The 72,089-nt window shown below is 38.0% G+C and overlaps 1 protein-coding gene across 1 annotated transcript; it reads right to left on the bottom strand.

Moving 5' to 3' along the window:
- Window positions 1-41,062: 41,062 nt before the first annotated feature.
- LOC133782284 (villin-4-like) lies at window positions 41,063-52,427 on the bottom strand. Its single transcript, XM_062221532.1, has 23 exons — window positions 52,096-52,427; window positions 50,171-50,300; window positions 49,843-49,942; window positions 49,103-49,171; window positions 48,783-49,019; window positions 48,463-48,640; window positions 48,222-48,354; window positions 47,715-47,877; window positions 47,480-47,627; window positions 47,275-47,375; window positions 46,825-46,980; window positions 46,249-46,317; window positions 46,090-46,158; window positions 45,832-45,969; window positions 45,582-45,710; window positions 45,122-45,269; window positions 44,658-44,815; window positions 44,282-44,407; window positions 43,454-43,519; window positions 42,250-42,577; window positions 41,931-42,133; window positions 41,678-41,844; window positions 41,063-41,535 (listed from the first exon to the last, which is right to left on the bottom strand). Exons 2-22 carry the CDS (start codon window positions 50,224-50,226, stop codon window positions 41,731-41,733), a joined length of 2,889 nt encoding a protein of 962 aa, XP_062077516.1. The 5' UTR covers window positions 50,227-50,300; window positions 52,096-52,427; the 3' UTR covers window positions 41,063-41,535; window positions 41,678-41,730.
- Between the last annotated feature and the right edge of the window lie 19,662 nt (window positions 52,428-72,089).

Here is a 72,089-nt window from a genome sequence, read left to right as displayed (position 1 = left end):
TTGATTTTAAGTCTAATGGGCTTATAATCAAATGGAAAATTTCACGGGCCTAAAGCCCATGATAATTTTGACCTAGGGCTGTTAATTGGCTATTATTTTATTGATTTTTTTATTAAATTAAATGGCCTAATCGAGCCTATAAAAGGAGTGCTTAGAGAGAAGACGACAGATAAGTTTAATCACTGGTTTTCTGATGGTTTTAGATTCTCTCTAAACACAAGTCCTTTTCTAAGCCTCTTTGTTATTTTCTTTTCTTCTCTCTGTATCTATCTCTTGTGTTGAGAATTTCCCACTCTAGTCTAGGTGATTCTAAGGATACTTGGAAAGACTGTGAAGATTATAGAAGCACGGTTCAGTTTCTTGATAATACTCTGCGACACAAAGGATAGAAGGGTTAGAGAAACTGAAGGAAGGACTCATTCATTCCATTGTGTATACTGTAAGTAATCTTATCATTGTTTCTCTTTGAATTCAATTTTAGAAACATGTTCTAGGTTATCTCATATTAATTTGTTTAATATTAGATCTACATGAAAATAAATAAAGATCATGTATAAGATTTTCCCAATAGTTATATGCTTGTATGAGTTATATTTGTGTGTAATTATGTGATTATGAGAGTTATATGATGATATAACTAGATATGCATGTTGAGGAGTATTAAATATGCATGTGGGCCCATTTCTTATTAGAAGGGCAATTTTTTCGTAATTTAGCCTGTTATGGGCATAATTGTATATATGTGCATATTTGTGATATATGTGAGAGACCACATTATTATGTGGTTTTATTTGGGTTACTCAGCACGAGACGATCCTAGGGAGCAAGATAGCGGGAAACTCACAACAGGACCCAATACCCGACTCAGGGCGAGTCAAGGGGTATTGCAGGTAATTAATACATTAACAGGTTATCGGGTAACAGGAATAAGTATTCAAAGATATATTTAGAGTTAGTGAGATTTGGAGGGGATATCGGGAACTTTGACCATTTTTCCCTCAGGGACGTTTTTGGTACCCTGAGCCTCGGGATTAGCTTAAGATTACTTAAGCCTTAAGAAAACAAACAAAAACACTTAAATACTCAGCTCACCCTAACCGGCTCTCTCTCTCTCTCTCTTATCCACTCTCTCTCAATTGTAAGTGAAGTTCTTGAGGAATTTAGGAGATTTTTGGCTGAAAATTGGGCATTGAAGGCCTGAACTTGGGGTATTGGATTAGTTGAAGCTAGGGGAAATAAACTGGCAGTTGAGGTAAGCTTTAGACTTTGTTTTTCAATGAATTTCTATTTAGTTTTGGCTGTTCTTGAGCTTTGTGGCTAAAAGTTGTGAATTTGAGTTTTAGGTAGTGTTTTGAGTATGTTGAGCTGGGGTTTTGTTGCTGGTATTATGCTGAATCAGTTCTGGGGATTAAATTGTGGTTCTAGGATGGATTTGGGTGGTTTTGATTGAGTTTGACTAAAGAAAACAAAAAATAATTTTGGTTTCGTCGAGTCAGGTCGCGACCCTGTTCTTAGGGCGTTGCGACCTAACCGAACCCATGGCCTTTGGGGGGCTTCTGTCTAGGAGGTGCACCACGACCCTCTAAGGTAGGTTGTGGTCCGTGTCATGGTTCCAAGAAGGAGGGGGGCCTCTGACCTGGGAGGCGTGTCGCGGCCTGCCAGGGCAGTTTTGGCTACTGTAGAGTTTTAATGACGGGAATTTATTCCTAAGGGCTCGGGATCGATTCTACTACCCGGTTTAGTAGAATTTGAGGTCCTGGAGGCTAGGACTCGGTCTAGAAGCCTTTTTTTGCTTGTTATTGATGGGATCCTATATTATGGTTGTGATTAGGTTATCGCTAGGGGCTCGGAACAGGGATCGTGCTCTACGGTCGTTTTTATTTTACTGTGCACTCGGACCTGAGGTAAGAAAACTACACCCAATACATGATATATGTGATTAGGGCTTGGCCCGGTTGTTAATTATAATTATGAATAGGGCTCCGGCCCCTAAGAATGTACGTGTTTGAGTTATAATTGCACTTGTTGATTAAATATACTTGAATGTTTTGTTTCTGTCTAAGTGTTATATGCTTATTCGCATGGTTTGCATAGCTAGGGCTCGGCCCCATTAGGGAACATGGTTATTACTGTGTTTGCATTTAATTGCTGGTGTTATATAATTAATATGTATGCATACTTGTATTGTTTGAAGTATGTTTATCTGTAAATATATCTTAATACCTGGTTCAGGGCTTGACTTATTACTCAAGGGCAGGAATAGCGTGTTGCGCGCTGGTCAAAAGGCTTAGGCCCAAATCAGCAACGTATTGTTATGTTGGCCGACCCTATGGTCGTTGGAAAACAAAGCATTTGGCTAGCTCTATGGCTAGTTACTCAGAGCTAAGGGTGAGGGCCCAAGGTGACTCTATGGTCACACAGCTAGGGGATAGGGCCCCGGGGTTGACTCTATGGTCAACTATTCAGGGCAGCGGCCCCAGAATGATCCAATGATCATTTATTTGTAATTGTATGCATGCATGAGTAAATTATCACTGATGGGCATGCTAGACATGTATTCAGAATATGTACTTACTATTCATGCACATGTTTAAGTTTTCTTGCTGAGCCTTGGCTCATGGGTGTTATGTGGTGCAGGTAAGGGGAAAGGAAAGCTTGACTAGCCATGAGTTGGAGAGCTTCGACGGCGGCGTGTACATATGTTGTTGCTCGTCCCCCACGACCGAGGATATCTTAGAGGAACTAGGGTTGTATCCCTTATTTTGCCGCTTAGATCGTCCGATTGTAACTTTTGATGTAAATACACCCTTTAAACAGTTATTTGTAATATTTTGGGATCCCATTTGTGTATGAAACTTTTTAAATGAAGAGTCAACAGTTCCTTTGACTAAAAATTTGTAGAGTCCAAGAACTTTACTTAGTTAAGTTAGATAGTAGTATAATAGTAATAATAGTATTATCTTTATGACTGTGGATTTTTGGTTTAGACCGGGATTTAATTGGACACTCATAGTAACACTTGTAGATTTTCTAAGTTTAACCTATAGTTTAATAATATTAATTTTAACCTAAGGTTTGATTAATATGACTGATATTGATGGTGATATTTATGATATTATAAGGTTTAGATAGACCCAATAAGATAGTAACACTTGTCATATGTATGATTATTAAGAAATTATTATTTTAATGATAAAATAAGATAAATATAAGACTTAGTCTTCACCAAAATCTGATAGGAGCATGATATTTGTCATAATTTTATTTATTTGTGGATTAGGATATAAATAGATTTTTCGTAACTTTAGGGTACTGTAACTTCCGACCTGTTTTTAACCCAGTTATGTTATGAATTTCGAAAAATGATATTTCTAGAAAGTTGTTGATAATTTAATTAGCTTTCTAACGGTATAAAGAGAGTATAAATCGAAGTTCTACAGCTCCAGATATGTTGATTTTACTGAAGGGGAGTTTAGAGTTACGAGATTTAGGGAGTTCGAAGTTAGGATTCTGTTTGTTTTTATTATTTAAAAAATCAAGCTTTGAATCCTTAAATCTCTCTGAAAAATTTGACCAATTCCTAAGCCTCTGGCTGAAGGATATTCAAATATTTTCAATTAAATTTATTATTTTTATTCAAAGCCAAAAAGAATATTTTTATTCCTAGAACTCTATAAATAGGACCTAGCACCAAGCATTTTTCATTCATTCATCAAGCTAAGTTCAGAGGCTGCAAGTTGCTAGGTTATTGTGAGAGTGTAAACACTTGGGTTGGGGATTATAAGCTTAATCATTTTTAGCTTACCAAACACTTGGGAAGTAAGGTTTATAATACATTTCGGTTCAAGGTTTAGATTGGTCATAAAGCATTCAAGGTATTCCAAAACTCTAGTTCATTTGGTATTATTTTCTTCAAGTTCTTATAGTTTTCTACTCAGCCCCTAACTTTATTCTTTATTCTTGGATAGGAAATCTAAGTTCTTGAGCATAAGGTTTTTGGTAAGTATATTTTGATAGCATAGTTCCTTCATCACTTTCATCCCCTTTTCTTCAATATACTCACCCTATTATAAATGGTTTTTAGGAGTGTTCCAAGGTCCCAAATCAGTTCTCATATCCCGGTTATTTTGGTAAGGAAAATAGGATAGGATTTATGTGCTATATGATTTTATATGTTATCTTATGAATGTGTGTTATGAAAAATGCTATGTTAAGTATGCTTGTAGACTTGGGCATATGACCTATACAACTAACAAGCCCCAAATAGATTATGGGCATATGACTTGCTTAGCTAGCAAGACCCCACTAATCTAATGGGCATCTGACTTGTTTAGTTTATGGGACCCCAAGTAATAATGGCCATTATAGTATGTATGTGACATAAGTGTTATAGTATGTTTTATGTTGCATTATGAATTTTTATGTATATGGTTATATGTTAGATTTTTCCTTCCTGGGCATTAGGCTCATTCCTTTTATGTTTATATGTGCAGGAAAATAGCTATAGTGGCGGGAAAGGTTCTTGGATGCTTAGGAATGTGTATTGAGGCGGAATGGATTCAAAGAGCCGAGAGTTTCGATTTTAGGATGAAGTCTTTATTATGGTTTTATGTGTATTTTTCCGCACTTATGTAATCTCTTTTTATTACAATTAAGTTATGTTTTTCCTTTTTAAAACAATGGGATCCCATATCCTAACTTAAATTTTATGTAAGTTTGACCTTTGTTTTTACAAGTTTTAATAAAGTTATGATCTTTTCATTTGTAAGTTCTATTAAGGATTAGGGTCTATGTGTAGTTTTCATTAATGGTCCAAAGTCTAGAGTAGTTGGGTCATTACAAAATTTTAACCCTAACCCTTGATGTTAACCTTAGTTACACGTTTATAACCAAATGACTTGATTAGCAAGTCTGACACTATTTAAAGTACATAGTGTAACGGTCATTGATTAGGAGGACGTTACAACTTGGTATTAGAGCTTCCAAGGTTTAAGGGTTCCTGAAGACTGGTTGGGCATGTACACTCGCCACTAAAGACAAGGTCGACTTAGGGTTTGGTAACTATTTATGTGGCTATGTGTTTAGCTGCTTAAATGTGATATAAATGTCTTCTATGTGTGCTTGTCTAGGGAGCATGAGATAATCTGATAGGGTCTGGCCCTTGACTATTGCATGGATTATAAAGAACGTGCTTATTAGCATTGCTATTGCTTGTGAATACAAAGGAACCACTTATTAGCATTATTATATGGACATGTAGGTCAAGATACACTTATTAGCATTATTATTTGCATATAGGCCAGGAAATGCTTATTAGCACTGTTAAGACTGGCAGGGATTTAAGAACATGCTTATTAGCATTGTTATGCATGTATAAATGTATGAATATGCTTATTTGCACCATTAATTACTTATGAATGCAGGAAATGCTTATTAGCATTGTTATTTGCTGATGAATATCAAGAAGTGCTTATTAGCACCATGATTGAGTATATTCCGTGTTGGCATGCTTATTAGCATTGCATCTATTGTTTGTATGTTTGATATTGGACCGTCAAGTGGCAAGAGATATAGTTATTACTTACCTAACGGCCAATTTGATCACTGCATAATGGGTTAGATATTAGTATGATTCCTCGAAGGTCAGAGAGGTTGGTTGGCCAAGAGATACAGGCTAGGGAAGAGAATGACCAGGGCCAGACTGTAACACCCTGGGTAACCAGGACCGTTACATTGTGTCTTTAAACTAGTGCAAGACTTGTTAATCAGGTCGTTTGAACTAAAATGTGTTTCTAAAGTCATCTGACTGGTTAGGGTTAAAAGATTTTGATTATAAAATGATTTATTTCCATTAAAATGATAGTTTGATACATGGGATCCCAAAAATAATATTTACATGGTGGAAACGACTCTCAAAGACTGATACAACAAAAGCCTGTCTAATGGATAAATACAGTCTAGAGCTCTACTTCCTGTAATTGCCTCGGTCGTGGCGGTCGAGCAGCTGTCGATGTACACTCCACCCCCAGAGCACTCCAACTCATGGTTGGTCCAGTTTTCCTTTGCCTTTACCTGCACCACGTAGTACTCATGAGCCAAGGCTCAGCAAAAAAACCATAATCAACAAGCATAGATAGCAACATGAGCATATATCAAAACTCCAAGTCAATAAGTTCAATTAATCAACAGAATACATGTATTAAGCTAGGCAACATTAAACATATACTTTCAAATATATAACTCAATTTTTAACACAAATATTTAGGTGTCAGCGCCCTTAGGCTGAGCCCTCTGGTTATTTAGCTGACCCCAGCTCGCTTAGGCCGAGCTACGTTCAGTATGCTTATCATCAGCCCCGGCACCCTTAGATCGTACTTTCATATCCCACATAACAGATATATAATTCACAAAACACATATGTTGAATTATAGGGAATCTCAAATTCGATCACAACTACATGGGTGCGGTTTTCTTACCTCGAGTCCCGAGCAATGGATAAAGAGTGGTCCATAGCACGATCCTCAGTTATGAGCCTTAACGATAATCCTAGTCACAAGCAAGAATAGATAACTATCAAATTATAGTCCAATTAAATGTTTTGGAAACAAATACTAGCCTCCGGGACCTCGAATTCTACTAAACTGGGTAGTAGAATTCGTCCCGAGCACTTAGGTTTAAATCCCCGAGCCTAAAAACCTTAGCTTTCGTATCCTTTCCATATAGGGTCGCAGCCCGCTACTTGGTCAGAGGGCAAGGCCCTCCCTACTGGAGGACACAGGCCACCTCGAGCCGCATACTTCAAATATATCCAGTTAATAATGTGGTCTCAACCATCTAACATATATAATTACATTTATGCCCTTAACGGGCCAAAATTACAGTTATGCCCTTATAAACAAGAACGGACCCACATGCATATTTAATACTCATAAACATGCATATAAATATATCCATATCATATATATATCATGCATGCCACATAGTCACGCATTTAATCAATTAATCACACACATATCCAATTATGCCCTCCTGACACGCTAATCAAGGCACTAAACCCTATTAGCATTTTTGGGTCGTTACAACTATCCCCTCCTACTTAGAATTTTGCCCTCAAAATTTACTTGAATAACTCGGGATACTGATCTCGCACATCAGACTCTAGCTCCCAAGTCGCTTCCTCAACCTTGTTATTCCTCCATAATACTTTGACTAAAGGAATTCTCTTGTTCCTCAAAACCTTATCCTTCCTATCTAGGATCTGAACAGGTCGCTCCTCATACGATAAGTCGGTCTGTAGCTCCATATCCTCATACCCTAATATGTGAGTCGTATCTGAGAGGTACTTCTGAAGCATAAAGATGTGGAATACGTCGTGAACTCCTGATAATGATGGTGGCAGTTCCAATCTATAAGTTACCTGCCCGATCCTCTCCTGGATCTCAAAAGGTCCCATGAATCTAGGGCTCAGCTTGCCCTTTTTCCCACACCTCCTCACCCCTCGTAATGGTGAAACTCGTAGAAATACGTGGTCCCTCACCTAGAACTCCACGTCCTTAATGCTTAGGATCAGCGTAGCTTTTTTCTCTGCTCTGCAAACCGAGCATTTGACCTTAGATCTTCTCAATAGCTTCATTAGTCTTCTGAACCATCTTTGGTCCCAAATACCTCATCTCCCCCATCTCATCCCAATGAATGGGTGATCTACACTTCCTTCCATATAACATCTTATATGGTGCTACTCCAATCGTTGATTGATAACTTTTGTTATATGAAAACTCAATCAATGGGAGGTACTTACTCCAAGACCCCTTGAAGTCAAGCACACACGCCCTAAGCATGTCTTCCAATATCTAAATTGTCCTCTCAGACTATCCGTCTATCTGAGGATGAAAGGTTGTACTAAACTTTAGCTGAGTTCCCATAGCCTTCTACAAACCACCCCAAAACTTGGAGGTAAATATGGGATCCCGGTCTGATACTATAGATTTAGGAACCCCATGGAAACGAACAATATCCCTCACATATAACTTCACATACTTATCTACCGTATAGGTCGTCCTCATTGGCAGAAAGTGAGCTAACTTGATGTATCTCTTTACTATCACCCACACCGAGTCATGTTGCCCCACCATCCTGGGTAAACCTCCCACGTAATCCATAGTAATGTCTTCCCACTTCCACTACCGAGGGACTAGCCTCAGCCTCTGCTTGTGTCAAGGTGAACACTCGAGCTGGATTCAAGCTGTCCACCTTCCCTGGTTCCTCGTTCTTCAATGTCGAGCAGTCTTTCTTGAGGTGTCCAACCACGCGGCACAAGTAACAAGCCTCTGCCCGGCATTTTCCCTGATGGTGCTTCCTGCATCTAGTGCTCTGGATAGCTTCTCCAAGACTCACCACCTCCCTGGCGGCCACCCTGAACACCCTGGCCCCTCCTATTAGGACAAGTAGTGGTCGAGGTGTCAGGGGTCTTCCTCTTCTGATCACTAAGGCCTCTGCCCCTACCAGACCCTGTGTATGGAGGCACTGCCCTACAAACATCCCGTCTCACAGCGCTCTCCCTCCAAATCTTATTATCTGCCTCTTCAGCGGTAAGAGCCTTCTCAACAACTTGGGCATAGGTCGTTCCCCCAGGCACTGTTGTGATTCTCACATCTCGGGCTATCATAGCATTAAGCCCTCGGATAAACCTGTCTTGTCTAGCTGCATCAATAGGTACTAAGTCTAGTGCGAACTTCACAAGCCTATCCAATCTCAGAGCATACTTAGTAAATGTCATGTTGTCCTACACCAACCCAATGAACTCATTCATCTTCGCTTCCCTGAAGGAAACATTATAATATTTCTAGTTGAACAGATCTCTAAACCCTTCCCAACTCATAGCAGAAACATCACGAGTATGTGATGCCACCTCCCACCAAATATGGGCATCCCCTCTAAGCATATATGTGGCACAGGCCACGCTGTCATTACCTTCGAACCTCATAAAGTCCAGGATGGAGGTGATCATACTCATCCAATGTTCAGCTTTTAGTGGATCTGGTCCTCCCTCAAAGATTGGAGGATGTTGTCTCCTGAATCTTTCATAAAGTGGCTCCCACCTGTTTCCAATCTCAGTTGGTTGTATAGCTGGTGCCACAACAGGTGGGAAATTAGGATCTGCACTCCCTGATGAAGCCTGTTGCCTCAGAAGGCAGATCTGTTATTCCTTACTTTAAAGTCTGGCTTGCATATCAAAAAGCAACTGCTGCCAGTTCTCAGGGACTGGCGGAGGGTTCTGGCTCTGCTCATCATCTCTAGCCTTGACCCTTGTGCCGGTTAGTCATATTGATCTCCTTGGACGCATAACTATCCAGGTTCATCTGTAATCAATGACTCGGCTGGTCAGGCAATGATAATAGGTTCATATTCATTCCATGGTCCAACACCAATATCTAGGCCACAAAGCACAATCATGATGCAAATAGGCATTTAAACAATTATTCACATACAATAGCAATGCTGATAAGCACGCCCTAACATATTCTCATAGCAGTCAAGGGCCAAATCTATCAGTATATCTCATGCTCCCTATTAATCATGCAGATAAAGCATTTATATTTCATTTAAAAATTTAAGTATATAATCACATATATGGTTACCAAACCTTGAGTCGAGCTTGACTTCAGCGGCGAGTGTACATGCCCAGCCAGTCTTCAGGAACCCTTAAACCTAGACCGCTCTGATACCAAATTGCAATGCCTTGGGTAACCAGGACCATTACATTGTGTGTTTAAAATAGTGCAAGACATGCTAATCAGGTCATTTGAACTAAAATGTGTTTCTAAAGTCATCTAACAGGTTAGGGTTAAAAGATTTTGATTATAAAATGATTGATTTCACTTAAAATAAAAGTTTGATACATGGGATCCCAAAAATAAAATTTGCATGGCAGAAATGACTCTCAAAGACTGATACAACAAAAGCCAGTCTAATGGCAAAATACGGTTTAGATCTCTAGTTCCTGTGATTCCCTCGGCTGTGGCGGTCCCTCACCCTTAGGTCATACTTTCATATCCCACATAACAAATATATAATTCGCAAAACACATACATTCAATTACAAGGAATCACAATCCTGATCACAACCAAATGGGTGTCGTTTTCTTACCTCGAGTCCCGAGCGATGGATAAAGAGCGGTCCCGAGCACGATCATCAGTCCTGAGCCTTAACGATAATCCTAGTCACAAGCAAGAATAGATAACTATCAAATTCTAATCCAATTAAATGTTTTGGAAACAAATACTAGCTGTCGGGACCTCGAATTCTACAAAACTGGGTAGTAGAATTCGTCTCGAGCGCTTAGGTTTAAATCCCTGAGCCTAAAAACCTTAGCTTCCCTTTCCTTTCCATTTAAGGCCGCGACCCGCTACTTAGTCAGAGGCCAAGGCCCTCCCTGCTAGAGGACACGAGCCGCCTCGAGTCGTATACTGCAAATATATTCACATAATAATGTGGTCTCAACCATCTAACATATATAATCACATTTATGCCCTTAACGGGACAAAATTACATTTATGCCCTTATAAACAAGAACATGCCCACATGCATATTTAATACTCATAAACATGCATATAAATATATTCATATAATCATATTATTCATGCATGCCACATAGTCACGCATTTAATCATTTAATCACACACATATCCAATTATGCCCTCCCAGCACGCTAATCAAGGCACTAAACCCTATTAGCATTTTTGGGTCGTTACACATACCCCACCGCCAACTCTAGAAAACTGGCAACAGGTGATTGCTGGTATGCATACCAAATTAGAGAGGCAGGAAGATGAGATCCGCCTCTTGAGACAACAACAGGTTCTAGCAGGGAACCCACAGCCCGCAGTACCGGCAGTGACACAGCCAGAGGTACCAACGGTAGTACAGCCCCAGGCAGGGGGAGATAGATGGTAAACCCTGTATGAGAGGTTCAAGAAACATCACCCTCCAGTTTTTTAGGGCAGATCAGATCCACTAAAGGCTGAAGAGTGGATCACCATGATAACCACCATCCTGGATTTCATAAGGGTAGGTTGTAACGACCCAAAATTGCTAATAGGGCTTAGTACCTTGATTAGCATGTTGGGAGGGCATAATTGGTTTATATGTGTGTTTAATTGGTTAAATGCATGACTATGTGACATGCATGATTAATATGATTATATGAATATATTATATGCATGTGGGCTCTTTATAGCTTGGCATATTTATAATTTTGGCCTGTTAAGAGAATAAATGTGAATTTATGGGATATATGGTTGAGATCACATTATTATGTGGATATATTTGCAATATATGGCTCGAGATGGTCCTAGTGAGCGGATTAGCAAAATAGTCACAGCAGAGTACAAATACCTGGCTCAGGGGAGCCTGGGGGTATTTTTGGGAATTTAGAGAATATTTTGGGATTGTTGAGTAATGAATAAGTATTTGGTAATTAATTGGACGCAACGGGATTAATTGGAAATTTTTAGGATGACTCGAGGAGTTAGCGGGCATCGGGATAAATGACCATTATGCCCTTGGAGGCAATAGGAAGGGATGTGCTAACTAGGGGGCCTTTTAGGCATTGTCTAAATTAAGGGTGGGGTCAGCTAAGGGCTCTAAGAGTAATCAGAATATCCTAGAAGTCTCTCAAAACTCACCCTTTCTCTCTCACTCATGTTAATACTCTCACTCTCTCTAGAGAACCCAAGTGAATTTGAAGAAATAGGAGACCAAGTTGAGAATTTTGCTAAACTTTAGTTGGAAAACATGGGAATTTAAGCTCAAGAATTGAAGGTTTGAAGCTGCAGGTTTTGCTGCCATTGAGGTAAGAATTTTGTTTGATTTCTGTTAAGGATTTAGGTGTTATGATCAATTGGTTTAGGTCTTTTAGTGGTGAATTTTTGTTGGCTGGATTGGCGGTTTCAATAGAGTTTTCTCAGATATAATATGCTTAAAATACATGACTAAGGGTCCTAGACTCATTGCTAGGCTTGGTGTGGGTCTGGGAGTGTGATTAGGGTTGAATTATTAAGAATTAGTTGGGGGAAAATGCTAAGAAAAGGTCATTTTTTTAGGTTTAGGGGCTCGGATCGCGACCCTATTCTTCAGGCGTCGCGGCCCGCATGAGTTTTTGAGGATGGGGTGCCTCTGTTTGTCAAGTGTGTCGCGACTCAGTGGTGGGCAGGTCGCGGCCCGTGTCCCCCATCAGTTAGGTTTGAGCCTCTGTCTAAGGGGCGGGTCATGGCCCTCAAGGGAAAGTTCCAGCCCGCAATGGGGAATTAAGGGGAAATAAAAAAAATTTGGGGAGGCTCGGGAATTCAAACTTAGGCACTTGGGATGATCTACTATCCGGTTTAGTAGAATTCGAGGTCCCTGAGACTAATATTTATTCCCTAAGTATTTAATTGGATTAGAAATTGATGGTTACCTATTGACACTGTGACTAGGTTTATCGCTAAGGCTCAGGACTGAGGATCGTGCTCGGAACTGTTCTTAATTCCTCGCTCGGGATTCGAGGTAAGAAAACTGCACCCATGTGGTTGTGTTTGGGACTAAGGCTCCCTGTATCTAGATATATGTGTTATGTAACAGTATTATTTTGTGAAATATTAAAGTATGACCAAAGGGAGCCAGGGCTGACGATTAGCACATTGGACGCGGCTTGGCCACTGTGAGCCGAGGTCAGCTAAATGAACAATAGACTCGGTCTAAGTGAGTCAGGGTCAGCTTAGTAAATGGAGGGCTCAGCCTAAGGGCACCGACCCTAAGCAGTTGTATTACTGGTTAAAATGTGTTCTTGAAAGTACATGTTTACTATTACTAGCTTGATGCTTATAATCTGTTGAGTTTCTGAATGATTGTTTTAAGATTGATTAAATGCTACTATTGTCTACGTGTTTATTGTTTATGGTTTCCTTGTTGGGCCTTGGATCACGGGTGCTACGTGGTGCAGGTAAAGGCAAAGGGAAGCTGGACTAACCATGAGTTGGAGAGCTCTGGGGGCAGAGTGTACATAGTCAGATGTTCAATCGCCACGGCGAAGGACAGAGGCCTAAAACTTATATTTTTCCATTAGAATGGCTGTTGTTTGTGTTAAACTTTTGAGGATTGTAAATTTTCACTTAAACACTATTTTTTGGATCCCATGTACCAAACATATATTTTAATGAAAATTAATCTGTTTACAATCAAAATATTTTAACCCTAACCTGATAGATGACTTTAGGAACACATTATTGTTCAAACGACTTGGTTAGCAAGTCTTGCGCTATTTTAAAATACACAGTGTAGCAGTCTTGGTTATCCAGGGCGTTACAACTTGGTATCAGAGCGGTCTAGGTTTAAGGGTTCCTAAAGACTGGTTAGGCATGTACACTCACCGCTAATGACATGCTCGACTCAGGGTTTGGTAATTGTATATATGTGACTACGTGCTTAAATGCTTAATTGGAATATAAATGGTTTAATCTATATGATTAATAGGGAGCATGAGATATTGATAGGGCCTGGCCCTTGACTGCTGTGTGATTATAATGAGGCATGCTTATTAGCATTGCTGCTGCATGTGAATGAATATTTAAATGCTTGTTTGCATCTTGACTGCATATGGCTGGCTGAGTTGCTATGATGGACTATGGAAAGTCTATTAACTTGTCATCATTGCCTGACTATTGAGTCGTTGATTACAGATAAACTTGGATAGATATGCGTTAAAGGGGACCAATATGACTAGCCGGCACAGGGTCCGAGGCTAGATATGATGACCAGGGCCAGAACCCTCTGCCAGTCCCTGAGAACTGGCAACAGATACTTGCTGACATGCAAACCCGATTACAGAGTCAAGAAGAGCAGATCCATCTCTTAAGACAGTAGGCTCCGTCAGGGAGTGCTGCACCTACTATGCCACCTATTGTGGCACCAGTTGTATAGCCACCTGAGGTTGGGAACAGGTGGGAGCCACTTTATGAGCGGTTCAGAAAACAGCATCCTCCAACCTTTGAGGGAGGACCAGATCCACTGAAGGTTGAATAGTGGATGAGTATGATCACCTCCATCCTGGATTTTATGAGGGTGGAAGGTAGTGACAGGGTGGCCTATGCCACCTATATGCTTCGAGAGGATGCCCGTCTTTGGTGGGAGGTGGCATCACAGACTCAAGACATTACTATTATGAGCTGGGATGGGTTCAGAAACCTGTTCAATCATAAATATTATAACATTGTCGTCAGGGCAGCGAAGGTGAATGAGTTTGTTGGGTTGGTGTAGGGCAGCATGACAGTTACTGAGTATGCTCTGAAATTGAATAGGCTTGCAAAGTTTGCACCAGACTTAGTGCCTACTAATGCAGCTAGACAGGACAGATTTATCCGAGGGCTTAATGCTATGATAGCCCGAGATGTGAGAATCACCACAGTGCCTGAGGGAACGACCTATGCCTAGGTTGTTGAGAAGGCTCTTACTGCTAAGGAGGCAGAGAATAAGACTTGGAGGGAGATCGCTGTGAGACGGGATGTTCGCAGGGCAGTGCCTCCATACACAGGGTCTGGTAAGGGCGGAGGCCCTAGTGATCTAAAGAGGAAGAACACTGACACTTCGACCACTGCTGGTCTTGATAGGAGAGGTCGGGGTGCTCAGGGTGGCCGCCAGGGAGGTGGTGAGACATGGAGAAGTTATCTAGAGTGCACAAGATGCAGAAAGCACCATCTGGGCGAATGTTGGGCAAGGTCTTGTTATCTGTGTGGGGTGGTGGGACACTTCAAGAAGGACTGCCCAACTACGAAGAAAGAGGAACCAGAGCGGTGGACAGCTTGAGTCCAGGTCGAGTGTTCACCTCGATGCAGGCAGAGGCCAAGGCTAGTCCCTCGGTAGTGACAGGTCAGCTTTCTAGCACTGGCTCTTCATATATTGTACTGATTGACTCTGGTGATACACATTCATTTGTTTCTAGTAAGGTAATTGATAGATTGTGTAGACCTAGTAAGTATCATACTGCGGGGGTTTGGGACTATACTGCCTATAAGGGAGTTGGTGGTTTCTAGGAGATGGATTAGAGAACTACCAATGATGGTAAATAGTAGGGAACTATCAATAGATTTGATCGAGTTGAGTATAAATGACTTTGATATGATTCTAGGGATGGATTGGCTGGTCAGATATGGGGATACTATAGATTGTCGGAAGAAGATGGTGACCTTTGAGCCTGAGGGTGAGGATCCCTTTGTTTTCGTGGGTGTTGTGCATGGACCCCGCATACCTATGATATCAACATTGAGGGATAGGGACCTGTTACAAGGAGGTTTTATAGATTTTCTAGCCAGTGTGGTGGATACCACTAGAGTTGTGCCAGCGGGGCCGGGAGAAACCAGATTGGTATGTGAGTTCTTGGATGTATTTCTTGAGGATTTACAAAGCACACAGGGAAATTCAGCTTATCATCGAGTTAGCGCCGAGTACAGAGCCTATGTCGAGGGCACCATATAGGACGGCTCTGGCGGAACTGAAAGAGTTGAAGATACAGTTGCAAGAGCTTCTTGATTTGGGGTTTATCAGACCTAGCTTCTCGTCGTGGGGTGCTCTAATTTTGTTTGTGAAGAAGAAGGACGGGACTCTTAGAATGAGTATAGATTACAGGGAGTTGAACAAGTTGAACATTATGAACAAATACCCCTTACCAAGGATCAATGACCTATTCGATCAACTGCAAGGAAAGACGGTATTCTCGAAGATTGATCTTCAATCTAGTTATCACCAGTTGAGGATCAAGGACGAGGATATATCGAAGATAGCCTTTCGAACGAGGTATGGGCAATATGAGTTCTTGGTCATGTCATTTGGTCTGACCAATGCCCCAGCAGCATTCATGGATCTGATGAACAGGGTGTTCAAGGACTTCCTAGACCAGTTTATGATTGTCTTCATCAACGACATCTTGGTTTACTCTAGTTCAGAGGCAGAGCATGAACAACATCTTCGAAAAGTATTGTAAAGGTTGAGAGAGCATCGGTTGTATGCCAAGTTTAAGAAGTGTAATTTCTGGCTACCAGAAGTGACATTCCTTGGGCACATTGTTGGTGAAGATGGGATTAAGGTGGATCAAGCTATGGTAGAGGTAGTGAGAGATTGGCCGAGGCCAAGGATTGTCTCAGAGGTTAGAAGCTTCCTTGGATTAGCAGGGCATTACAGACGGTTCATAAAAGGGTTCTTGAAGATTGTTGCACCGATGACAGAATTGACACGGAAGAATCTGAAGTTCATCTAGTCAGATAAGTATGAGAATAGCTTCCAGGAACTGAAGCGACGGTTGATTACTGCTCCTGTGCTGAGTCTTCCTTCAGAGGGAGGGAAGTTTGTGGTATATTGTGACGCATCGAGATTGGGATTGGGATGCGTGTTGATGCAGAATGAGAAGATTATTGCCTATGCGTCATGGCAGCTGAAGGAATATGAGCAGTGGTACCCTACCCATGATCTGGAGTTGGCAGCAGTGGTGTTCGCACTAAAAGTTTGGCAGCATTACTTTTATGGAGAGAAGTGCAAGATATACATTGATCATAAGAGCTTGAAGTATTTCTTCACCCAGAAGGACTTGAATATGAGGCATAGACATTGACTGGAGTTGGTGAAGGACTATGATTGTGATATCTTTTACCACCTAGGGAAAGCCAATGTAGTGGCAGATGCGTTGAGTCGAAGGGGCCCGGGACAGTTATTTATCTCTACACATATATCAAAGGAGTTGGCAGAGGAGATGGCTACAGCAAGGATAAAGCCGGCAGTGGGCCGGTTGGCCAATATTACCTTATAATCAACCCTTCTAGAGAAGATAAGAGAGGGTCAGATGGATGATACACAGTTACAGGAAGTTAGAGGGAATGTCCTAGCCAGAATGGCTAAGGACTATTCCATCTCAGAGACTGGGTTACTACGGTATAAGGGTCTGATCTGTGTCTCAATATATGTGTGTATTAGACGAGAGATACTTGATGAATCCCATACTACACCATACTTATTCCATCCAGGCACCACGAAGATGTATCAGGATCTACTGACGTTATATTGGTGGCTTAGGATGAAGAAGGATGTAGTGGAGTACGTGGCCAAGTGTTTGACCTGTCAGCAGGTGAAGGCTAAGCATCAGCTACCAGCAGTGTTGCTACATCCTTTGGGTATTCCCGAATGGAAGTGGAAGGACATTACTATGGATTTTCTGGGAGTTTTACCCAGGACAGTGGGGTTACATGACTCGGTGTGGGTTATAGTAGACAAATATACCAAGTCAGCTCACTTTCTTCGAATGAGGACGACCTATACGGTGGATCGGTACGCGGAGTTGTATGTGAGAGAGATTGTACGTCTCTGTGGGGTTCCTAAATCTATAGTGTAAGATCAAGATTCTATAATTTCCTCCAAGTTTTGGGGTGGATTGTAGAAGGCTATGGGGACTCAGTTGAAGTTCAGTACAGCCTTTCATCCTCAGAAAAATGGACAGTCTGAAAGGACGATTCAGTTATTGGAAGACATGCTTAGGGCGTGTGTATTCTACTTTGAGGGGTCTTGAAGTAAGTATCTTCCGTTAATTGAATTCTCATACAACAACAGTTATCAATCAACGATTGGAGTAGCTCCATATGAGATGTTTTACGAAAGGAGATGTAGATCGCCCATCCATTGGGATGAGATGGGTGAGACGAGGTATTTAGGACCAGAGATGGTTCAGAAGACTAATGAAGCTATCGATAAGATCCGAGCTCGAATGCTCGCTTCACAGAGCAGACAGAAAAGCTACACTGATCCTAAGCATAGGGACGTGGAGTTCCAAGTAAGGGAACACATGTTTCTGCAAGTGTCACCACTACGAGGGGTGAGGAGGTTTGGGAAAAAGGGCAAGTTGAGCCCTAGATTCATAGGACCTTTTGAGATCCTGGATATGGTTGGACTAGGACACAATCGTTATCAGGGGTTCACGATGTATTCCACATTTCTATCCTTTGGAAGTATGTCTCAGATATGACTCATGTGCTGAAGTATGAGAATTTGGAGTTGCAGACAGATTTATCATATGAGGAGCGAACGGTTTAGGTCCTAGATAGAAAAGACAAGGTTCTACGGAACAAGACGATTCCTCTAGTTAAATTGTTGTGGAAGAATAGCAAGGTCGAGGAAGCGGAGGCCTTAGTGACCAAAAGAGAAAGACTCCAGATGCAGTTTTAGCTCCAAGGCTAGATAGGAGGCCACGAGGCATACAGATGAGCCGCCAGGGTGGAGGTGAGACCTGGAAATCATTCCTAGAGTGTACCCAGTGTAGGAGGCGCCATATTGGGGAATGTCGGCGAAGACCTGCTTTGTTTGTGGCAGTGTGGGGCACTTGAAGAAGGACTGGCCGAGAGCCAAAAAGGAAGAGCCCAAGTAGGTGGATAGCCTAACGCCAACTCAGGTGTTCACCTTGACCCAGGCAAAGGCTGAGGCTAGTCCCTTAGTGGTTACAGGTCAGATTCTAGTGCTAGAACCTTCTATACTGTTTTGATTGGTTCGGGTGCTACACACTCTTTTGTTGCTAGTATGATTATAGATGAATTGTGTAGACCATGTGACTTTTATCCTATGGGGTTTTGTACTATGCTGCCTACTATGGAATTAGTGGTTTCCAGGAGATGGGTTAGATCACTACCAGTTATAGTGGATGGCAGTGAATTGTCAGTTGACTTAGTAGAGTTTGTGATGACTGACTTTGATATAATTCTGGGTATGGAATGGCTAGAGAAGTATGGGGACCCGATAGATTGCAAGAAGAAGATGGTAACCTTTGAGCCTGAGGGTGAGGACCCATTTGTGTTTGTTGGCACTGTGCATGGACCCCGTATACCTATGATATCTGTACTTAGAGCTAGAGACCTATTGCAGTGGGAATGCATTGGGTTCTTAGCTAGTGTGGTGGATACCACTCAGGTCGTGCCAGTGGGACCAGGACAGACCCAATTAGTTTGTGAGTTTCTAGATGTGTTTCCAGAGGATCTGCCAGGGTTACCTCCACACAGGGAGATAGGTTTTGTGATTGAATTTGCGTATAGGATGTCTCCAGATAAGTTGAAGGAACTAAAGGTTCAACTATAGGAGTTATTAGACTTGGGTTTTATCAGGCTCAGTTTTCCTCCTTGGGGCGCACCAGTTCTCTTCGTGAAGAATAAAGATGGTTCTCTGAGGATGTGTATCGATTATAGAGAACTGAACAAGTTGACTATCAAGAACAGATATCATCTGCCAAGGATTGATGATATGTTTGATTAGTTTCAAGGTAGGACGATGTTCTCCAAGATAGATCTTCGATCTGGTTATCACCAGCTGAGGATTAGGGAGGAGGACATAACGAAGACAACTTTTTTCACTAGGTACAGGAATTATGAGTTTTTGGTGATGTCATTTGGATTGACTAATGACCCGGCAGCATTTACGGATCTAATGACCAGGGTGTTCAAAGATTACTTTGATCAGTTTGTGATCGTCTTTATCGATGATATACTGATATACTCTCAGTCAGAGATAGAACATGAACATCACCTCAGATCGGTACTACAGAGGTTGAGAGAACACAGGCTGTATGCTAAATTCAAGAAATGTGAGTTCTGGTTGTCATAGGTGACTTTCTTAGGTCACGTAGTCAGTAAGGGTGGAATTATGGTGGATCCAGCGAAGATTGAAGTGATCAAAGATTGACCAAGACCGAAGAACGCTTCAAAGATCAAAAGTTTCTTGGGATTGGCAGGCCATTACAGTCGCTTTGTGGAGGGGTTTTCCAAGATTGCGTCATCACTGACAGAGTTGACACGCAAGAATCAGAGGTTCATATGGTCAAACAAGTGTGAAGACAGTTTCTAGAAGCTGAAGAAGAGTTTAATCACTGCTTCAGTTTTGAGTCTTCCTACAGATCAGGATAAGTTTGTGGTTTTTTGTGATGCCTCAAGGCAGGGCCTAGGTTGTGTCCTTATGCAAACAGGGAAGGTGATTTTCTATGCATCACGTCAACTGAAGGAGTATGAGCAGAGGTACCCCACACGTGATTTAGAACTTACAACAGTGGTTTTTGCACTGAAGGTGTGGCAGCACTACTTATATGGTGAGAAGTGTGAAATATACACTTACCACAAAAGTTTAAAATACTTCTTCGCCCAAAATGATCTTAACATGAGGCAAATACATTGGTTAGAGTTGGTGAAGGATTATGACTGTGAGATCCTTTATCACCCTGGGAAAGCCAACGCGGTAGCAAATTCCTTAAGCCGAAAGGGTTCGAAACAGTTGTATAGTGCCAGGCAGATATCTAGGAAGTTGGATAATGATATGACTAAAGAAGGAATTTAGTTAGTGGTGGGCCAGTTAGCCGACATCACCTTGTAGTCTACTCTCTTGGAGAGGATTAAGGGGTAGCAACTAGATGACCTGCAGTTGGGGCGGATTAGAGGGGACGTCCTAGCTGGAGTAGCTAAGGACTATACATTGTCAAAGCATGGGCTTGTTGAGATATAAGGATTGGATCTATGTTCCAATGGACACTGGGATCAAACGGGAGATTCTGGATGAATCTCATACTACCCCTTACTCTCTACATCCGGGCACCATGAAGATGTACCAGGATCTGAAAGTTTTATATTGGTGGCATAGGATGAAGAGGGGCGTGACTGAGTACATGGCAAGGTGCTTGACCTATTAGCAGGTCAAGGTAGAGCATCAGAGGCCAGCAGGGCTATTACAGCCTCTGGATATCCCAGAGTGGAAGTGGGAGGACATCACGATGGATTTCGTGGTAGGATTTCCCAAGACAGTGGGCCAGCATGATTCAATTTGGGTCATCGTGGATCGGTATACGAAATTAGCTCACTTTCTACCAGTGAGGACAAATTACACGGTTGATCAGTATGTAGATCTCTATGTGAGAAAGATAGTTTGCCTTCATGGGACTCTGAGGTCTATCGTGTCTGATAGGGACCCTATCTTTACTTCCAAGTTTTGGGAAAGTTTACAGAGGGTGATGGGTACACATCTGAAGTTCAGTACATCTTATCATCCTCAGACCGATGGTCAGTCTGAGAGGACTATCCAGATATTGGAGGACATGGTGAGAGCATGTGTATTGGACTTTGAAGGGTCCTGGAGTAAATATTTGCCTCTAATAGAGTTTTCCTATAACAACAACTACCAGTCTACTATTGGAGTGGCACCTTCTGAGATGATGTATGATAGGTAGTACAAATCACCCATTCACTGGGATGAGATGGGTGAGAGGAAATATTTGGGTTCTGAGGCAGTTCAGAGGACCACTAAGGCTATTGAGAAGATTAGAGCTCGGATGCTCGCATCTCAGAGTAGACAGAAGATTTAATTAGACCCAAAGTGGAGGAACGTGGAGTTCCAGGTGGGAGACTATGTCTTCCTTAGGGTTTCACCATTGAGAGGGGTGAGAAGATTCGGGAATAAGGGCAAGTTGAGCCCTAGGTTTGTGGGACCATTTGAGATCCTGGAAAGGATCGGTCAGGTGGCTTACAGGTTGGCCTTACCCCCTGCACTGTCTAGTGTGCACAATGTAGTTCATATTTCCATGTTGAGAAAGTATGTATCAAATGGGACTCATGTATTGAGTTATGAGGATCTGGAACTGGAGGCAGACTTGTCGTATGAGGAACGGCCAATTCAAATTTTAGACAGGAAGAACAAGGTCCCGAGGAACAGGACTATACCTTTAGTCAATGTATTATGGAGGAACAACAAGGTCGAGGAAGTGACCTGGGAGCTGGAGGCAGATATGCAAACTCAGTCTCCTGAGTTGTTCAGGTAAAATTTTGAGGATGAAATTTCTGTAAGGAGGGGATAGTTATAATGTCCCAAATTACCTAATAAGGCCCAGGGCCTTGATTAGGGGGTCAGGATGGCAATATATGGAATTATATGCTTATATGAGTTATATTTGTGTGTAATTATGTGATTATGTGATTCATATGATGATATAACTAGATATGCATGTTTAGGAGTGTTAAATATACATGTGGACCCGTTTCTTATTAAAAGGGCAATATTTCGTAATTTGGCCCGTTATGGGCATAATTGTATATACATGTGCATATTTGTGATATATGTGAGAGATGACATTATTATGTGGGTTTATTTGGGTTACTCAACACGAGACGATCCTAGGGAGCAAGTTAGCGGGAAAGTCACAACGAGACCCAATACCCGACTCAGGGTGAATCAAGGGGTATTGCGGGTAATTAATACATTATCGAGTTATTGGGTAACAAGAATAAGTATTCAAGGATATATTTGGAGTTAGAGAGATTAGGAGGGGATATCGGGGACTTTAACCATTTTTCCCTCAGGGACATTTTTGGTACCCCCGAGCCTCGGGATTAGCTTAAGATTACTTAAGCACTAAGAAAACAAACAAAAACACTTAAACACTCAGCTCACCCAAATCGATTCTCTCTCATCCACTCTCTCAATTATAAGTGAAGTTCTTGAGGAATTAAGGAGATTTTTGGCTGAAAATATGGGAATTGAAGGCCTGAACTCGGGGGATTGGATTTGTTGCAGCTAGGGGAAATAAACTGTCAGTTGAGGTAAGCTTTAGACTTGGTTTTTCATTGAATTTTTGTTTAAGTTTGGCTATTCTTTAGCTTTGAGGCTCAAGGTTGTGAATTTGAGTTTTAGGTAGAGTTTTGAGTATGTTGAGCTGGGGTTTTGTTGCTAGTATTACACTGAATCAGTTCTAGGGATTAAATTGTGGTTCTAGGATGGATTTGGGGTGGTTTCGATTAAGTTTGACTAAAGAAAAGAACAAAGAATTCTGGGTTCGTAGGGTCAGGTCGCGGCCTTATTCTTGAGGCTTCGCGACCCAACCGTACCCAGGGTCTTTGGGAGTCTTTTGTCTGGGAGGTGCGCTACGACCCTCTAAGGTAGGTCGCAGCCTATGTCATGGTTCTAGGTAGGAGGGAGGCCTCTGACCTGGGAGGCGCGCTGCGACCCTTAGGGGCAGGTTGCGGCCTGCCTGAGAAGTTTTGGCTGCTGTGGGGTTTTAATGATGGGAATTTATTCCTAAGGGCTCGAGATCAATTCTACTACCCGGTTTAGTAGAATTCGAGGCCCCTGAGGCTAGGAATCGGTCTGGAAGTCTTTATTTCCTCATTATTGATGGGATCCTAAATTATTGTTGTGAATAGGTTATCGCTAGGGGCTCGAAATCGAGATCGTGCTCTAGGGTCGTTCTTATTTTACAGTGCACTCAGACCTGAGGTAAGAAAACTGCACCCAATACGTGATATATGTGATTTGGGCTTGGCCTGGTTGTTGATTATAATTATGAATAGGGATTGGGCCTCTAAGAATGTACATGTTTGAGTTATGATTGTGCTTGTTGATTAAATTTACTTGAATATTCCATTTCTGACTAAGTGTTATATGATTTTTCACATGGTTTGCGTAGCTAGTGCTCGACCCCGTTAGGGAACATGGTTATTACTATGTTTGCATTTAATTGTTGGTGTTATATGATCAATATTTATGCATACTTGTATTGTTTGAAGTATGCTTATCTGTATATGTATCTGAATACCTGGTTCAGGACTTGACTTATTACTCAAGGGTGGGAATAGCGCGTTGCGCGCTGGTCGAAAGGATTAGACCCAAATCAACAACGTACTTTTACGTTGGCCAACCCTATGGTCATTGGAAAACAAAGTGTTTGGCTAGCTCTATGGCTAGTTGCTTAGAGCTAAGGGCGAGGGCCCAAGGTGACTCTATGTTCACATAGCTAGGGCATAGGGCCCCGAGGTTGACTCTATGGTCAACTATTCAGATTGTATGCATGCATGAGTAGGTTATCACTATTGGGCATGCTAGACATGTATTCATAATTTGTACTTACTGTTCATGCACATGCTTAAGTTTTTTTGCTGAGCCTTGGCTCACGGGTGCTATGTGGTGCAGGTAAGGGGAAAGAAAAGCTTGACCAACCATGAGTTGGAGAGCTTCGGTGGCGGCGTGTACATATGTGACTGCTCGTCCACCACGGCCAAGGATATCTTAGAGGAACTAGGGCTGTATCCCTTATTTTGCCACTTAGGTCGACCGGTTGTAACTTTTGATGTATATACATCCTTTAAACATTTATTTGTAATATTTTGGGATCCCATGTATGTATGAAACTTTTTAAATGAAGAGTCAACAGTTCCTTTCACCAAAAAATTTAACCCTAACCCTTGACATTAACCTTAGTTACACGTTTATAACCAAATGACTTGATTAGCAAGTTTGACACTATTTAAAGTACACAGTGTAACGGTCCTTGATTAGGAAGATGTTACAGAAACAACCCCAATTCCATAATGAATTGTAGTTGATGTCCCTACATTAAGAAATAAAACCAAGTTCAGAATTGAATGGTAAAGAAAGATAGCATAATCATTTTGAGCTGAGACAAAAGGAAATCATCATTCTTTGTGCAAACACAACAAACCATGAACCACAACACAAGAACATTTTCAAAGATGGCAACATGAATTTTTCAAGAGCTGTTGTAGTGCCATGTCTATTTTTGACATAAGACAACAGTTCTACGAAAATTGTTGTCTCTCATGTGTTGCCTAAGCACAATATTGTAGTAGTGCTTGTTTTTCTCTTTTGTTTCTTCTTCTAGCTTCTAAAAGTAACAAAGGGAATTGGTGGTTGTTTAGAGCAGAGGATGGAGATGAGAGTATGGAAGAAATTTGTGTGAGATTTTTGGAAAAAATCAGAAAGAGAATGAGGAGGGTCTCGACCAAGTAGAGTGAAGGACGAGAAATTGAAAGCATGGGAGAGAAAGAAATCGTAAAAATGAAGACCAAAGCTTGACTTTTACTATTTATATTGAGCTCTAAAAAAATATAAAATGACCGAATTTCCCTTAGGCTCCCACCCCCTTTAATCCCAAATAAACCTTTAATTTTTCCTCAAACACAAATTAGCTACTAAAACTTCTCTTAATTATTTAGCCCAAAAATAATTACCAAGTGGTAATTATTTTCTTACTTCACCAAATTAAATTCTCAACTTAGGATAATTAAATTAAATGTTTATTTCCATTTAATTTAAGTGGTCACACTCCAATATTTATAATTCATGGAATTAAATTATCCAAAATTCCATTTTTCGCTAAATAAGCATTTTTCACAAAATTGCATTTTTAAATATTTTTCACACAAAAATCACACTTATTAGACCTTAAAAATAAAATAATTCAATAATTTTATGCCCATTAATATTTTTTCATAATTATCCATTTCCAATAATATTTTATCAAAGAATTTACTCGGTTAGGGTTTCCATTTCGATCTAAGACCGAAGTTCTCGGTTTGTCTCAAAATCGCACATTTCACACATTGGCTAACATTAACAAAATAAAATTTGCATCTCAAGCATATATTATTAATCAAAATAATATTTCATACATATTTCACCAACCCGTCATAGATACTAGTAGGTACCCGAAACGCGGGGCGTTACATTATCTCTGGAATTTGATGTTACCATGGTATTATTTGGAAAGAGTAGATGATTTTAGACATTAAAACGTTCGAAAATATGGATTTAAAAATTGGTCAGTTTGACCTCCAAGTTTTGGACAAGTATTTCACCAAGTAAAAATAATCTTTTTGACTTGAAAATTTGGGAGAACATTTTTGATATATTGAAATGGTAATCTAGAAACTTTGGTAAATAATTTATGAGTAAATTTTAATTATGAATTACCAAAATTTGGGTTTTTAAACTAAAATAGACATGGTTTACTTAGTAAAAATAAAGTTTTGACATTTAAATTAAGATACTTGTTCATGATTTATTTTAAACTTTTCAATGACTCAAAAATTTACCACTTTAGCCATGGTTATGATTAATTTGGAAATTTAAAGAAATAATTTTCTTAGCTAATTAATTTGTTTTTGTTTAAAAATAAATGGGTCGAAATCCCTAAAGTTTAAAGAAATAAATGAATTAAACTTAGTTTTTCTAAATTTAGAGTTATAAGTTTCTAAAGACTTACAATGGTCATTTTTCTTAAAATTTGTATTCTCATTAAGTAAAATTACTTCACTTTCTAAAAAAAAAAATGCTAAATTAAAGAATTTTGGACTTAATGAATAAATATTTTTTTTAAAAATAAAATTTTAAGTTTATTTAATTAATCCAACTTAATAAAAATGGTTAAAATTTTTACTAAGTTTGTCAACCAATATGTTTTATAATTTCGATTAAAAATGATACCTTGGTGGTCTATTTGGAAAAAGTAATTAATGAAGCTGAGCCTAGATACCGAGACCATAGGATAGGTCTCCCCAAGACTTAGTATAGCAGTCTCAGGACTGGAGTTTAGGTCCATTTATCAGTCTAAACAGAGTAAGGATTTTTAAATCCTTATTAGTTTTTAATGAAGACTTAAATGCCCAAAGTTATAAAGAATGAAATATAATTTTTATAATTAATCTGAGTATACTGTATGCTTAACTACAATACTGGCTAAGCAGAGTGAAACTATACTTGGGAAAAAGATGAAAAATCCCGCAAAATATTAAGGAATCCAAGTAAGTCAACATTTGACTTCTATACCTACAACATGAATAACTTGTGTATTGTTTGCAAGATTTAAGACACATGCACTAGTATACACAGTATTGTAGAAAGTCTACGAGATCGTTATCCTAGAGGACTTGAGTTGTGAATCAGGTTCTGACAATCTGTGAGTGGTATTGTGGCATGGGACCTATTGTATGTGTACTTGTCATGGTGAGGAGTAACGGTAAGTAGTGGTGTTGGCTGGGTTCAGATGGAGGTGTGGTAGGTCGTGCATACAATCTGCTAGTGTGGTATGGGAACCGATAACCTCTAAACCTTGTTAGACTGGTGTGACTTTAGTCACACCCATAACATTTAATGCAATGTTTATGCTTTTACTAACAGAAAGGATAATGATCCATGTGTACTTCTACTAAGTTTATGTAAAGATATCTCTTGTAGATTGAGTTGCCATATTGTCAAATGTTGTTATGAAATTTTTTTGGTTTCCCATATTCTTAGATTATGTTAGTGAAAGAACGTGTTTGTGTTCTTATATTGCTGTTAGAATTTAGAGAAATTTCGAATCCTAAATCTGGTAAATTTAGTAAGTACGGGTCTGTCTTGACGCCTCGTCATTAACGGCTCACCCTTTTTGTTATGTCTAATTTTCTTTTCGTAAGGACGATCTCACTAAGTGTTTTGCTTACCTAGTTGTTTCATGTTGTAGGTAAGCTTAAGATCGAAGCGGACCAGTGAGAGTCAAATATTGTCGCAAAGATGTACATGTGGCTCGACCGTGAGATGCTAGTCATATTTTAAAACATGTCGTGTTATCTTTTGGAACTTAACATAGCTTATTTTGAGCATAGACTTTATAAGTTGTAAATATTTTAAGTATGTGCATACTTCTATTTTAAAAGTTTTTTTTTATATACAGATTTTTAAGACATCTTTGAAGTTCAAATTAATGAAAATTTTAAAATTTCGCTTGAGTTTTGGTAAAATATTTTGGGTCTCTCTATCGCCTGTGATGGCTCTCATTAGTTAAAGCTAAACCCTTGGGTTTATCTCTTAGCCTGTAATGGCTCTCATTTGTATACAATAGGATCTTAGGTCTAGTCGCAATCCCTTGGGGCCTTGTTATGAATGTTGTCAATTTTTTATTGTCAAATAGGATAGTAGTATTTGAAGTACACAGGTGTGGAGAAAATACGATGGTCTTGAGGATGTCTCTTTTAATTCTCATTGATCTAGCCTAGGCGACACTTATATGAAAGTCACCTAAAAGTGATGCAAAACTCAATATATATATATATATTAAGAACGACCACTTAAAATTTGGTCTTTAGTTACAAAAGGTGGGTTACAACCCGTTCATCAGTAGTATTCCCTTAGGTGTTCATCATTCCAATATCACAGTATGGCCTCACCATCCAGCCTTGCTAGTTTGTAGGTCACTTGATGCAGCACTTCTTCGAATAAGTATGGTCCCTCCTAGTTCGGACGCAAAACACCAGCTACTTGATAACATGCATTGAGGAACACTTAGCATAGGACCAAGTCACTGATGGAAAATTTCCTATCTTTGACTTAGGCATTGAAGTAGCAGACTATCCTCTGTTGATACATGACTACCTTCAATTTCTCTTGCTCCCTTCTCTCCTATACAAGGTCGAGGACTCAATGAGGAGGGCCTTGTTCACCTCCTGGTCGTAGTTGAGTCGTCTATGTGAAGGAATATCTACTTCGACTGGAAACATTGCATCATAACCATAAGCTAGTGAAAATGGGGTATGTATAGTAGAAGTCCTAGCTGTAGTCCAATATAACACAAACACCTTGGGAAGTTAGTCTGGCCATGCCCCCTTGGCCTCTTCCAGTCGCTTTTTCAAGGTGCCCTTGAGAATTTTGATGACAACCTCAACTTGTCCATTTGCTTGAGGGTGTGCAACTAACAAGAAGCTCTTCACAATTCCATGGCAAACACAAACTTTGTGAAGTATATGTTATTGAATTGAGTTCCATTATCACACACTATCTTCTGCAACAAAGTGTACTGGGTAATGATGTTTTTCACAACGAATATCAATACTTTCTTGGAGGTGATGGTTGCCAAAGGTTCAACCTCACACCATTTTGTGAAGTAATCAACACCGACCACAACATATTTCACTCCCTCGCGACCCGTAGGAAGTTGACCAATGAGGTCAATTTCCCATACCACGAATGTCTATGGACTCTTCATCTATTTCAATTTGTTTGAAGGAGCTCACGAGATCTTCAAAAATCGCTGGCACTTGTCGCATTTCTTAACGTATTCCAATGAATTTTCATTTATTGTGGGCCGAAAGTAGCCTCGGTGAAGTATATTTTATGAGAGGCTCTACCCCCTAGGATAGTCACCACAAAATCCTGCATGTATTTCTTGAAGTAACGATTGGTCTTCTTCCCTCGTGATGCACCTTAGTAGCGACATTGAGTATCCTCAGCGATATAGGTGTCCATCTTGAATGATGTAGCGAGGGGCTTGATACAAAATCTTTCAAGCTCAGTTCATGTTTGTAGAGAGGATCCCTTCATTCAGATATTTGATGATCAATGTCATCCAAGAGTCCACCTCATCAATCAGCATCGCTGTGTCAGGGACACTACCCAGGGAGTCGTTGATAGTGTTGCTTCCTTGAGGGTTGCTAGCAAGATTGCCGTCAGGCCCGTCGCTCTCTTTGGCCTTGGAAATACTCAAGGTGGCTAAAAATTCAATTGTCACAACATTGAGGGTCTCTTCATCCCTTGAACTTGCTATCTTGGCCAATCGTTAGTGTTCGAGTTTTGCTCCCTTGGCACTTGTTCAATTTCATAGTGATCAAACTGAGCTAGCATATTCTTTGCCTTAGCCAAATATGACGACATCTTTGCTCCCCAAGCCTGGTACTTTCCGAATTTCTAATTAACCACCAATTGGGAATCGTTCCTTATCTTTAGAAATTTTTCTTTCAACTCCTTCCCCGTTCTCAGACTTGCTAACAGAGCCTCGTATTCTGGCTCATTGTTCATCACGATGAATCCAAACCTTAAAGCGCAATGAATGTGGTGCCCTTCTAGTGTTACTAAAATCAGTCCAGCCCTAACGTGATGTTCATAAGAGGCACCATCCACGTACACTTGCCAATATTCCTTGGGCGATCGCGGATTCTCTTCGGTGGCTTTAGGTCAGCATGTGTACTCCACTATGAAGTCGGGGAGGCCCTAGCCTTTAAAATCTATTCTTGGCTAATAAGCAATCTCATACTATCCCAGCTCAACAACCCATTTCAAGAGTCGACCCGATGTATCTGGTCGCTGCAACACTTTCCTTGACGGTTGGTTCATCAGAACCTTGATTGGATGGGCCTAGAAGTACGATCGCAATTTCCTTGATGCAATTAGAAAACATTACACCAACTTCTCCATTTGAGGGTACATGGTATTATCCATCAACCACTTGCTGACATAGTAGAAGGGGTGCTGAATTTTCTATTCTTCTCGGACTAACGTCGCGCTCAAAGTGTGATTCGATATGGTCAGGTACAAGTATAGGTCTTCACCATTTACTTGTTTAGAAAGGATTGGGGGTCATGCTAAATTTTTCTTTAATCGCCTGAAAAGCTTACTTTCATTATTTAGTATTCAAGTTTTTTACTTCCTCTAAGTAAATTGAAAATTGGAATGCACTTTTTGGTGGACTTTAAGATGAATCAGCTAAATGCGACAACTTTTCCTATCAGACTTTAATCGTCATTCATTCTCTTTAGGGATTCCATGTCAATGAAGACCTTGATCTTATCTGGGTTGGTCTCAATCCCCCTAGAATTCACGATAAACTCTATGAACTTACTGGTGGCGACACCAAATGAACACTTAAGTGGATTCAACTTCATGTTGTATCAGCAAAGTATAGCAAAAGTCTCCTCTAAATCCTTGACATGTCCCCAGCCTTCTTTGATTTAACTAGCATATTATCAACATAGACTTCCATATTCCTTCCAATTTGATCTTTAAACATCTCGCTCACAATTCATTGATACGTTGATCAGGAACTCTATCTCGTCTTTCATTTGGTGACACTCGTTGGTCTCATGGACATGGTCTCTGTGATAGCGATAGTAATTGGTCTTGTCCCGCTTGTAAAGAGCTGAATATACAAAACTGAAATAATGCAGAAAATAAAGATTTTCATTTAACAAAACGTCCTAAAAACCATATAAATTTGTTTTTTTTTACAAAAGCATGCACATATTAATAAGTATTTGTGGATATAACCGCTTAAAACATTCAGGATGCGCCATTCACTGTTTTAAAATAAAACAAAGCTTTTCTAAAAGCGACCAACATCCCACTGTTGCGCCACATGTACATCCAACAAAGTAGACTCTAGTGCTCACTGCTTGATTTTACCCTTGCCCTTACCTACAACATGAAACAGCTAGGTAAGCGATAACGCTTAGTAAGATCAACTTAACAAACAATAAATTGCATAACAGAAGAGTTATAAATTAATGACCGATTCATTGAAGGAAAAAAATAGACAAGCTTACTAGAATTAGAGTTTTAGATTAATCCGGGCACTAAGAAAACGCTTAAGCATCCTGGCAGTACAAAATTTGAACCCAAATAGTTCAACAGTATAGGTATCAACGTGCAGAAAAAATAGCTAATGACAAAATTTCCAACCAATTCTAAAACCCTAGAAGCAACCTTAGGAGTTTCCAATAATAGTGGGGCATACGAGCATTTCAACACCATGCCTACTTATATAATACTAGAGATCTATGTCTCGATAACCACATTTTAACCATACATTCATGATGAGAGAAAACAACAACTCATCTTGAGCAACAATACTGTCACGGGTGTAGGTGTGATTACATCGGTTTACGGAGACTCCTAGATAATACTAGGTGCTAATGAGTAGCCTCTAGGTCAACAATCTTAGCTAATACAGGCATACTCATCTCTTGGCATCGTCACGGACTCGAACTAGACATAATAATAGGCAAATTCAAACCACAACAACAATATACTCATCTTTGGTCAATCGTCACGGACTCGAACTAGACATAATAATAAAATAACATATTCAAACCACAATCACAAGCAGAATCAAACCACACAACAACGAGCACCGACTAGGTCAATGATCTCTTAGTAAACCTTCTACAACAAGTGTATATATGTGTTGGTGTCCCTATTCTAACCCACATTACACGAGTCATTTCATGTTGTATCCAACAACAAAAAAAGTTGACTTACCTAGATTCCTTAGCGCAAAAGCGGGATTTCCCTTTCTCAATTGTATTCCCATTCTGCTTAGCCAATATTTTATTTAATCATACAACATACACGAATTAATTATGACAATTATAATTCGCCTTATAATTTTTGGGCATTTAAGTCTTCACTAACAATTAGTAAGGATATAAAATCCTTACTCGATTTAGACCGATAAATGGATCTAAACTTATGATCCTGAGACAACTATTCTATGTCTCGGGGAGACCTATCCTATGGTCTTGGTATCTAAGCTCGGCTATATTATTACTTTCCAAATAGTCCCCTAAAGTTTCGGTCTTAGTCGAATTCTAATACTTACCGGTTGATGAATTTTAACAAAACTTTAGCTACTTATTAATTTAGAAAAACTAATTAATCTTATAAATTTTCTTTTAAGGAAAAGTAATTGTTTATTCAGTCCAAAATTCTAAGTTCTAGCCCTTTTTAGAAAATTGGTTAATTTTACTTAGTTCAGAAAATTAATTTTAAAATATGATCATTATAAGTTAATTGATTCTTGAAGTCCAAAAATTAAGTTTAGAAAAGATAAAATTTGATTCAACCTTTTTCTTTAAATTTTAAGGCTTTGGACCCCGTTTATTTTTCAATAAAAATAAATTAATTAGCTACTGTAGACCCTGATTTTGGTCAACGACACGGAGTCTAGGAAATGACAAGAAAATGATAAAGAGCTTAAAAATAATCTAATGGAAAGATAAAGAACACAGTGATTTATAGTGGTTCAGCCCCAAGAATTGGTAATGACCTACGTCCACTTGATACTATTATTAATATTAAACTCCCAAGGTGTGATCAAAGAACAAGGGTTCCTGAGTTTCACGGACCTTTGAGGAATCAAGCAATACAGTGATGGATAATAGTAATATAATTCTTTCTGAAAAAAAGAGATCGATCTCCCTCCTTGAGCTATTTCTTGTGTATTTATAGGCTCAGGAAGGGTTACATGAATTAGGAAATAATATCTATCCTTAATGATCGGATCTGCAAGTCATAATGAAGAGATATTCTCGAATATCATTACAACTGTACAGATTTTTACATAAATGAACTAACATACGACCAAGCCTGGTCGTACACAAAACTTGATCTCGTCGTGCAAAAATAATGCTGGTCGATAGGCGAGCCGTATCTCTGCTACGTGTCCGCCACGTGTCAAAAATCCTTGCCACGTCATCAGCAACTGATTTATGGATAAACAGCTACTAAAAAATAATTTATTTAATATCCAAATTAATCCTAATCATATCATAAGTAATAATTTTAAATATTAAAAAAAATTATACTTAAACATAAACTAACTCTTTACTTAAGTGTCAAAAATCTCATTTTTACCAAGTGTAAAAACTGTTTATTTTAGTCTAAAACCCACATGTTGGTAACACATATTTTAAATTTTACTTTTCAATTATTTACCAAAGTTTCCAGATTGCCACTTTGATATATAAATAATGTTCTCACAAAATTTTAGGTCAAAAAGATCATTTTTGCTTGGTGAAACATTTCTTTAAATCTCAGAGGTCAAACTGACCAATTTTCAAAGTCCAGATTTTCTTACCAACTTTGGTATGTTATAATTTTATAAACCCTCGTTAGTTTTTTGTAAAACTTTCCATATCAAATCTTGGGTATATTATGAACGTCTTTTCCAAATTTTAGGTAAAAATGAGTTGACTTTCTTGGTGAACTTACTGTTCAAAAATTGGACCTAAAGCTGGGAATACAAAAATTTCCAGATTGCATCATATTTTTAAAATGACCATAACTTTGTAAATACAAAACCTTTTGAACATTTTAAGAGTCTAAAATCATATACTCTTCCTAAAAAAATACAATGATAAAAACAAATTCCATAAATGGCACATTCAAGGCTTGCTTGACCCTTTGGAAGTCAAGACTTAAACATTGGCAGCAAGCTTTCTACGCAAACCCTAGAGGAACTTTGGATTGCTCAACTAAAAATCATCACAACCAACATGCATGCATCATCAAACATAATAATCTATAAATTTATCAATGTGATCTAGGAAGCCACGCATTGGGCTTGCCGAGTTCTTGGTCAAACTATTCCACACAAGGCTTTTGACCCTGATGCCTGCCATTATTTCCATCAGTTGTCCCTTTTCACCGACTACTTTGGCACGAGTAGCTTCTTCTTTGAATATCATGATGAAATCCTTTAGAGTTTCCTTCTCGCCCTACTTCATATTGGCAAGATGGCTGGCTTCATGAGGGTGAACGCACGCAGCATAGAACTACTGGCAGTGATGTGGGAGAAGAGCTTTGCCTTTTTGGGGTTCGGTACGAGCTTGCCATTCTTGACTTCACCGATTTTCCTTACGACCCTTTGTAACTCCTTGATTTGGACCAAGACAGGGTCCTCGGTGACTTGTCCTTAATTAGCGACGATGGGTCGCCATGGGAGGGTCCCCTTGGTGAGGTGAGTCTTCTCGGCGATGAGGGTTCCTGTAATGCCCCAAAGTTCCTAATAAGGTTTAGGACCTTAATTAGGAGGCCGGGAGGGCCATAATTGATTTATTATGGTATTTAATGATTATATGCATGTTTACGTGAATTATATTATTATATGATGATGAATGCATGCATGCATATGGGTGTATTTATAATTATAAGGGCATTTTGGTAATTTGGCCCATTGGGTGCATATTGTAATTTGTGAATGAGAATTCATTATTATGGAGATATATTCGAGCTATTCGGCATGAGACGATCCTAGATTATGAGTTAGCGGTTTTGTCATAACGAGGTCAATTTTGGGGTAATGGAAATGTTTATTTGGTGATAGATTGGGAATATTTGAGATCAGGATGGAATTCTGGAAGTTTTGACTATAGTGTCCCAGGGGATGTTTTCGGGACCCCGAGCACTAGGTTTTATTTGAGGTTACTTAAGCTTGAAGTAGCTTGTCAGATAAGAACGTACGTTAGAAAACCTCTCGTTCTCTCTCTCGACAGTCTGTTATACCGTTTGAGCATTTTTGAGGAAATCTTGAGTTCTAGGGGTCGAAATCAAGCGAGGGTCGAGGCATAGCGATCCTAGGAAAGGTTAGAAGCTTCTTAATCGAAGGATTTGACGGAAAACAACCCAATCAAAGGTAATCTAAGTTTGAAGTTTAAAGTTTTTAAGCTTAGAATTGGACTTTGTGAATTGTTGAGTTTTTGGTTAGTTTGAACCTTGGGTTTTGGAGTATTGGGAAGCTTAGGAACTTTGATTTGATGATTGGGGAATGTCTGGGTATGTTTTTGGAGGATTTGGAGTGCTTAAAACACGTTTGGGAATGGCCCAGGGTTGGGGGCCGCGGCCCTGTTCTTGAGCGCCGCGGCCCTAGTTCGATGAAGCAGGTGTCAGGAAATTGGCCTTGCTGGGCGCCGCGGCCCTTGATGGTGGGCGCTGCGGCCCTTGCCTCAGAGAACCCTGGGGGCCGCGGCCCAAGGTTCTAAGGCCACAGCCCTTGCCCTGTTTTCACCCCGTTTGCTCGTTATGACCCCGGGAACTTAGCTATGGGCCTCGGGAGTGTCCCTACTACTTGGATTAGTTTGGATTGATCTCTTGGAGGCTAGATATTGGTTTGAAAACCTTTGATTATCATGTTATTGATGGTGTTCCATATTTGGTTATGATTAGGTGACCGCTAAGGGCTTAAAGGTTGATCGTTCTCAAGGGTCGTTCTTTAAATCATTCTAGCTCGAATCTGAGGTAAGAAAACCGCACCCTGAGTATATGTGACATGCATGGCTATTATTGATGCATGCTGGTTGATTATTGAGTATGACATGCATGGCTATTCTTGATGCATGTTGGTTGACTATTGAACGTGACATGCATGGCTATGTTTGGTGCATGTTGGATTGTTAAGTATAATGCATGATAAACATGTGATTAGGACATGCTTTGAGTACTGATTATGATATTGTTCAGAGCTTGTGCCTCTGGGTTTGTGCATGGTCCTAATTGTATTAATACTTGTTAAGTAAGCATGTTGAATACCTTGTTTATGGATATTGGACATGTGACGTATGTTTGGTGGCATGACTTACCTGTGTATGGCGCTGATTTATTAGTCAGAATCGGCAATAGTGTCAGATCCGTCTGTGAAGCTGTGACTTATTAGTTTGGTTCACAACGGGCTGAGCACTGGTCGTGTTTCACTGACCCAAGAGTCAGAAATGGCAGAGCGTTGTGAACGCCGGGCCAAATGAAGATTAGATCTAATCGAGGTCGGCATTGAATGACTCATATGGGGTATTAATGCGGGACCGACCGGAAGGTCAATGAAAACTATAAGCGATTGCCTGGTCTAAGACCAGATGTTTTTTTAACCAGGGCATATGGCCCCGGTGACTGTTTGTCACATGGCTAGGGGACGATGTCCATAGTTATGACTCTAGAGTCGGGAGGAAGGTTATGTTGGTGACCATTCACCAAACACCTATCCTGATCGAACCTATGGAAGGGCAACCCACCAGTTAAGCCCTGATGACCCTATCGTCACATGGCTAAAGGGTGCTGACCCCACATTTGTGACTCTTGTGTCAGTCACCTATTTGTTTGAACTATTGGTCCTGAATAATCAATACAATTACTGTTGATATTATATCATGTTGTACTGTGTTTTCTTGCTGGGCTTCGGCTCACGGGTGCTATGTGGTGCAGGTAAAGGTAAAAGGAAGCTGGACCATCCTTGAGTTGGAGAGCTTAGGTGATGACGTGTACTTATGCAGCTGTTCGTCCGCCACGGCCGAGGTTTAAAGAGGAACTAGGGTTGAACCCTGTTTGCCGCTTAGAACGGCCTGTTGTAAATATTTTCTGTAATAGACTCTGAAACTATATTTTTGGGATCCCAATGTATATATTAAACGTTCTAGTGAAACGTTACATCTTAACCAAAAATTTTAATCCCTAAACCGCTAATCATACTTAGTACACGATTTTGGCCAAATAGCTCGATTAGCGAGTTTAGCACTGTTTACAAGGCACACCGTAACGGTCCCTGGAGTTGGGGCGTTACAGTTCCCACATTCTTCCCTTCGAGGATTCAGGTGATCTTGCAAGTCATCTCTTCCATCGCCATCATGGTTTCGGGCATCCCCTCACCGATTGTTCAAATGTTCACGCAAGTCAGGATCATTCCTTAGTCGTATTTTTTCGCCAAGGCTAGTAAAAACGGTATCAACATAAGCGCTATTGGCCTCATCGTCTCTCCTACGTGTATCGTTACGGGTCTAACTGACCCCTCGTCGTGGTCTTAATCTGGGGGTGGTCACCAATCTCCATGACTTGGTGGCGACGGTGCTCATCGATCCCCTTGGTTTGGAGGTGGTGGAGGTCTACCCACTCGGCTGTGTGATCCCTTAGGATTCGTTGCTCAAGGGATATCAGCGTTTTGGCGCCGAGGTTGTTCCTCCTCGCGGCTCTGCAATGCACCCCTTTAGTTTGCCTATGAGGCCGATTGGCGAGTGGCAAACCATTGCACCCCGTCTCCATTCATTGGATGAGGTTGCCCATATGAGGCTTGGCAACCCCTCGCATCCATGTGGATTGTTACTTCAAAGGAGAGGGTTGCCTCCCTTTGGCATTGTTCCATGTCTCGTCGTTCAGTAGCCATCTCAATGACCGTAGCAACACTCTTAGCACGCAGTCATGCCATTTCATCTCGGAGGGAAGCGACATCCCCTTGGGCCGCCTCAGGTTCCCATGAGACGTGGTCACCATTGCCTTCCTCTAGGTTAACATTAGGTTCCTTTTCTATGTTTCCAGGAGGAGGTGGATTTGGTGGGGTTGTAGGGGCCATTATCCTTGGTGGGAGCTCTCCTAGGAGCCATGAGTTGTGAGGACACAAATACTTGGACTGTTGGTGAAAATATTTCACTCAGAAACTTTCATTCTCAATGAAAGCACCAAAATTTTGACTGGATTTTCATCAACTAATAAAATAATAAAGAGAAGAATTGTTTGTGCAAAAAATTTCCAAATGGAATACTTTGAATGAGAAAATAACAAAGGACATGGAGTTAAAAGCGGTAATAAATAAAAGGGAACATGAAATTTATAGTGGTTTGGCCCGAAAAAGATGACCTACATCCACTTTAGGCAATTGTATTTATGAGGAGTTATGAACACTTAAGAAAAGTAACATTTTAATTCATTTTTGTTCTTGAGGTAGCTGGAATTACCAGAGAATAAATGCTCACTCTTTCTCTATAATAGATTTTTCAAACCCTTCTTATTGTTTACAAATGGGGTATTTATAATGGAGGAGAGGGGTGGAGCTAACGGTGGCACTCTGTTTCCCAATCAGGCTAATTCATATGAGATACGGGGTTGTTTCAGGCTTCTGTGTTCCTCCAAAAATGATAATCCAACTAGCTATTGTAGCACGTTGTTCGTTGTTTATTTTTGGCTAAGTGTGTCGAAATGGGCGACCCCCTTAAGACCTCAAGGTGGTGGCGATCCTCATCTGACAATCTTCAGCTTTGCGGGGACCATCTTGAACAAGATGGGTGAGGACTATCATGGGGTGAAACCTTCCTCGCCAAGGTGGGCGAGGTGTCCTGCTGAAGCTATGTGCCTCACTGATGTGAGGTGCCTCGCCGAGGCAGTGTACCTCATTGTGGTAAGGCGTCTCACTAAGGTGAAGTGGGCGAGGTGTCCACTCTAGCTGGAATGTTGCCCTTTTTTATTTTAATTACCTCGCTTGCTACTTCATCTGCCACGTCATTATGCCAAAATTGGGTATAACAATTACTTTTATAAATTGTAAAATACCAAGTTACTTTTTGTTGCTATCTTTGTTATACTTATAATTGTTTCAAGTTACTCTTATGGTGTTTAAAAAATATCATGTTACTTATATAGATTGCAAAGTATGAAGTTATTTTTTATTGTTGTCTTTGTTATGCCTGTAATTGGTTCAAATTACTTTTATGGTGTTAAAAAAATACTTGTTGGCTTTGTTATTTTCATCGATTGCAAAGTTTTAGGTTACTTTTTTTAAGTTTTTTGTTATGTCAGATTGGGTTAACCTGGTACCTTAAATATTCATATGTTTGGCTCATGTTATTTTTCTATTGTACTATCACGTTATTTTTATTAGTCTAGTTATTAAAGAAATATAGAACCCAAAGTAACTTGGTACAAAAAACTAACAACAAAGAGAGAAAATTAAAAGTAACTTGGTACCTGAAACTCATATCAAACCCAAAAAAAAACAGAAAGAACTAAAGTAACCTGGTACCTTAAAAATACAGTATATAAAATAGAAAACTAAAAGTAACAGTACTTTGAAACCCGATTGATTATGGGGAAAAAATGTGCTTAACAAAACTATGTAGTGGCTGGATCAAATAACAATTAAACCCATATATAAATATATATATATATATATATATATATATATACAATATTTACACAAAAGTAACCCATCTCAACAATTGAGTGACTACTCTTCATATTGTATGCGAACATGTCTTCAAAATATAGACACATAAGCCCTCATTCATAGATTTACATGCAAGATAAAAAGAGCTTTTTCACATGTGAATTGAGCAAACCAAAATCAAAGGCACCAGGTGTGGTCTTCCATATGCATTGACTGAGTATTATTATAATATTTATATTAGCAAAGAACCAAATAGCAATCACCACCTAAGCTTCTCATGTGGAATGATCAAAAGATGAATTAACCACCTCAAATTTGTGGATATGCATGTGCAGCTGAACACAGAGAGATTCATAGAGATTCGTACAAACCCAAATCCAAAACATAAACTTGATACAACCTCCTCCAAACCCTAGAAAAGTCATTCTAAATCCAAAACATAAATTTGGTTACCTGATTTAATTGTTCAAATAAACCAGGTACAATAATACCCATAACCCCAAAAAACAAAACTCACCACTTCGTTGAACTGTTGGACGACCTCTTTAGCACCATGACAGCCTAGTAAGGAGTAGATCGAAATCAATGGTGAGCATAGAGCTGTCAAATATGCGTAGTAAGAGATGGAGAGAGATAGCATGAATAGAAGAGAGAGAGTGGGGATCAGTGAAGAGGGAGAGAGAAAGAGAAAAAAAAAAGCTACAAGGGTTTTATGAAAATTTATATAGGAATTAAAAAGTTTCTATATTTTAAAATTTTTAATTCTTATTTCTAGATTTTAAGCAAAAACTGAAAAAAGTCATATATATATTTATATATGTAGTAAAAAATTGTAAAAAAAAATCTATATTTATAAATTAAAAAAATCCTCCTTTTTCTTTTCAACTTTTATAATAAAAAAGATGAAGATTAGAAACTTTATCTTTATTTATTATAAACTTTGAAAAAATAATTAAAAATTAAAAGAAAAAATTAAAATGAAATAAAAATATTTTAAATCCTAAAAAAAGTAATAAAATATTTTTAAATTTAGAAAAAAAATAAAAGCAAGTATTTTAAAAACTAAAAAAAATTTTAAAAAACATAAATTTAATGAGAAAATCTAAAATAAAATAAAATAAAATTTTAATCAAATTTAAACTAAAACCTAACACAAACCCATCCAACTTTTCATCTTCTTCTCATGAAATAAAATCATAACAAATGAAACTTTAATCAAAATGAAGTTTTTCTTTTCAAATTTTATAATAAATAAAGATGAAGATTTTTTTATATAGGTAGTTAAAACTTAAGTAGTTTTATCAACAAATTTTTTTACATAAGTAGTTAACGACAATAAATAAAATGTTTAGCTACAATTATACTTAATAATAATAGTTGATGGTATCATGGCATTGTCAAGATACAACATTTCATGGAAGAAAAATAATATGCACACACAAAATAGACACCAAAACATCACATCTACTACGTAGCACTGGTATAAAATACAATGAATTCATTATTAAAAACTGTCAGTATCTAATTATATCTAATATTTTAATGCATATTCTGAATTCAAGTATCATTACTCTTTACGGAATTATTAAAAATCAAATTCAGAGGTTGACTAAAATGATGCATCGAATCTCTACAAAGAATACCATCTAGTTTGGAGCTCAACTCCAACCCCCAAATCCAAAGACTTTCAGTGAATTCTGTGGGTAAAATAATAAAGTTATAGGAGCAAAGGAAGACAAAAATCACACATTCTTTTTATTGTTGAAAATAAAATAAAGAGTGAGCCTGGCTTTTACACTCTGCTGTACACACTTCCATCCTCAGTAATCCATACATACCTAAGTAGACTGCATTAGCAAGTCCCCCTAATTGATCTACATAAAATCAATTTTGAATAAAAAATACAATTAAATAAATGGGGGAAAAAGGAATTGAGAAAAAAAAAACAACCAACCTCACAACAAACCTGTGACCATAAAGAATAAATAACAAGCCGCTAATAACTCAACAAATAACCAAACCTAGACATTCAAACAAACTCGCAAGGCCAAAAAGGAAGAAAAGAAAAATGGAAAACATTTTTTCTTTTTTAAATGAGTTTTTGGGTTCTGTTCAGTTTGAAAACAAACTTCTTGGGAGCAGAAGCAGCTAAAAATGCACTGATGCTGTCCCTTTTACTCCTGAGAAATTGAATTGCGGTAGCCCCACTGAAAAAACAAAACAATGCTTTGCAATGAGAATGCTTATTACTTCAGTTATGAAATAAACATATAAAGGGCAGCGAAAAAAATAAAAAGACATCATTTGTGGGAAAGAAATGTACAGATATGCAGGTAAGCTTTACACCACCTGCATCCTAAACTGTAGCAAGACAAAGAAAATGCCAGAGATAACATGGAGACTCAGAAAAGTTGAAGAGCCATTTTATTCTTGTTCTGTTTCCATTTGGGCAGCTTATAGAAAGCTTCCTTTGTCATCCCAAATTTCTCCTTGAATTCCACCGATGAAAGATAGGTCTGCACGTGTCAAAACCCCAAGTATGAGAACGGAAAGACAGACCAACATGTACTTCTGATAATAAAATATCATTTGAACACTTTACCTCTCTTTTAGTCACATCAATATCTGTAACAGGATCAGTTGATGTTGTTTTAAGGCGCTCGTATGGGTGTATTGGGAGGCCTTCTTCATCTTCTGCATCACCCTCTTTCACATCTTCTTGTATTGTAAGAGATTCTATTCTGCTGCTCATGGAGTTCTCCTTATTGTTTGTATCTGCTTTTGGTTCGGGCGCTTTTGGGCTCACTTCACCACAACCCCAAAGAGAAAGAGTGAGTGAGAGGTGGTTTTAACACAAGCATCCATAGACAATGAGTGCAAAAATACACAAGTTTTCTAAAATAAAACAAAGCATTAGTTACATTTAACAGATCGAGGTATCATAGTTTCTCTAGGAGGAGCTGTTTTCTCAAAGCTAGCCGTGAGTGCTGCTATAGCTTCAGATTTTGAAGCCAGCTTTGCTGCATCTGTAGTCACAGATTTTGGATATATTTTTCTAGCCATTGGAGGTGGAGTAGAAAGGTTCCTGGCACTTGGATTCTCAAAAGTAGCTGCCAGGGCATTAAAAGCTGGAGATCTGCCTCTCACGCGAACTCGGTCAGGGCTGAAAGACATGCTTCTTGAACGCTGAGATTTATCAGGGACACTGGACCTTCCCCCATAAGAAACAGGAGTTCTCCGTTTTGGTTTCTAGTCATACATCAAAGATTCAATATCTAATCAAATGGGGAAGGTCCTAGTTATTACTACAATGCTTTAAATTCTTTCAAAATTGACATGAGGTTATTTCCAAATTTATGTATTTTAGGATAACTTTCAAAAACAGTGTCTAACTTACTGTCATATGAAGCACTGATATGGCAAAAACATCCTTAAAGGTTGGATACTTTTATTTTGCATAGGACTCCATTATAAATCAGATAGTGACTTTTTAGTGGAATGACAACTACTGACAGCATGAAAGTATCATTTTTAACAAGAACAGCTGATGCCTTTAAAAAAAGCAACATTGTTCATTGATTATCACAAAGAGTTCAGTGCAAACATATATAGGTTATGGTTTTTTCTCTAATGCAAAATACCAGACGTATGTGCATCTAAGTAGCTGTTCCCAGAACATATTTTCACACATTACACATTATGTCGATTTTTTTTTTTTTTTTGATATTTCTATTTATGCATGCAATGGAATGCAATGCACACAATACAATACAATACAATACACTTCATGAACATGTGTTTGCTATTAAAAAATAATAATTTAAATAGCATACACGAAATTCACATTAATAAAGTCTCTTAAACGTGATATCTCTTAAAAGATCAAATCCATCTATGATGTACATTAAATGACCACACGAGCAAAATTTTCAAAGCATGATATGCAATGTATATTAAATATGACAGTAATGTAGGATAATGTGAATCAATGGGAGAAATAACTATCATAAAGGATGACACTAGACCCCAACAGCCAATATCATTAGCTCTAGGGGAAAAAATATAGTTATAATAATAAGCATATATCAAAATTTAAAGCAATCAAATTGGACAAAGGGGCCTTACCTCTGTGATTGGAGGTCCCCCATTTTTCACTAGAGTAAGTTTCCTCTGGAACGAGTTTCCGTGCATCTGCATTAAAATGAAAATTTTACATATTTTTCAAATGCAAAATTTATATATATATATAGGAAAATCATTGGATAGTGATTGTTTAATCACTAATATTTTAGTATTTTCAGTACATAAATAAGTAGCAATTCTATTTTTTTGTTACACGACAGTGTATAACATAGTTATAGTTATTGTTAAGGATATACAACTAAGTTGAGAAAGTCAAAGGATAAAATCAAGAGATTTGCTCCACGTTGGAATTAGCTGTAATATATATCATGTCAGTTTTGTGCATTTACTCAATTTGATCTCATTGTAATTAGTGTCCATTTTCTACTCCTTTTAATTTGTATATATATTATGATAATATGAATGAAAAGTGCGAGTCATTATTCCACCAAATTCTCTCTTCCCAAAAGCTATCAGTTATAAGGGACGTCCCACAAATTTTTAGGAAATTATGAAAGATTTAGGATGCCAAATTCAGGATTCAACTAGCCTGCGCGTGCAACAAACTGTTTGAATCATGATTTCAACAACCTAAATTATTCGGAATATTCTAAAAATTTATGAGATAAATTTCGAAAATTTGTGAAAGGTCACCTGTATCTATATTATACACTATCATGTAAAAAAAAATAAAGTTGCAACTTATTCATGTACCGAAAATACTAAAAGTATCTATGGTAAGTGATTAAAAACAATCGCCACTATATATGTATATATATATATATAATGACTGAAGTATTTGATTCTTCAATATGTACGATGGTCACTTACTGAAGATTTTGATGAGTCCCACGTAAAGAAGCGAGTGAAGAAAGGTGGCTCACTCCCTTCCATGACAATGTAAATTGGGGCTTCACGAGACAATTTTTCAAGAAGGAAATCCCCCTCAAGAAATTTCTGTAAAAGGGAAGAAGAAAGATTAATAGAATGCTTCAAATGAGACGAGAAATCTCAACCAGTGGTACAGATTTTTAGATTTTTAGTCAGTTAAATTGTCACCAAGGGACAGACATCTAGATGTCATTAATAAAAATTTAACATAGTGAAAACTTCCAAAGGATAATATCAGGCCAAACACACATTGATATCTTAGTAACTAAAGCAATGGCTGGTATTATTTCAGTTAGCAAAGCCTAATAACACATACCTCGCCAATTGTCAAAGCTTGCAGTTTATTCTTAGAATCAACCTGTTGGCCAACCCAAACAAAGATATCGGAGTGACAATCCAAGATGAATATATCTTCAGTCATTAAGTCATCCTGGGTGAAGTTGTATATCTCTGTCACCTGCAACAATGACAGTTCTTTAACTATTTTTTTTTTCCTGTGGGTAAGTCCACTTTATTTTTATTTCTAAAAAAAAGTATATAAATTAAAGAGAACAAAACAATGTAAAAGACATAAATGAAAAAACTTTCAGTAGAGCATCTAGTAGACTCATAAAGAAATGACTAAAATGTACCTTCAAAATTCCTGCAGATTGGTGTGCATTGGCCCAAAAAACAAACAAGAAAGAAAAGTTAAGAAAATTTACAGGTCAGATAAATGAAGAAAAGATAACTTTAGAAAAAAACATAACTTTTACCAGCCATTGACAAAATCATCCATACCATTTGAAAAATTGCAAGAAAAAAGGTGAGGGTCAGTTTCAGCATCCTTTACAATCTTTTGGCTAGAATATTCAGACTTTCCGCCTAACAAATCCCAGAACTGTTCTGATTCTGTACCTTCCTTTTGTGGTTTTGACTGCATATTAGGCTGCAAGCCAATCACATGAGAAGCATATTAACAAGGAGATTTTAACATTACATGCATAGTGATTATGGAGTTTGATATGAAAAATAAAATGCACAATAAATGAGAGCAACCTTCTTGAAACAATATTTGTTCAAGATAACTAGACCACTTGTTTGACTCTAACATAATATCAGGGGATTTCTGTGACAATTCAAGATAAAACACGTATATGCAAGCCTCAGCAGCTCCCTCAGTGTGAATATGTTAAAGCCATAACAGAGCACTATCCACTCAAAGTTTATAGCAGAAAGAAAAATATCAAACACGTCAAACCTTAATCAAATCAAGCTGCCTTTCAACAAGCTCATGGTGATCTGAGGTTGTCAGGCTTCCAGTCCATGTAAACACAGTTGACCCGCTATGTAAGATGTAGCAATAAGAGGAATTCAAAGATGATGCAACCTGGTAAAATGAGAAATAAAAATAAATAATACTTCCATTCAGGAAACATACAAACTGGAATATTAACATGAAAACATTTCTTAAATAAGCAAAAAAAAAAAGAGTAAACAAATTGACATACTGTGTCAACTTGGATTGCTTGCATATTATCAGGTCCAGAGCCCTGTACTCGAAATAATGCAACACCATCTTCTGCATACGTCTCATCTGGAACTTCATTCTCTGCAATGCACTTCTTATAGCCATCACTAAGACCACCCTAATAGAATTTAGAAAATCACATGGTGGTCAACTAAAAGCAACTACAATTAATTAAAAACATTGCAAAAAAGCCAGTCAAATGTAAGTAATAGGTTTGTTATCTCAAAATTTCACTAACCTTATAAACTATAATGCTTTGGAAGATTAAATAGAACTGAATTGGTTCATTTCCTTCATAGATGCGAGCCTAGAAAACCAAATCATTAGAAAGAGTTGTACTTGTGCAATGAACAACTCAACTAGCAGTGTCATGTAAGTATATGTTAAGGAAAATTACCTGGGCAGCCATAAACTTCAGTGACTCAACCATCTTACTTGCTAAAGAAACAGCTGAAACTCTGTCATCCTGTTTTCAACATGAATGTCTGATTAGTGCTTAAGTAAGCTAATAGTTTTAGAATATAATCACAAACACAAACGGCATAGGCAAAATATGTAATTTATGAGCTTGAATGTCTTTACACGAGATTATTTCTATTTGAGACAAAACCAGAAAACACTTGTAATAAAAAGTCTGCAGAAAAGTACGAGGCACTGCCTTGTAGAATGTAGTTGACACTTTTGATTTACATACAAAGCTAATCAATTACTTAATAAAATCATGCATGGTGCCTATATAGAGGTAGACTAAACTAATATAAAAGAATATATATTTTCTAATTTCCACTAATCTGTCAAATCAGCAGCGATAAATTATAAGGTAGTTCTCTGCTTTTGAGAAAGAAAAAAAAATGTTTTCAAGATTTCTAAAATTGTCAATTAAATGTTACATAAGTTTTAAGTTATGTGTAGATATCTCCCAGAAAAAAAGTTCAAAGAGGTTAAGCATAAGCATAAATTGCATATCTTTTACCTCAACGCTCTGCTTCCCAAACCATGTTCCTATAAGATATTCCTCCTTGTCATCCCCAGGATAAGAATACTGAAAGATGCAACAGTCTCCACTGTAAAGCTTTGACTGATCGGTAGCTGGAAGAAGAATCTTTTCCTGGCCATTAACACGCCAGACCTGTGAACTACCATTAATTAGCACAACTTGATAAGTCTAACTTCATTAAGGCTAATATACCCTCTAAAAGCCAAGCTGCTATAGGAAGTAGGAAATAATATAAGGTACTTCCAAAATCCTAGAAAATAAATGTTAAAACTTTTTGTTTCCGAACGCCAATTAATGGTGAGCGTCAATAATTGACAATAATAATAATCAATTAATGATAAATTTTCACTTCCCAATTTACATCTTTCATTCCTATATTGAACAGATCACTCGGGTAGATTGCTATAGGTATAGATTCGCTTGCACCTGTAAGTTCCCTGTGCAGTCAATATATGGTTGAGGTTCTTCTTTAACAGGATCCGCTTTCAACAAGCCCTTCACATTGACCCCTTGACGCTTTAAAAGTGCTACAAAATCAGTGAAAAAGCATTTGAATTGTCCATGATTACTGCGATTATTATAATAAATTGTGACACAAGGAATACAAATATAAATCATTTCAATAGCTGACCTGCTACCTTGCCTCTACCATCCTCTGAGACAGTTACTTCAGCTGTCTGAGGCCATGAATCAAATTTAGATCTAAACATCACTGTCTCAAAGCCCTCAATCACACGAATTATGTGAGATTTTGATCGATTAGCACCACTGACTAATTCCTGACAAAGCAATCAAGAATAAAACAAGTGTTATTAAGTAATAATAAAGCAGACTACCTGTATAAGACAGAGAGAACTGGTTATTACCTCTGAAGCTCCACTTGCAGCCTTTCTTTCATCAAGGGATGTATTTCTCCCCATCCAAACAAACACTTCTATCCCACAATCTAATAGATAGCATTTATTCGTGTCAAGTAACTCCCTTCTCAAAGAATCAGCTTCAACAGGTTCTGTCTTTCCCTTCACAACGCTTCAAAAGCATGTGCATTTTTGTCAGAACTAGAGTATGATCAGATTCCATAGTTTCTATAATAGATGGAACTTCATCATAGCCGATTAAGATATGCCAATATACAATATTTATACAACAATTATCTACATTTTGTATCAAAGGAAAAATAAATGAGCAATGTCATGCAAGATTTTTGTTCTCAAAATTTGGGAATAGCAAGACAAATTAAAACTTGCCAACAAGGACACATGTTAAGTCAATCACAACCAAATAAAAATGTTGGCGTTAGCAACAATGAGATGCATTCTAGTGCGATCCAAAGTCCAAACAATAATATGGAAAGTAACAAGGAGTGCTATTACCAAAGTAGCTTAGTAGGTTGAGAAGCAAAGGTCTTATCCTCATCACTGGCCACTTTCTTTGGAAGTGGAGCAAAGCCACCAAAGAAACCCCAAAATTCTCCAGCCTCGGGATCAGCCATTAATTTCCCATCCTCTACATGAAAGATAGTAAAAAACATTCAAAAAGTAATATAAAACATCCTGAAAAGAAAAAGCTATATAACATATCATAAGTGGATTTCTTAATCAATTAGCCACTCACCGACAGCAGCTACTTCACATTTCCCATCATGATATGTGTCTTTAATGTATTGAACAACTTCCAATGCTTTTGCTCTCTCTTGAATAGATGAGTTGCAACCATTAAATTGAAAAATTTTAGACTTTGTATCAAGAATAAAAATGTCATCATGATTGAGTGAAGATCGGGTGAAAGGAACCTGTGACACAAAAACTACAACTTAATAAAGGCAGGAGAATGATACACAAACAAATAAGTAAAAGGCATCTGATATATATAAAAATATCTAAAATGCAGCTGTAATCAAACTTGTCTTTCATCATCTATTTTCAGGGACTTGCCTCTTTAACATGGACTACGTGTTTTCCTTTACAGACAAACAACCGTATATTGTGTTCTTCAGCCTCAGCATGTTTGAAACCAGATGCAATTCCACCTTGTTGAGGTATAATACACGGTTTAAAATATGATAAGAATTTTTCAGTTTCATAACCCTGTACTTCACGGTATTGAACAGCACGTCCTCCGAGAGCTGCATCCAGTTCAACTGTCTTGATGGCTGCAGTACCAGCTTCGTCCTATTCTAACAAATTTCCATGTCAAAGGAAGCACACAAAGGAATTCAATTTTGTACAAATTGATCCATGAGTGAATAACTTACCTGAGTGGTATCTTTACCGAGCCAGTAATGTATATCATGGCGCAAGGCTCCATTCTTTAAAGCTGTTGTCTGCGCAGAAATAGTAATACAAGAAAAACTGAAATAGTAAGAAATTATATCAATGATAATAGGATAAATAAACACATATCTTGTCTGCATAAAAAGGGCTATTTCTTTGTCAAAATGTAAGGTTATGGCAGGTTGTTAGGCTAAGAGGAATTACAGAATCAATGAAGAAAAAGTGATGGATGGATAGTCTTTATGGGATACTTCTTGTACTTTCCTATATATATTATTATATTAATATCTTTTTTCCCTCCTTATAAATAAAAAACAATTAAATAAATTGGCAGAGTTAAGTAGTTTCTTTTCAATTTTAATTCTACAGGAAAAGTAAAGTTGTTTAATGGTGAAAACTTTATCTGAGCAATACAATTATAAAGGAATGCTACTTTGTAGTTTGTACCAAAGATCCATTTGAATGAAAGCAGAATAAAAACTAAGGCTGGTTCAAGATCTTAAATAGAGTGTGTTTTCTACAAGCTCTAGTAGTGACAAGTTGGTGTGGAAGAGTGGGTTTTCTCTCAAGGTTGAGAAACAAACCGAAGGGAAAACACAATTGAATTAATGAAATAAAATTTATGTTCACATCTTTAACATTCTAAAATTGGATTACTGAACTAATAATCTAAGACAAATACTAGATGAGAAATAGGTTCAATAAGAATCATATCACTTACTTTCAAGATCACATACGAGTCCCCTGTAAAAAACTTTCCATGGGAGGACTTTGGGATAGGAACAGGTCGAAAATTTTCAATACGCCATATTTCAAGTCCACTTAATCTTGTCAAGGAAGAACAGCAACCTTTCTAAGGGAGATATCAGATCAACCCATAAAGACATCTTATAAATAATAAATAGTGAAAAAAAAAAGTGCAACAAAAGCCACAAGACTAGCATCGTAAATGTAAACAGATATTATTATCATTTGATTTTTTTTTTAAATTTCAGTTAACAGAAAATTAGAATCTTAAATGCTGAATATTTTATTACACAGAAGGATACGCCTTATGACCAGCTCCCTGGAAAGCTGAATCTAAATCTCTCATGGAAACTGCCATGTGGTCGTTCTGTAGCTATCTATTTAAAATTCCAAAACTTGGGTTCACAAAAGGTAATCCTGAAAGCAATATAACTGAGAATAACAAAAAGTGACTGACATATTTGACAGCTAAAGTAACACAAAATCAAATAGAACTTCATCAAATATGACAAGAAATTTAAAGGTACTTTGACAATCATAACATATGTGACATGAAGTGAACATCACAATGATAAAAATTAGCAAGAAATGCAGTATTATAATAAAGACAGATCCTTAAACAATAGAAAAAATATAAGATGTTCATCCTTGATAAGAACACCTAGCAAGTCAAGATACTAGCATTCTTGAGCCAATTTTTTTTTTACTCTTGAGCATTATAAGAAGAGATTCTTTCCAAAATATAAAATATGCCTCGCATTAAATATTCGCCCACAGATTACAGGAACATCTTTAGCTTTCTAAAATGTCAGTTTTAATTGCATTCTATTCTTTAGCAAAACAGAATACAATATCTTAAATCCACCACCACTCATATGACGAGGCGCACAAAATTTGAAGTTGTTATCAAAATCCAGAGTTTCAAAATTTTAATAATATAATAACTTATCCATATCATGTTCTATGCCATCTTATTGCTTCATAAGCATTTCAAAATGTTCATACTCATAATATCTGTAAGAAAGACAATATGACCATTTAGTTGAATCTTAAACCAATTGCGCATTTTCCTTATACTCCTAAGTTTTTTGATACTTGACCTACCACTACAGAACATTTCCCATGATCCTTACCAAAAAAAAACAAACTAATGCAGCTTATAGCTTTTATATATTTTGATGTTTCGCCAATATACTAATTCATCATGAACGGACACATAATGCCGATAAAATTCTTGATAATGATTCAAATTCCAAGTCTGTAGTTATTCATAAAAATTCTAGTTTCAGAGAAACAAGAATATTCATCTTAATGAACCACAGTTAGTAATCATGTTCATAATCATATACAAATACAAATGAAATGTAGCCATCTTAAAATCACAGTCAACAACACAAGATTTGAAAAAACAAAAAAAAAGTACTAACGACAGTTCCATCTGTTTCTTAGGCAACACTACACAGCAAAAAAAATATTAGACTTAAATAACAAAAAAGAGATGCAGCAAAAGGATAAATGAGCAGTAACCAAGAGAAATTTAGAAAAATATAACTCTCAGTGTAAGCAAAAACAATAAAAAAAAAAAACTTGTTGTGGTAGGCATTGCATCAATAACCCCAATTTAATAAGAAAAACCCAGGAAGCATTTGGCAAAATGATGTGGACAGATCTAAATGAAACAGGTGAATGCATTGGGAAAGAGAAAGACATAAATATTCACATACTGATAGAGAGACACACGTGCATTCCACAATGGGCAACAGTGACAAAATTAACTAAGAGAACAATCAATAGTCGTACTGAAAACGAAACAAATATCATGTGTTAACCAAAAACTGATCTTGGAACACCCAAAATTCTAATGACATCACAAGACCTATGGACTTATTACAAAATTCGAAATTTGGAAACCCAATACCATTCAAATTAAAATATGAGAAGTGCTAATTTTCACAAGATTCGAACACATATAAAACAAAACATCTGAAACTGAACTGAACAAAACATCGTCACAGTTGGTGTGGATCGGTAAAACCGAATTAGAACAGTGCAATCACTCAATCAGATCATACACAGATATTGAAAAAGTAAAAACAAAATCAGAACTATGCTAGTATCCATACAAATTCACAAACATGGCTACATCTCATTGAATTGAGCAAAAAAAACGGACACATTATCAAAATCCAACTAAAAAAGCGAAGGAATAAATAAAGAAAAACCGTACCTTTAGCTGATGAGGCAAAAAAACCCGATTCCAAATCAAAATTGAACCAGAACCCAGATCCAATCTAATCGAAATATTCAAGAGAAAAATCAATCCAATTTTTTTTTTCTTTTTTATCGAAAAACTAAGAAAATAAATAAATAAAAGCGAAGAAGAAAAAAGTTGAACAGAAACAGAGTAAAGTGGAGGCTGGAGAAGAAGAAGAAACAAGGGAAAATGGGAGTTTTAGAGAGAGAAAGAAAGAAAATGGTAGAGAGAAAAAAAGCTAGGAGAGAGAGAGAAGGGGTTGGAGGGAATGATGAGTTGCCAGGCGTGCTTATCACTAACAGGCAGCAAAAAAGAGCACTCCCCACATCCTCAGATGAACTGTAACTCTTCTTTCATTAATTAATTAATCTAACAAATTTAATTATCATTTTCTATGAAATAAATAAAATTAATAATTCAAGCATTTCAACAAGTACCTAATTTTTTTAATTATTAAAATGTATATGTAAGTTGAAGGTCAAATTTGTTATTTTTTTCAAAACTAGTAATGTAATAATTTGTTTAATGATAATAATAATAACTAATGAGAAAGCTAAGTGGGTTTTGGTTGGAATTGGAAAGATAATCAATCAAAAACAGTAAAAAGTTAAGAACCGCATTCAAGAATAAGTAGGAAAAAGGCCAAAATAATAATAATAATAATAATAATAATAATAATTAAAAAGAATTAGCAATAATTTTTTTATATAAAAAAAAAAGGTAAGAAGAAAAAAATGCAATACCTTTCATCAGCCTCTTTACAGGTATAGTCTTCAGCTGATTCTTTGTCTGTAATTTTTTTTTTATCTTAATTCTTCTGTTTGGATTTTTCTTTGTATAAGCATGTAATTTTGGATTAAAAACAAACATGAATAATTTAGAAGAAAAAATGAAAGAAAGGAAGAAAAGTTCAAAAGTGGATGGTCCAAGAAAAGAAAAACTTTTTTATTTTTGTATTAATTTTATAATAATTTTTAGAAAAATGGTTGGCAAGAGAGAGAGCTGACTTCCGCTTTGTGAGGATTAGAAATTGGAAAATTTGTGTAACTGAGAAACGGAAAAGGGGAAAAGGTCGGTCACCGGCCATCATTCATGACATGTATTTTGCCCATTTTGGCCTAAAAAAGGTGGGTGGGGCTTCATGTTACCCTGTCCCTAGACCCTAACTCTCTTCTCTTTCTTTCCTTTGAAAATGTATGCCTCAGTCTCCATTCGCCTATCTATTTGCCTTGGTTGGGGCCCGTTCCTTTTTCATTTTTATTTTTTTGCATTTATGTCCCTGAATTTATGCCCCTTTTGCATATTGGTCCTTCACGTAACTAGGCCTAGGTAGAGTAGGTGGTAAATATTTTTATTATGGATATGGTATTTACAAAATACGAAATAAACACTCTCAAGAATATTTTTATTTGGTAAATATTAATTGAAAGATACTAGTACATAGATAAGTATTGCTAGACATAAAATTTGAGTTTCTCTTTAGCCTAAGGGCATATTCATTTTTAATAAAATAATATTTAGAAGGGTTAATTATCCAGCACCTAGCTCATCCCGGTCGTAGACCCATTTTGTCACCGTCGTCGCACACCACACATTTGAAGCTTCAGATTTGACCGCGCCTAGCCCAGCCACGGAGATCGAAGCTTCAAGTCTTCTCAGCCTAGCCTCGCATCGAATCATCCAGCACCTAGCCCATCTCCGTCGGAGACCCATTCCGTCACCGTCATCGCACACCACACATTTCCTTTTCCAGTTGAAAGAGGCCGACGAGCAAAGAACGAGTTTTGGAAGAAAAAGAAGAAGGAAGCTTTCAAGGTTCCTCCATGAATCTATTTTGTTAAATTATAGTCAGATTTAAGGAGGTGATTTTTCTATTTTAGGGATTGTTTTGGGGCTTGAATGGGTATTGGATTTGGGATTCGTAGTTGTCTTATTGTAATCTCAGGATGTCGAATTTGAGGGACCCATCTTTTAGATTTGATTTGTGCATATGAAATCAGAGTTTTTTGTTGATAGATTGTTTGTTTTATATTTTAATTTATGGATTTTGACGTTTTTATTGTGAAATGTGGGTTTGAAATTTAGGTTTATTTTAATTTTAATTTTTTTTACTCAATTTATTTTAAAGTTTTAATTAATTTTAATATGTTTCAATAATTATTTTTATTATTAAAATAATTTTTATTTTAAATTAATTTAATTTATTTTAAAACCTATTTTAAATATATATTTAATTCTTAACTTAATAAATCTAGGGGTATTTTGGTTATATTAAAAAATAGTTTGACCAAAATCAGGCTCATGGTATTAATTTGTTACATTTTGTAAAACATAAAATCTGAATTGTCATTTAACAAAATACAGGGTCCGATCGGTAACTTTTGCAAAACACATGGTCCAAAATGGTATTTATCCTATTTAGAATAAATGCAAGTTAAAAAATTCAATATTCTTAAATTTTGTATTTTTATATTTAATTTTTTTCAATAAATATTTCTAATATTTTCACACACATAAGACCATGTAAATATTATGATATATGTTTAACGCTCAAAACATGCATCCACTAAGCGGTGGTTGTAGTATAAATCGGGTGATCGATTCCACAAAGAGGTAACTAAGAGCAAAAATATTAGTAGAAAACAAACACAAGAAGGTTAGTGAAAGATAATGAAAGGGAAATGGATTTATGATTTTTGGTTTGAGAATTTGGTTGTAAAATAAAGTAAATAAAAATAAGATGTAATCCAAGATTAGAGAATAGAAAGGCATCAAGAGTCACCCATATGCATTATTTAGCTATTTAGATCTTTGATTCATAAAATTTACACAAACAAATAGTTCACATCTCAACTACTTATTTGGAGGATTCAACATTAAAGTGCATGCATGTTTCACAAAAATATATTTGAGCAAATATGTTCTTCCTTTGGAAGCAATATGTTAATCTTATGAAACATCTAAAATTGACATTATACCATTAAGTCATAATGCAATAAAAGATTGAACATAAAACTAAGTATCAATATTATTTATACTAATTTTAAATGTATAGAAAAAGCATGATTAATTCTATATATAATATTAGCAACAATAAATAAAGATGATAGAAAAACATAAATTACTCAAATGTATAAACTTTAAAGACATTTATATTGAATCAAAAATATAAATAACATCACTTTGCATATGGGATCATCCCTAACCTTCCAACGAAGATTATACCATTATGTGAGAAAATTTTGCTATGATTTCTTTATTCTAAAAATTACATACAAAACTAATGAAATGAACTCCTATTTATAGAGTCTCAAAAGGGATTAAAATGCAAAATAGAAATACAACTAGGGTTATAAATAAATAAAATATAAAAATAAAATCTGATTATTTATAACCAAATTATATTATTAATATTATTATTTATAGTGTTATCATGGCTATTTTTGGATTTATTGCATTGCATGAAGATTGAGTGTGAGTAAAATAAGGGATTTATGGGATTGCAAAAGTCCAAAAATGAGCAGAAAATGGCACTAATCGGTGATTGGGCTGGTGAAGAAGAGGAAGGAAGTGGACTAGGCGAACTGGGCTTTGAGGAAACCAAGCGGGTTGGGCAGCTGATGGGTCGCGGATCCGGGTCCGGGTCGAGGAGGCGGGGCGCAGGTCGGCTGGGCTCCTGGGTCGCGAGCAAGTCTGGGAGGCTCAGGCAGACGCGTGGCATGCTGGGGTCGTGCTACGTGGCGGCGCAAGTGAGAGGAAGAGGAAGAGAGGCAGGCGAGCCTAGGTCTTTTTAGGCTTCTCTTGGGCCTTTGTCTTTCAATTTTGCAATTTTTTCTATTCTTCTTTAAGATCTTAATTATTTTATTTTCTCTTCTTTTCAAAGTATCAAAATACATTTTATTTCCTACAAAATATCAACAAATTAAATCTCAATCAAATATTTTCATTTATAAAATAAATCATATTAATTCTATGAAAATATTAATTAAACTTAATTTATTTTGACCATTAAAATCAATAAAAATATATTTTTCACCACTAATCACAACTCCTCAACCAGCTTATTGCTAGTCTTTAGCAATTCAAGCAAAGAAGAAAATTGTCAATTTGAATAACCAAGTCAAACCAAGCAAAATCATCTAAGAATTTTCAAAATATCAGCAAGAAATCATAAATTACTATCTATGCTACTTCAGTTGCAATTCCAGAATTGTGTGTGTGTGCACAAACCATATTTTTTTTTATCTCAGGTTCTAACACAAATAGTATTGAAAAATCTCAAAAGTATAAAGGTCTCAACTCCAAATTCCTCACAGGCATTGAAAGTATTTTTATGGGAAGGATAACACTCATGGAGTTGGAAATATACTAGTTAACGCTCAACTTGAGAGGAGGTAAAAATTTTAGAACAAACAATTTGAACAAGTATTGATCACAAGATAGGCATATCAACTTATTAGAATTCAAATGACAAACAAACTTTGGGATATACAAGAGAAAACTTAGTGTATAAAGAGTCAGCTAACTAGAAACGATAAATAAGAAAATGAAACTATTAATAATAATAATTTTTTTCTTTTATGAATTCTTTTTTTTTCATGAATAAAATTACACAAAACAACAAAAAATACTAATAGAAAGATTTTTTTAAGAGGATTATAGAGTAGTAAAGGAAAGTGTTGCTCTTATTCTTTTTTTTTCATTTTTCATTTTTTTATATTTTGTTTTTCTTCTTCTTCTTTTTTTTATCTTTTTTTTTTAATATTTTTCTTCTTCTTTATTTATTTATTTATTTTTTTTTTGACAAAAGGCAACACAAAAATAAGAGGAAATTACAAATAAAATAAAATAAATAGAACACAAATTTAAAATTTATTACAAATGCTCATTCTTTTATGGAAAATATGTCTCTAGTAAATGTCATGTTTTAAATTCCAAAAATATGATTTTACAAACTCAAATGATCAATAAAAGTTCAAAAAGTTGTTTTCTCAACTCTCACAACTCACCAAGAAATAAAAAACTTTAAACTTTAAATTTTTCTCAACTATTTGTGTTAACAACTGTTTTACCACATGTTTGAAAAGTGCACAAAAGAACTCTGGAAATCACTTCTTAATAGCTAAACATCGTAAAAGCTAACTCAAACCAACAAGTTGTACTCATGCTCGGATAATTTTGAGAAAATTTGACTTAAAAATTCAGCAAGACAATAAGATTCTCCAAATGAATGCTAATGAATGCTCACTACCCCCAACCAAAAACGAGACGTTGTCCTCAATGTCAAAATGAATTCTCAATGAAAAAGATAGAGAAAGAGAACATCTGGATGATGATAATGTCCATGAGGCGAGAGCGGAAATAACCTGATAACAATACCCTAAAACAAACAAAAGACAAAAACGAAAAAAAACACAAAAATAAAAGAAAGACATGCTGATAAAAATAAAAGAAACACAAACAAACCATTCAGAATTCAGAGTGTATAAATTGGGTCCTTAAGAAGGACCTCTTCAACGTGACTCACACTCTCAATGTAATGCTCTAGTCTTTGGCCATTGACTCTAAAAATTCTCCCATCAGTTGGGTCCTCGACCTCAACAGAACCGTTGGGAAATACTTGTTTCACCACAAATGGACCAGTCCATCAAGATCGCAATTTACTAGGGTGCAAGTGTAAAAGAGAATCATACAGATGCACTTTTTGATTCGGCTCAAAGTGTTTTTGCAGGATCTATATATCGTGAGCGACTTTCAACTTCGCTTTATAGATCCTAGAATTGTCATATGCATCATTTCTTAACTCCTCAATTTCAGAAAATTGGAGTTTGCGATTGATACCTGCGACATTAAGATCAAAGTTGAGGGCCTTGATAGCCCAATAAGCTTTATGCTCGAGCTCGACAAGTAGATGACAGGCTTTTCCAAAGACAAGCCGATAGGGAGACATCCCAAGAGGGGATTTGAAAGCAGTGCGGTATGCCCAAAGTGCATCTAGAAGACGTGTAGACCAATCCTTGCGGTCGAGATTTACCGTCTTTTCCAGAATGTGTTTTATCTCCCTATTGACTAACTCAACTTGCCCATTAGTCTGTGGATGATAGGCATTTGCAACTTTATGAAGTACACCGTACTTACGTATAAGAGCCTCAAAAGATATGTTGAAAAAGTGTGCGTCTTGATCACTGATGATAGTGCGAGGAGTACCGAACCTTGATAACACATTTTCTTTCAAGAATTTGACAACGGTAGCGTTATCATTGGTTCGACAGGGTACACCCTCGACCCATTTTGGAACATAATCCACAGTGAGAAGAATGTAAAGGTAGCAAAAAGAAGGTGGAAATGGTCCCATAAAATCTATCCCCCAACAAACAAATATTTCAATAACAAGAATTGGGTTCAGGGCCTCATGTGCCGACGGGACAAGGAATGTAACGCCCTGGATAGCCAAGACCATTACACTGTGTGTTTATAAAAGTGCTAGACTTGCTAATCAAGTCATTTAGTTAAAAACGTGTTACTGGAAACATAATGGAACTAGGTAAACGATTTTGGTCTTAAAAGTCACATTTCTTATAAAGAAACTTTTCCTGTGTTACACGGGATCCCAAAAATATTAAGATTAAAACCATTTACAAAAGATTTACAATTTAAATTCTTCATTAGCCATACTAAGGCAAAATAGATAGTTCAGCGATCCCTGTCCTGATCCACTCCTCGGCCAAGGCGATCGAACAGCTGGCTATGTACATTTAGCCCTGCAACTCTCCGTCTCAGGACTGGTCTAACTTGCATTTGCCTTTACCTGCACCACGTAGCACCCGTGAGCCAAGGCCCAGCAAGAAAACACAATAACAGAGCATAAGCAATCAACAGACAATCCAATATCTCATATTGCATAAACATATTCTCAACCATATAAACATTCAGAATAATCAAGTATTCAGCATACTAAACATATCAACTCATATCATACATCAATATAATGATAACTAGGGTTAGTGCCCTCAGGCCGCACCCTCCATTATCCCACTGACTCCGGCCCGCTTAAACCGAGCTCAGTGAATATTTAAGCTGTCCTCGGCTACCAGTGGCCAAGCCGCGCCCTGTGCGCAAATATTGTGTACGGCACCCTTAGGCCGCTATCACATGTCTCGTGGAATAATACCATCATTGACATTATACAGATATCAGGAGCACTCAGTCCCATCACAAACACATAACCGGGTGCAGTTTTCTTACCTTTAGATTCGCTAGCTTTGATCACTTGACTCCTTGAGCAGGATCCCTCTCGAGCCCTAGCGCTCACCTAATCACAACCATAGATCAAAGTCATCACCAAACCTCAAGTCCAAAACTTAGCCTCGGGACCAATCCCGAGCCCCCCCGGAAGTCCTAATTCCACCAAACAGGGTGGTGGAATCGAACCCCGAACCCTTGGTAAAAAACCCTTGTAAATAACCCTAAAATCCCTTTCTGGAAATAGGGCAGCGCTCTAAGGAGGGCGCTACAGCGCTGCAAGTAGAACCAAAATCCCCCAGAAAGCATGGCCTAGCACTACAGTGCCCAAAGGCTAGCGCTGTAGCGCTAGTCACAGACAGCCAACATCACATTTTCCCTTTCTGCGATTTCTCCGAGCCAAACTCAACCAAAACTTCTCCAAACCTTCACCAAACTTAAAAACAAGCTTATTAACACACTCCACTCATCCCAAGTATCCCAAATACTCCAAACCCAAACACATGCATCCCTAATCTCAAAATTCACCATAGTTGACCCTAGCCTCATAAACTCAGCAGAAACCAGTCAAAACATCAAAGTTTAAAGCTCAGAATTTATACCTTTAATGGAAATTCGATTTCAAGTTAGCCTCTAGACCTCCTTAGCTTGTTCCTACTCAATTCCTTGGCTTGAGTTTCCCTAAAATTCCCATCAGCTTAGCTTAGATACCATAATTCAAACTAGCCAAACTAGAAACTGAAAACTCCAAAGGCTTACCTCAAGTATTGGTGTGTTCCTGCTATCCCCTTGCCAACCCTTCAAGCTTAGCTTAGTATTCTTGTTACTTAGCTTAACCTAGCTCCCTTCTGAGTTTTTCTCTAAGAAGAATGAAGAGAAATGGTGAGAGAACCACAAATCGTCCCTAAGAAAACTTCTTTGTTTTCCTTCCTTTTCTTTTTCTTTCTTTTCCTTATTTTCTTTCTTTCTTTCCTCAGCCTTCTACCTTTTTCTACAATTCCCACTAAGTATAAAGCCTCAGCATACTTATCTTTTACCAGCCAAATGACCATCATGCCCTCCCTTCTAAATTTAAACCTTTAATCCACTTAGGGGCATTTTGGTCATTTTACCCAATTCCCGCTAATTCCTCAAGTGTCCCTAATATTTCCCGCTACTTCCCGATACCTAATTAATCACCAATTATATTCCTCAATATCAAAATAGATTCCAATATACTCACTAAATTCCCATTTATACCCCAAGCTCACCCCGAGCCGGGTATAAATTCCCACCATGACTTTTTCGCTAATCTGCTCACTAGGGTCGTCTCGAGTCACAGATCACAGATATATCCACATAATAATGTGGTCTCAAAAGTTATCACATATATATACACAGTTATGCCCGCAACGGGCCAAAATTATGATTATGCCCTTCTGGCACACTAATCAAGGCCCTTAAGCCCTATTAGTAAATTTGGGTCGTTACAACTATCCCCTCCTAATGAGAATTTTGTCCTCGAAATTTACCTGAATAACTCGGGATATTGATCCCGCATTGCTGTCTCAAGCTCCCAGGTCGCCTCCTCGACCTTACTATTCCTCCACAATACTTTAACAAGGGGAATCGTCTTATTCCGCAATACTTTATCTTTCTGATCCAAGATCTGAACTGGTTGCTCTTCATAAGCCAAATCTGTCTGTAACTCCAAATCTTCATATCTCAACACATGAGTCACATCTGAGACGTACTTCCGGAGCATAGAAACATGGAATACGTCATGGACTCCTGACAATGACGGTGGCAAGGCTAATCTATATGCCACCTGACCAATCCTTTCCAGGATCTCAAACTGGAACTCCAACCTGGAACTCCATGTGGCAAGAAACACGTGGTCCCCAACCTGGAACTCCACGTCCCTACGCTTAGGATCAGCGTAGCTTTTCTGTATGCTCTGAGAAGCGAGCATTCTAGCCCGGATCTTCTCTATAGCTTCACTTGTCCTCTAAACCATATATGGCCCCAAATATCTCCTCTCACCCATCTCATCCCAATGAATGGGTGATCTACACTTCCTCCCATACAACATCTCATAGGGAGCCACTCCAATCGTTGACTGATAACTATTGTTATACGAAAATTCAATCAACGGAAGATACTTACTCCATGAACCCTCAAAGTCAATTACACACGCTCTGAGCATATCCTCCAACACATGAATCGTCCTCTCAGACTGTCCGTCAGTCTGAGGATGGAAGGCTGTACTGAGCTTCAACTGAGTCCCCAAAGCCTTCTGCAAACCACCCCAAAACTTGGAAGTGAAGATAGGATCCCGGTCTAACACTATAGACTTAGGAACTCCATGGAGACGTACGATCTCCCTCACATACAACTCCGCATACTAATCCACAGTATATGTCGATCTCACTGGAAGAAAATGGGCTGACTTGGTGTATCTATCCATTATCAACCACACCGAGTCATGAAGCCCCACTGTCCTGGGTAAACCTCCCACAAAATCCATAGTAATGTCCTCCCATTTCCATTCAGGAATACCCAAAGGCTGAAGCAACCCTACTGGTCGCTGGTGCTCAGCTTTCACCTGCTGACAGGTTAAGCATCTGGCAACATACTCCACCACATCCTTCTTCATCCCGGGCTACCAATATAAAGTCTGTAGTTCCTTATACATTTTCGTGGTACCCGGATGAAGTGAGTACGGCGTCGTATGGGACTCATCTAGTATCTCTTGTCTGATCCCTTCATCAGCTAGAACACATATCCGTCCCTAATACTGAAGTAACCCAACCTCAGAAACAGAATAGTCCTTAGCTATTCCCGCTAAGACATCCTCCCTAATCCTCTATAATTGAGCATCTGCCAACTGTCCCTCTCTGATCCGCTCTAGCAGGGTCGACTGTAGAGTAATATTGGCCAACCGGCCTACCACCAACTCTATCCCTGCTCTAACCATCTCATCAGCTAACTCTCTTGAAATATGAATAGAACTATATAACTGACCTGGACCTCTCCGACTCAATGCATCTGCCACCACATTGGCTTTCCCCGGATGGTAAAGAATGTCACAATCATAGTCCTTTACCAACTCCAGCCAACGCCTCTGTCTCATGTTCAGGTCCTTCTGTGTAAAGAAATACTTCAGACTCTTATGATCAGTATATACCTCGCACTTCTCCCCATATAAATAATGTCGCCAAATCTTCAGCACAAATACCACCGCTACTAGCTCCAAATCATGGGTAGGATATCGCTGTTCATACTCCTTCAGCTGCCGTGATGCATATGCTATAACCTTCTCATTCTGCATCAACACACAGCCTAAGTCCAACCTCAATGCATCACAGTAAACAACAAACTTCCCTTCCCCCGAAGGAAGACTCAACACAGGCGCTGTAATCAGTCGTCGCTTCAATTCCTGAAAACTGTCCTCGCACTTGTCTGACCAGATAAACTTCAGATTCTTCCGTGTCAATTCTGTCATCGGTGCTGCTATCTTTGAAAAACCCTCTACAAACCGTCTGTAGTAACCTGCCAAACCAAGAAAACTCCGCACCTCCGAGGCGTTCCTTGGCCTCGGTCAATCCCTAACCGCCTCTATCTTAGATGGATCCACCTTAATCTCATCTGCACCCACGATATGCCCAAGGAATGTCACTTCTGGTAACCAAAATTCACATTTCTTAAACTTGGCATACAACTGATGCTCCTTCAACCTCTGAAGAACCTGTCAAAGATGAAGCTCGTGCTCTGTCTCTGAACTGGAGTACACCAAGATGTCGTCGATGAAGACAATAACAAACTGATCCAGAAAATCCTTAAACACCCTGTTCATTAGATCCATAAAGGCTGATGGGGCATTGGTCAAACCAAAGGACATGACCAAGAACTCATAGTGCCCATCCCGCGTTCGGAAGGTCGTCTTAGGTATGTCCTCATCCTTGATCCTCAGCTGGTGATAACCAGATCGAAGATCAATCTTTGAGAACACCATCTTACCCTGCAGTTGGTCGAACAAGTTATCAATCCTTGGTAGGGGATACTTATTCTTGATAGTCAACTTATTCAATTCCCGATAGTCTATGCACATCCTCAAAGTCCCGTCCTTCTTCTTCACAAACAAAATTGGAGCACCCCATGGCAAGTAACTAAGTCTGATGAACCCCAAATCCAGAAGCTCCTGCAGCTGTATCTTCAATTCTTTCAGTTCCGCCGGTGCCATCCTATATGGTGCCCTCGACACTGGCTCTGTCCCTGGTGCCAACTCAATGACAAACTGAATCTCTCTACACGGCAGCAACCCAGGCAAATCCTCAGGAAACACATCCAGGAACTCGCAAACCAATCTGGTCTCCTCCGGTCCTACTGGCGAAATTCTTGTGGTATCCACCACACTAGCCAGAAAGCCTATACATCCACCCTGTAATAAGTCTCTGGCTCTCAATGCAGATATCCTAGGTACGCGGGGTCCACACACTGCTCCCACAAAAACAAAGGGATCCTCGCCCTCTGGCTCAAAAGTTACCATCTTCTTCTTGCAATCAATGGTAGCTCCATATCTAACCAGCCAATCCATACCTAGGATCATATCAAAATCCTCCATACCCAACTCAATCAAGTCTATTGACAACTCCCTACCATCAACTATCACTGGCAGTGCTCTAATCCACCTCCTAGATCTACCAGTTCTCCTGTAGGCAAAATAGTCCCAAACCCTGAAACACAATACTCACTAGGTCTACACAATCTATCAATCACCTTACTAGAAACAAATGAGTGTGTAGCACCAGAGTCAATCAATACAGTAAAAGGAGTGCTAGCACTAGAAAGCTGACCTGTCACTAGCGAGGGACTAGCCTCGGCCTCCGCCTGCGTCAGGGTAAACACTCGAGCTGGAGTCAAGCTGTCCACCTTCCCTGCATCTCCCTTCTGCACTGTCGGGCAATCTTTCTTGAGGTGTCCCACCACCCTGCACACGTAACAGGCCTTAGCCCGACACTCGCCCGGATGGCGTCTCTTGCACCTCGTGCACTCAGGATAAGTCCTCCACGTATCACCGTCACCCTGACGCCCTCCCTGAGTACCCCGACCTCTCCTATCAGGACCAGGAGCGATCGAAGCATCAAGAGTCTTCCTCTTCAAATCATTGGGGCCTCCGCCCCTACCTGAACCAAAATATGGAGGCACCGCCCTGCGGCCCTCCCTCCTCACTGCACTCTCCCTCCATATCTTGTTTTCTGCTTCCTCAGCGGTAAGAGCCTTCTCCACAGCCTGGGCATAAGTTGTCCCTCCAGGAACTGTGGTAATTCTCACATCTCGGGCTATCATAGCATTCAGCCCTTTAATGAATCTGTCCTGCCTAGCTACGTCAGTAGGCACAAGATCTGGTGCAAATTTTGCAAGTCTGTCAAACTTCAAGGCATATTCTGTAACTGTCATACTGCCCTTAACCAACCCCACAAACTCATTTATCTTCGCTGCCCTGATGGCAACATTAGAATACTTCTGACTGAACAAGTCCTTAAACCCTTCCCAAGTCAATGCAGTAACATCTCTGGTCTGTGATGCCACCTCCCACCAGATTCGGGCATCCTCCCTCAGCATATAAGTGGCAAAGGCCACTTTGTCATGTCCTTCTACCCTCATAAAATCAAGAATGGTAGTAATCATAGTCATCCACTACTCAACCTTCAGTGGATCAGGTCCTCCCTCAAAGATCGGGGGCTGTTGCTTCCTGAACCGCTCATACAACGGTTCCCACTTATTTCCAACCTCAGCTAGCTGCACTACAGGTACCACTGTAGGTGGCACAATAGGGGCAACACTCCCAGATGGAGCCTGCTGCCGCAGAATTTGGATCTGTTCATCTTGGCTCTGAAGCCGAGCCTGCATGTCTGCCATCAACTGCTGCCAGTTCTCAGGGACTAGCGGAGGGGTCGGGCCCTGATCATCATCTCTAGTCCCAGACCTGCCGGCTAGTTATGTGGATTTTCTTGGACGCATAATTATCCAAGTCAATCTGCAATCAACGACTCGGCAATCAGGCTATGATGACAGGGTAATAATCCTTTCATGATCCATCACTAGAACTCTAACCATTCACAAGCAATCAATATACAACAATTTACCCAAATATTCATCCACATGCACAACGGTGCTAATAAGAACGCCTCAATAGCATCATGCAATAGTCAAGGGCCAGGCCCTATCAATATCTCAAGCTCCCTATTAACCAGACAAATACCAACAGTCAACAGCTTTCTTGTCTTTGATTGTTATATCAAATTCTTGCAAGAGAAGGATCCACCGTATTATTCATGCCTTAGCATCCTTTTTGGAAAGGAGATACTTAAGGGCAGAGTGATCTATGAAGATCATAATAGGGAACCCAATAAGGTAAGCTCAGAATTTTTCAAGAGCAAAGTGTTGGGAAAACTTATACATGATCTTTATTTATTTTCATGTAGATCTATATATTAAACAAATTAATATGAGATAACCTAGAACATGTTTCTAAAATTGAATTCAAAGAGAAATAATGATAAGAATACTTACATTATACGCAGTGGAATGAATGAGTCATTCCTTCAGTTTCTCTAACCCTTGTATCCTTTCTGTCGCAGAGTATTACCAAGAAACTGAACCGATCTTCAATTTTCTTCACAGCCTTCCAAAGTATCCTTGGAATCACCTAGACTAGAGTGGGCAATTCTCAACACATGAGATAGATACAGAGAGAATAAGAGAAAAGAACAATAAGGCTTAGAAAATGATTTATGTTTAGAGAGAATCTAAAACCTATTAGAAAACTAGTGTTTGTCGTCTGAAATCTGACTTCTCACTTAACATTCCTTTTATAGACTCATTTAGGTCATTTATTTAATTAAAAAATCAATAAAATAATAGCCAATTAACAGCTCTAGGTCGAAATTATCATGGGCTTTAGGCCCGTGAAATTTCTCATTTGATTATAAGCCCATTGGACTTAAAATCAAGGCCTGTATTATTATATATTGATTTAATTAATTAAATAATTATTTAAATCATTTATCAAATTAATTATTTATAATTTGAACCTTGATTTAAACTTATTTATTAATTTAGATACCAATTTATCTTAATTAATAAATCTGCCATAATTTCGCTTTTCTTCTCTAAATTACATATCTCTGTGAAACTATCCAAAATTGACCTAGTCAACTTTGATAATTCTAATTGATAATTAAATCAATTAATTGAGACTATCTAGATAATTTTATCCAAGGTATAGTGGGGACCATGGGCCTATGAAATCAAGCTCCAATAAGATATCATAAAACTAACAAATAAATTTACTAACTTATTAATTCCTCGTGACTCCACTAAAGACTTAGAATTGCACTCTTGAATTCATAGAACGCTCTATAACAAATATAGATACATTATTAATTATCCATTGTTACAACCATAATTGTCACTCAATCCTCTATAGACGGTCTACAATGAGATGAGACTAAAATATTGTTTTACCCCTCATTATATTTTATCCTTAAAACACTTAGTTCATTGTAAATGATATTTCAGTAAACTAATATCAATTACTGAAATGAGATCTCTATCATTTAGCACCTTGAACTAAACTAAAAAGAAACCATTGTTTCACTTCTTAATCAGAAGCTATAGATGTTCATATCTATGATTAATACTCCTACTCAATTATACTACCGAGTTCCCAAGATGTAAGTATGGGTTAGTCCATAGGGTAAGCTGGTAACGAACAAGTCAAAGAACTCAAATAATACAATCAACTAGAATACTAACCACTCAGAATTGAGATTAAATTGACTTATGGTCAACTATATGATATGACTAGAATAGATAATAACAGTATGTTTACTTATCATATCAACTGTCAATATCGGTCCAGTCCGATGTAACAAATACATCCGATCTTATCTACTTTGCTAATGTTCTGGAAAGAACATAACATTGTGATGTGTAAGTAGAATATATCGTAGATTGGCAAGTCATTGTAAATCCTGTGCACTAACTAATCTTATGACTAACTTATTTTGAACATATAATTATATTTATATTCCACTGTGATTACATCACTATAAATATGATTTGTTATATGCTCGGGATTTAATAGAAGTTTATATTAAACAAATAATCATGAAAATAAAACATGTGAGCAAAGTGATTGACCAAGTCAAAAAATGATTTCTATTCTTTTATTGATAATAAATGAGATTACAAAGAAATTGGGTTTTAATTAGGGCATACCCCCAACAAACTCTCACTTGCACTGATTGAAACTAATGCCTTAATTATACTAATCCCATTTCCTTGATATGCTTATCAAATGTAGCTTCTGGTAGTGTCTTTGTAAACAAATCTGCAAGATTGTATTCAGATGCAATCTTCATAACCTTCACATCTCTCATGGCCACATATTCTCGAATAATGTGATACTTCCTTTCTATATGCTTACTCCTCTTGTGACTTCGAGGGCTATTTGAGTTGGCTATCACTCTTGTATTGTCATAAAACAACACAAGCAGTTTATCCATTTCTAGAATAACACCAAGATCTGAATAGAACTTTGTTAGCCAGACTATTTCCTTAGCTTCTTTTGACGCGGCTATGTACTCAGCCTCCATGATGGAATCTGAGATTGCAGACTGCTTTACGCTTCTCCATATCACAGCTCCACCCCCAAGAGTAAACACCATTCCAGAAATAGACTTCCTGTCATCGACATCAGTCTGAAAATCTGAATTAGTGTAGCCTACAGGGTTCAGAACACCACCATTGTAGACTAACATATAATCCCTAGTCCTCCTTAAATACTTCAGGATATGCTTAACTGTTATCCAATGTTCTGGTCCTGGGATTGACTGATACCTGCTCACTACTCCCGTTGCATAGCAGATATCTGGTCTAGTACACAACATGACATACATCAGACTTCCAACTGTAGATGCGTAAGGAACTTTTCTCATTGCATCTTCCTCTTTAGGAGTCTGGGGAGACTGCTTCTTTGAAAGATGTATTCCATGGCGGGACGATAGATGCCCTTTCTTGGAATTTGTCATTGAGAAACATTCAAGCACTTTATCAATGTAAGCTGCTTGAGATAGAGCTAAGAGTCTGTTCCTTCTATCCCTAATGATCTGGATATCCATAACATAACTTGCTTCACCCAAATCCTTCATCTGAAATTGAGTGCTCAGCCTATTCTTCACATTTGATCATTTCTTAACATTGTTTCCAATGAGTAAGATATCATCTACATAAAGAACCAGGAATACCACTATTTGATTTGCCTTCAGTTGATAAACACAAGGCTCATCAATATTTTGTTCAAAGCCATAGGTTTTGATTATTTCATCAAACCTAAGATTCCAGGAACGAGAAGCTTGCTTAAGTCCATAAATGGACCTATTCAACTTGCAAACTTTTTCTTCTTGTCCAGCTACTTTAAATCCTTATGGCTGATCCATATAAATGACTTTGTCAAGCTTCCCATTAAGAAAAGTTGTCTTGACATCCATTTTCCAGATCTCATAGTTGAGAAAGGCTGTTATGGATAGGAGGATGCATATGTACTTGAGCATGGCTACCAGACTAAAAGTTTCCTCATAGTCCACGCCTTCTCTTTAGGTATAACCTTTTGGCACTAATCAATCTTTATAAGTCTCAATGTTTCCATCAACACCTCGTTTCTTCTTGTAGATCCACTTGCACCCAATGGCCCTAAAGTCACTAGGTGCTTCCACAAGATCCCAAACGGAATTTGAGTTCATAGATTCCATTTCCTGTTTCATGGCTTCGAGCCATAGTTCCTTTTCAGGGTTTTCCATTGCCTGTTTGAAAGACAACAGATCATCATCACTAGTGTTACCAACAACCATATTGGTTTCACCATCCAAACCATAGCAAACTGGGTTCCTTGAAACCCTCCCACTACGACAAGGCTCCGTGACTGTTTGCTCAGGAACTGTGGTACATCTTCATTTAAATCGACTTGCGTCAGTTGGAAATGAAGAGTGGGAATTTCATCATCAACTTGCGTTGATGACGATGGAACATTGGTTGGAGTCAATTCTTTAACCATCTCCTCTAAAACTACATTGTTCCGTGGTTTGAAGTTTTGGACATAGTTATTTTCCAGAAAGTAACATTCGTAGAAGTAAACACTTTCTTTTCTGAATGACTATAGAAAAGTCCACCCCGAGTACCTTTAGGATAGCCAACAAACATGCAAACTTCAGTTCGTGGTTCTAGCTTTCCTTCCTTTTTCCTCAAAATGTGGGCGGGACACCCCCAGATTCTATAATTGCGTAAACTAGGTTCACGGCCATTCCAACGTTCTAAAGGTATTTTGGGGCTTGATTTAGATGGCACGACATTGAGAATTTAATTCGCGGTTTCAATTGCATATCCCTAGAACGAAGTTGGTAGAGTTGAACCATTTCCAATAAAGTTCTGATGCGGTGTTTCGCTACACCATTTTGTTGCGGAGTACCTGGGGCAGTAAGTTGTGATAAAATCCCAAGTTCAGTTAAATGATCTTTGAACTGCATATCCAAATATTCTCCACCCCTATCAAATCGCAAGATTTAACGTTTGACCTAATTGGTTCTAAGCCATCACTATGAATTCCTGAAACTTTGAAAATGTTTATGATTTCCTATGCATTAGGTAAAGACATGAGTATCTAGAGTAATCGTCAATGAAAGTGACAAAATGCTCAAAACCACCCCTGACTTGTACATTCAAAGGTCCATAAACATCTGAATGCACAAGTCCAAGTGGTTCTTTGGCCCTATCACCCTTTGCAGAGAATGGACGCTTGGTCAGTTTGCCTTCTAGACAAGATTCATAGATTGGTAATTCACCTAAAGTGAGTTCCCTCAAATGCCTGTCCTTTGTAAGTCTTTGAATCCTAGCATAGCCAATGTGACCTAGTCTCAAGTGCTATAAATACGTCATATTATCGTTATCAGTCGTTTGACGTTTATTGGTCCTAGGTTTAGCTACTTTGAATAAATCATTGTTAAGAGCGAGGGGTTCGTTAGGTTGCAGAATATAAAGCATGTTTTCCAAACATGCAATACACCATTGTGATCCATTTAAAAAAATAGATATATTAGAACTTGTGAAAGTCATAACAAATTGTTCTAATTGCAACATGGAAATTGAAATTAAATTTCTACTAAAATCCGGAATAAAAAATACATCATTTAAAATTAAGTATTTATTTTTGACCTTCAGACGAGCTCTTCCTCTAGATTGGACTGTAATGAACGATTCGTTCCCAACTTTAAGCTTTAAGCCACCTTCGTCCACTTCCTCCCACGATTCAAGAAGCTGTAAATAGTTGCAAACATGGTTGGTAGATCCAGAATCAATAATCCAAACAGATTTATCATTCTCTAAAACACATGTTTCTAAGATAAATGAACTATACTCATTACCTTTGCTTTTCGCTGCTAGAAACTTGGGGCAATCTCATTTCCAATGCCCCTTCTCTTTGTAGTGAAAGCACTTATCTTTACCTTTCTTGTTTTTCTTGTTCTTCCCCTTAAGCGTTTGTGCATTTGGTTGTGCACTCGTCTTTGCAGCCTTTGCAGGCTTAGGGTTGTTATTTTGTCCACCTTTCCTCTTGTTTCCAGCTTTTGAAGACGAAGTTGGTTAGCTTCAGTCTTAGCTGGATCCGCAACAACAACAGTAGTCTTATTTTCTCCTCCTTTACTAGGTCCACCCATGATAAGCTCAAAAATCTGAAGCTCGTTCATCAGCTGCGTCAGGCCATAGTTGAGTTGATCACGAACGTGCAGACACGGTGCCATTCGAGCATTCATGGTGTCATCACGTATGTGTGGAGACGGTGCTATCCAAGCATTTATGGTGCCATCACGAAGGTGTGGACATGGTGCTCGTTCTGGGGATTCCTCAATCATGACGAACTCCGAGTTGTCACCAATCAACTCTATGTTGATATTTTGCTTCCATTTTAAGGAAATTTTCTCCAGTGAGTTTCTTCATCGAAAGTTGAGAAATGATGGGAGTAGACACAGACACTACTTAACTTAAAACTACAAATTATCAATAAAATATAAATCAATCACATTTGCTCAATAAAACTCTTATTCACACAAATTTCAAGAAATAGCACAACATATATAAAAAATATGTAAGATATGAGAAAAAAATACCAAAATAATCATATCTTTATTTCTTTAGGTTTTTAACTAATCTACGATATACTTGTCCCGGTTGGCGAGAGTAAAAAATACCACTAGTTAAATAAAGTTGTAAACTTATTTAATAATGGACACCATTATCAACAACCTACTATTCGATCAAAATAAGAAAACAAAATCTCTTCTTTTATGACCTAAACCCACGGTTTCGATAATCATAGTCACCGTAGGGGTGAGTCTAGTAGAGTTTGACCTATAATTATCTATCTTTCGAAATCTAACATTGTCAAAATAACTAATTAACACCTTCCGTAGGGGGACGAATCAAAGCGTCTTGAGGCCCCATTAAGTTATTTACATTGTTAAACCAACGGTGAAGATCGAATATAATTCTTAAAATAAGTTCATTATAAAATTAAAAAATAGTAATTTTATTATTTTTCAAAAATTAATGACTGGTTCTCCAAAAAATTGTAAGATTGAATTTTTAAAACCAAAGTCCTATAAGTTCCTATTAATTCTATAGTGTCACAT

This window comes from Humulus lupulus, chromosome 6, assembly GCF_963169125.1.
Source record: "Humulus lupulus chromosome 6, drHumLupu1.1, whole genome shotgun sequence".
Classification (NCBI taxonomy): domain Eukaryota; kingdom Viridiplantae; phylum Streptophyta; class Magnoliopsida; order Rosales; family Cannabaceae; genus Humulus; species Humulus lupulus.
The sequence above is the reverse complement of the archived record's forward strand: the minus strand, read 5'-3'. Positions and strand labels throughout refer to the sequence as shown.

Coding starts and splice junctions, on each gene's coding strand:
- LOC133782284 (XM_062221532.1), bottom strand. CDS start 50,226: ATGGCAGTTTCCATGAGAGATTTAGATTCAGCTTTCCAGGGAGCTGGT. Junction 46,981..47,274: donor ACTGCACAGGGAACTTACAG/GTGCAAGCGAAT, acceptor GGTAGTTCACAG/GTCTGGCGTGTTAATGGCCA. Junction 44,408..44,657: donor AAGCTTTGACAATTGGCGAG/GTATGTGTTATT, acceptor TCCCTTTTACAG/AAATTTCTTGAGGGGGATTT.